The sequence below is a fragment of the Lutjanus erythropterus genome, chromosome 5, assembly GCF_056507025.1.
Source record: "Lutjanus erythropterus isolate fLutEry1 chromosome 5, fLutEry1.hap2, whole genome shotgun sequence".
Lineage (NCBI taxonomy): Eukaryota > Metazoa > Chordata > Actinopteri > Lutjaniformes > Lutjanidae > Lutjanus > Lutjanus erythropterus.
The window spans coordinates 10702358-10774446 of NC_139321.1; the positions used below are offsets into that span (position 1 = coordinate 10702358).

General features: G+C 39.9%; 2 protein-coding genes across 4 annotated transcripts; one reads left to right on the plus strand and one right to left on the minus strand.

Annotated features, from left to right (window-relative positions):
• The first annotated feature begins 2088 nt into the window (after positions 1-2088).
• psd2 (pleckstrin and Sec7 domain containing 2) lies at positions 2089-52510 on the plus strand. 2 transcript variants are annotated; one of them, XM_084718766.1, is made up of 15 exons: positions 2089-2992; positions 12645-13220; positions 15628-16392; positions 36179-36376; positions 37243-37323; positions 38831-38985; positions 39977-40035; positions 43890-43979; positions 44104-44147; positions 44271-44461; positions 44576-44646; positions 45668-45825; positions 46706-46850; positions 47167-47310; positions 48507-52510. In XM_084718766.1, exons 2-15 carry the CDS (start codon positions 12730-12732, stop codon positions 48738-48740), a joined length of 2826 nt encoding a protein of 941 aa, XP_084574892.1. In that variant the 5' UTR covers positions 2089-2992; positions 12645-12729; the 3' UTR covers positions 48741-52510. The 2 variants fall into 2 exon arrangements, with proteins under 2 accessions (XP_084574892.1, XP_084574893.1); XM_084718767.1 differs by having other exon boundaries at positions 38831-38943.
• An 8457-nt stretch (positions 52511-60967) lies between these two features.
• Positions 60968-70540, minus strand: purab (purine-rich element binding protein Ab). Of its 2 annotated transcripts, XM_084718768.1 has the most exons (4): positions 70444-70540; positions 70174-70255; positions 69059-69112; positions 60968-68666 (listed from the first exon to the last, which is right to left on the minus strand). In XM_084718768.1, exon 4 carries the CDS (start codon positions 68583-68585, stop codon positions 67740-67742), a length of 846 nt encoding a protein of 281 aa, XP_084574894.1. In that variant the 5' UTR covers positions 68586-68666; positions 69059-69112; positions 70174-70255; positions 70444-70540; the 3' UTR covers positions 60968-67739. The 2 variants fall into 2 exon arrangements, with proteins under 2 accessions (XP_084574894.1, XP_084574895.1); XM_084718769.1 differs by having other exon boundaries at positions 60968-69112.
• Positions 70541-72089: the final 1549 nt, after the last annotated feature.

The following is a 72089-nucleotide window of genomic DNA, read 5'->3' on the forward strand; positions in this document are numbered from 1 at the left end:
TCAGGACCCACGAGAAGTGTGTGGCGGCACCTGCATCCACCAAGACTCCGCCCTCCACACATACCTTCTTAATTTCTCATTATTTTGCTCCGCTTGGGACACTTTACCACCCCAAAACATCTGTATTTGACATCCTAGGAATGAAATTCAAGAATTAACTACATTTCTTGCTTATTCTGCCTTTAACAGATCCTCTGCCACCCAACAAACCAAAAATGGTGGCATCAGAACAGGCTCAGAGAAGACATCATTTGCTTTTTGACAGCTGAGATATTTTAAACCATGTCTTTTTTATCACTCTCTTTCTGTCCTGGGAAAAAAAATCACCCCCCAATCCATTCCCCAGCTTGACAAAAGCATGTGTGCACAAACACAAACACATACAGTACACAGTACCTCTATAAATATAGACACACAAAAGAATGTACACTCTATTAATAACAAATCAAAATTTTTTGAGAAAATGTCAGCTAACGCTGAAAGCTATTCATCTTTGTTCCCAAGCCTACATAACTGATTGTCCTCTTTACAGAGGTTTAATTAGTGGTATTTCTCTTTTGGATAGGCTGTAATTATGGTCCTGCCACAAAAGAAGGAGTATTGACAGTCTCCTCCAGAACCTTTAGAGAAGAGGAGCTGACAAAGATCAGCAGAAAAGTACTGTAAAATACCACAAGTGATGAGTGTCTTCTGTGGTCAAAGTGACTGTCAAGACAATTTTGATTGCTTACAATAGATTGACCAAAAGAAATTTATGTTCAGTATCTGATAGACAGACTTCCTATCCAGGGTTTTCCACACTTCTCTCCCAGGGTGTGCTGGAGCTCCAGCCCTGCATGACCCTAATAAAACAGAATAATTGCAATGTACTAAAATGTAACACAAATATCTGAAACTATAAAATACAGCTCAACAAACTTGGTACCTTGGTCAACATTCTCCTTTTCCTGTAAAAGTGACAAAATGCTAGTTAACGAGCTGGCTTAGTAAAACACTGGCTAACAGGCTAGTTAATGATTGATGTAGCTCAGTTAGCTACTTAGCAAGCATTATGCTAGCATTTGCTAGCTTAGGGTGTAAATATATGTTGCATTAACAGGTCCCCCAGCAACATCTTTTAATTATCTACAAAATTTGGTTTTCTTTTCAACACTGGTGAGCCTAGCACATAGCATATTTAAGTCGTATCTAAAGCTAGTGTTTGGTTTGTCTGTTCTAGGCTGCTGTGAAAACATGGCGGTGCAACATGGCGGACTTTGTGGAAGAGGAACCACGCCCTCTGTAAACATCAGTCTCAAGCACATGTCAAATGCAAGGCCCACGGGCTTGATTCAGACCGGCACCTCATTTTATTTGGCCTGCAAGAGTTTTCAAAGAATATTTGTTCAGTACAGTTCTATGATTGGTGGTGATTTAAGCAAGATAGCGTCTCGGTATCATTTAGCCGTTTCCAAGCAGTGGTATCCTGGAGTCGCTGTAGCTGGTAATAGTAGCAGCCTAGAAAAATGATGTTGACGCAGAGGGATGGTAATTTAATGAGAGATGGGAAAGGGAATACATGTTTGTGCTTAATAGAGACAAGCCGGTATGTCTTCTTTGTCTAATATGTCTTAGTATATTCTTTTAAAAAATACATTGCAATTGAGCTATCCATTATTTTCCCCAGACATCTGCTTTCAGAGCTAGTTATTGATTATTAAGTTATTACTAAACCTAATAATAATAAAAATGCAGAGCGATGCAAAATGTGGAAGTAGATACATAGTCTTACATTTGCAACCAACCTTTGAGGCCACTCTTAATGTTGATGCAACCTGGGGTGAAACTGAGTTTGACATCCCATTCTAAGGTAACAAAAAAGCACTGATTCTTGTTTTCAGGAGATTGTACACTAATGAAAACATACTTACGAACTTTACATTCAATTTATGACATATTCTGCCAAAAGATCAACGAGTAGCATATCTAACAATCTATAAAAGCAGATTATTGACTGTTTCATGGGTCATGTTTTCCCTTGCAGACATCAAATTCCTATCTAAACCAAACCAAGGCATGACCAATGCAACATCCAGGATATGACAGCTGCAGGACTTTAGACCTTGGACAGCATTATTTGACTGTCTGTAAATCATCAGCATGGGCTGTTTTTTCTGGTCAATTCCCAAACTTTTTCCCCAAAACAACATTTGTTCCCAAAGCAAGGACCATCCTTCTGAGAACATCCTGGAACCATCCCAAAGTCCGTCGGGCATCCCTGGACCTCAGTGTGGGAACCACTTGACAACTTTGTCTTACTCTGCATCCAGTCGAGCTGGTAAAGTTAATTTCTAACTGATTTTAATGATATTTGAACGCATGAATTCCAGGTCCGTGCGGTTATATCATCGGCGGTCAGAGAGGGGAGGACTTGTGTCAACACAACTGCCAGTGCTGCTAATCTTCACTGCGGGCTACAGTGTCTGATATCAACAGGCCCTGGAGACACGTCCCGTTCACACCGCGCTCTAACCGCGGGAGAGTGATGGTGCTCCCGAGCAGTCCGAGGAGCGGAATTACAATCTCTCAGCTGCCGTTCAGACACACAGAGGAGGCTCCACAGAGAGGAGGAGGAGGAGGAGGAGGAGGAGACGGGGAGGACGCCTCCGTTCATCCATCCATTCATCAGTCCGCTCACTAATCGCTCCTCTCCGCCGCCGCCGCTGCTGCCGCCGCCGCCGCCTGGACCTCCCGCGTGCCCCTACCAGCCTGCGCGGACGGAGGCGCGAGACGACACCACGAGCTCCGGCCGTGAACAACGGTCGCACGCGCACAGTGGTGAGGGGAGAGAGGAGGTGGAGGTGGGGTGGGGGGCAGCTGGAGAGGAGAAAAGAGAGCCGTCTGTCAGTGTTATTCCCCCGGTGTGGATGTAGAGAGACAGAGGGGGAGTGAGGAGGAGGACCACCGCCGCAAAAAACTCTCATTTTCATTTCAGCCTGACCGCATTTCACTGGTGAGTGGAGCAACGTTTTTCTAACGGACACGTTTAGTGTTAAAGTGTTATCATTTTTAAGCTAGCAGGGCTCTGTTAGGGCTAAATATTTCTGTTTAAACCGTCAATTAAAGCGCTGATATCATGTATTTGAGTTTATTAGCGGGCTGAAGCATTTCTCATGGAGGCTGCGTTCACGTCCTGTTTTTCTTGCTAATCTGTGACCAGAAGTGCACACACACACACACACACACACACACACACACACACACACACACACACACACACACACACATATATACACACACAGCCTGCAGCCTACAGCACCGGCAGGCTTTAGGACAGCACAGCAGTGTGTTTGCGGAGCTAATATAGGCTGAGAGACCGTGCGGGCCGTGGGATTTTATGGAGGTGTGTGTGTGTGTGTTTTTTTTTTTTTTCACTCCCCCGAGAAGAGAAAAGAGAAAAGCGTTTCCTTTCCGCTTTTAGGAGGACAAGTCGATCTTGAAACGCGACCAAGGTCTATTTTGGAGGAAAAGAAAGACACCGGCCTCAATTGAGCTTGAACCGTGTCTCCCAGCCATCCTGTTGTCATGGTTACTGGGCTCGAGGAGGCTGGGAGAACATGGCTGTCTCGCGCTGTATACTCTCTCTCTTTCACACGCGCGCGCGCGCACACACACAGACAATAAGCCTTGTCTATCTAGTGTTTGTTTATGTCTTTTTAAGTGTATTGGGAGACTCTGGAAAAAGAATGAAGTAGGGCAGGGTGGTAGGGCAAAATCAGATATCATGTATCAAATATCAAATATCAATAATGTTTACCAAATACCTTGATATTCAGGGTTCAACGTTCATGTGGGTCAGAAATCTACCTGACTGAAGTCAATTATTACTTGCCTCTGTAAAAACTGTTGCATTTATTAGCGGTTATCGAACAGCCAAGACTTAAATTGATGTTTCATCGGCAGTTTGGTCTGCAGTGTCCATAAAATGTCAGAAAATAGTGAACTTTGTCTGTCCCAGTCCAAGGTGATGTCTTTAAATGTCTCTTTAAAGATATTCACTTTAATATGGTAATAAATGGAGAAAAGGGGGGAATCTCCATATTTGAGAGGCTGAAAAAAACATTTTGTGCCATTTTGGGTGAAAAATTACTTTAATCATTAATCAACTGTGAATAGTTTGATAGTCTTAATTCTTTTTTACCACATGCCCAGTCAGGCAAGTGAGTTGCTAGATTTACTAGCCCGACATGGCATTTTACTTGCCCTGGGCAAGCAGGCATTACTTTATCACTGATAATGGTATTTACTGATACTGCTACAATATTGCAAGTATGACTACTGGTATTTTATCAAAATAGTAACCCAATTTGACTTTTGATAGATAATCATCAGTAATGTGGCTAAAATGGCGAAGTGGGTAAAGGCAACAGCTAGAACAATCTGGTAAGTTCAGAAAATTACGTCAGTTTACTGTAATGTAGCCTTTAAAACCAAGAAAAGACAATACTTACATCATATCACAATATGAAGATATCCAAAATCTAAGATGACATCCAGTCTCATATCATAATTTTGATATACCTTAATATCCTATATTCCTATATATTCAGTAGGAATTATATACTGAAAACAGATGAAAAAAGATCATTACAAGTTCAACATGGACTACCACAGGTACAGTCTTAGTGCCTACGTACAAGAATATTATAGAAATACAGCAATATTTTTGGCAGTGTAATACTTCTGGCTTCTGGGCTATAGACTTATCTTTCTCTACAGGATGTGGGTGGCTTCTTTCAAACAGGTGTTTGATAGCAGCTTATTTTTCTGCCCAAAAGCAAAGTCACTATTATCTTAATTATAGACATTTACATGTCTAGCCTAGATCCATTGTAATTCATTCCCCCAATACAGCCATGGCAGCTCCTAGGCTAAAGTGCAGCTCTCTCCAATGTAATCATGTTGAACTCAAGGTGTCAGACATCCAGACACACCAGCGGCACCTCCAGACCAACCTGTCTACCTCTTCCTCTTCTCCCAATTCTCTCTGTCATCATCTCATTTTTGTCCCTCTTAATTATTTTATCAGTGCAAAGGTTGATCAGAAACAGTAGGACCAAAACCCTTTACGTTGCTGTATGTTAAGAATCCAAAAAAGAAAACATTTCACACTTTCAAACCATGTTCAGAAAATGACTTACTTGGATTGCAGACATGTGAAATACATCAATGCATGGAATTCAAAGATTTAGAGAATATGCAGTTTTGAAAACATTCAGATGTCAGAAAGGGCATGTTGTGTGTGTCTGTGTGTGCAATAAAGAGTGAATTTGCATGACAAAATGGAAGTGCCCTGGGAAACAGCTCAAAACAAGATAAATCACCACATTACTGTGAGCATGTATTTAGATGTTAAGCGTTTAGAGTGACAATATGCAAGGGGACAGTTGACCTTGACAGCACAGAAGTGACATATTGGGGTGATTTGGAGGGGCTGGCTGACTGTTACGCTCCAGTAGGCTGGTGTGGCTAGTTGGAGGCTCTTGTTGTCAGGCTGGTGTGACTTGTAGGCAGGCCGGCAGGCTAAGAAAACACCCCTGGACAACTTCCAGCTCCATATTTTCCTGCTTTCCTGTCCCAGGCTAATGACCAGGATATGAATTTTCTTCCTCTGTCTGCATCTGTGCTTTTAACACAACAGCATTTTTGAAAGGTGACTCTGTCTCTGCATTGTGTGTACGTGTGTGTGTGTGTGTCTGGGCTGCAGTGCCAGTGCTGCATCCAGCCTGCATATTATGAACAGGGTCAGTAGGTCATTTATAGTATGAGACTGCAGTGTTGTTTTTTTTTTGAGCATGTCTCTCTGCTAGACAGAAGAGAGGAGGAGGGGAGAGGAGGTTTTCCTTCTGTGTCTTTAGTATTCAGATGTGATTATCATCCATCAGTGTTCAGCTGTTAGCTTCATAAATTAATTTTGATTACTAATTAGCTCTTTATGAAAAGTGTTTAGAGGGTGGTCCTGGTGGTCTTAGTGGTTAAGGTGTATATCATGATATCCCTTGCTATATTTAAAACCTATTAGTTTGTTGTGTGCTTCATCCCCCTCTCTGATTTCTCCTGAAATGGTGCAACAACAAAAAAAAAAAAATTAAAAGCACTGCACTGGTTTTCTACCTCTATGTGGAGTGCTAATTACCTTTATGATATAAAATACATGTTAAAAGATGAGATAATCAACTCGTTGTCAGTGACTGCATTGAAGCACCAATACTGTGTCCTTCACATCACTTGTCAACACCATGCTGGTGCCTTTCAGTAAGAAGCCCTCACACAGCACGAACAAAAGAATAGCACAAATGTTTTTTGTTTAAAATGAATGCAGACAGCACTACAAATGTAACAAGGTCAGACAATTTAAAAGTGGTCAATTGGCTCCCTGTTGTTCCACCACTTAAACTCAGTAAAAGGTGGTGCAATGATATCCAGTTTGAGTGTTGAGTAGTACTTTTAAACAGATTTACAGGCAAAACTGAACTTTAGATAGATAGATAGATAGATAGATAGATAGATAGATAGATTAGAGATTGAGGATTAAGGAGATTAAGGCTTTACGCAGAACGTGAGTTTCTATCATATAACGTTAAGGCTGTAATTTAATCACTTCCTACTGCAGTACTGCAAGTCATATAATATTGTGTCAGAAAACCTGCAACATGAATTTCTTCCCTATTGTGTTGCTCCATCATTCGTTAAACTCTCAGGGAATCCTGGGTAATCCTCTCTACTGCACCATATTACATTCAGTCATTGCCAATAACATCTGGCCATGGTGCAACTTTACTTTAATAGGAAAGGCGTTAAGTGCCCTGCTTAGAGGCACAGTAGTGTCTTTATTTATATATCTATATTTGTATGTATTTAAAGCCAGTGTGTAAGATTTAGGGGGATCAATTGGCAGAATATGGTAGAAATGGAATAGAATATTCACAAACGTGTTTAGTGCATGATCACCTGAAAATAAGAATTGTTGTGTTTTTTTTTTTTTTACCATAAAATGAGCCCTGTATATATACTGAGGGCGTGGATTCTTTTCCATATTGCATTGCCACCTTTCTACAGTAACCTAGTCTCACATAGCTGGACCTATTTGAACAGCGCTGTGTCAGCACTGGACAAAGGTCTGTCTCCACGCATTATCATTCTGCTATAGAGGGAAAAAAAATGCTCTGGCTTGTTTGTATTTCTATAAACCAATCATAATCATCTTGGGCGGCACAAAGCCGTGGGAAACTTGTTTTGATGGGACATTTACACATGGATTGGTGAGCCCTAGCATTAAAATGGTTAAATCCCTGCAAAAGAAAAGGTAACAGCGACGGGGTTACGGTCTGGTAACTTGCAGATAGCAGAAAGGCAGGAGATTTCCACCTGAAATAGGCAGACATTGACAGGATTATACCCACAGTCTACGAGCAGTGAGTCAGAATATCAGGAACCCAGAGCAGACAAACCAAGCACTGGCTCTAGATATGGCCTTTCATGTTTTTAGTGAGTTTTGTAGCCACCATATGTTCTCCTACACACCTGGAAGGGGCAGGTGAGGTGAGTTCATTGCAATCTGAAACCACACTGCTAGATGCCACTAAATTTTACACACTGGACCTTTAATGTTTGAATTTTATTTATTTATTTAAATCTGGCGTCCAGAAATGGTGACTTTGGAATGATTTGTTGATATCTGTATTTGTTTTGACCAAGAGAGAAGATATCATAGCTGTCAGAAATTCTTAATATCTTGGACTCACACTTACAACTAGGAGGCTGATGTGAATGTCTTTTCTGACTGGCTACTGGTAATTATCATCTGAATGAATATTGGATACAGTATTGATTGCATTATGGGAAATGTTTGAGCGAGCATTTTTGAACGTTAGCCGGGTCAAGAAGTTGGTATTGAGTTTGAGCCTTCTTTTTTTAAATCTGTCTACTATGGACGTATAATACCAATTTGCTGAAGTAACCCTTTAACAGTCTGACATAACAAAGTTACTTGTGTAGCTGCAGTTAGTAGTCCAAACCAAGTTAAATTTTAAGAGTTGAATGGTATTTTCCATAAACAGTCAAATGTGTGTTTCAGAATCATATTGAACTCGAGGGCACAATGCAGCAGCTGGGTGCTCTCTCTCTGTGTTGAAGTGTTTTTCCTTATTTTTGCAGCCTCCAGTCTGATTACCTCAGTAGTGTTTCTTTGGAATTTTTCTGCGTATAGAGACCAGTCAGGCTTATCGCTGAAGACTCCCAGTGGACTGCGGCTCTGTGTCTCAGGGATCAATAAATTACACCATGGTGTTTGCGTGTCTATGTGCGTGCATTGTGGTGCATGTGTATCAGAGTGTTTGTGTGTGTGTGCATGTCTGAGTGAGACAGAAATTCAGACAGAGAGACAGAGAGAGATATAAAAGGCAGAAGAGACAGAGAAGTGCTATTTAATGGCCATTTGGCCTTTTATCCAAAGTCATTCCTCAGTGGACTGGCAGTTTATATGCCTGGATGGACATGTGTGTTTGTGTGTTGTTCACATGATTGGCAGATTGTCCGATCGCAATTAAAGGAAATTGATAAGGCTTAAGAGGCCCAGTGTTCTGCTGACAAAAGTGGAATGCAATAAGTCTCTCCTGATAGCCATTGTATACATAGAGACACAAAGACTGACACACACATACACACACATTGTCTCATAGCCCCACACACATCGTTTCTCTATCACTGGCCGTGTTTTCTCCATCCATCTATGTGGGGTGTCTGTGCACATCTGCTCCCTCTCCCCAGCAGCGGGATTCTTCATAGTGCTGCTCACTTCCACACTCTTCTTCTTTTTTTGTGCTGGATAAGACCCATTTACCTCAATTACTGCAAAATGAGAGGCTGAGACAGAGAAGAGAGAGCAGAGTTAGACGGTGAGATAGCAGAAAACATAATGTAGAACAGATGAAGAGGAGAGAGTGGGAGAAAGACAGGACGCTGGAGACACAAAGAGGGAGACAGAGAATTCCCACTTTCCGTGTCTGGTTTCATAACTGTTCACTGTTTCCATTTATGGAGATATGTCACTGTTTTGTTGGTGTGTGTGTGTGTATTTGACTGTGTTTTAATATGTGCAAATGCATCTTTGTGTAATTGCATAAACGGATGCAAATTGTTCCTGTTTGCATATGCCTAGTGCATCTGTGTGAATATGAGCTCCAGATAGATGGAAATATGTCTCAGATCTTCGGTACCTGAGTTTAGGATTATTTGAGCTCATACTAATCACTGATCATTTAAGAAGGTGAGCACACAGTAATCCGTGAATGATTCAGTTATGAAAATCTTTTATATTTATCACCAGTTTTTGAGATGACATTTCTTAGTGTGTCATAATGCAGGTAATAAATCTCATCCACACCATGAAGTGATTAATGTTTTTGCAGACACTGCAACAAACTGCCTGGTGAGTGACTAATAGATAATGCAAACCATTCCCATGCTCCTTCTCACAAGTAAAAAAAAGAAGAATGAACAGACCAATCACTGATCATGCATTCAGAAAGAATTTGTTGGAGTCAGAGTGTCCTTTGAGATCATCACATTTTTAACAGCAGTCAGGGTGAGAAGGATTAGAAGAAGACGCCAGTGGAGACACACTGTGCTTAGTTGTGAAAAAAAACAAATAAGTGCAGACGTTATACTGTATATTTAAAATTTAATGCTGCTTATATTTCTTAGAGAGAGCGAGGGCAGTTTTCACTTTTTCATACTGTAATGTGATGAGGAGAAGGATCATAGTGTAAAGCCAAGGTGTTTGGGTGCTCCAATAATAGCATTTGCCAAAGGGATTGAGACTGAGTCCTCAATGCTATTGCATTTGTTTGACAACATAAAGTCCCAAAGCATTGAAAGGTCTGTCGTAATTACGAAACAAGATTGAAATAAGGGTGCAATTTGCCTGACTTTCTCACTTCTGCATAATTTGCATCATCTTTTTGCAGCTCTGATGAAACATTTAGTCGGCCTGTGGTGTCCTCATGTACAGGGGCTAAGCCAAAGCACTTGCAACATCATAAATACGAATTTGGCTCACATCTAAGCCCACCACAAATCTTTCCTCTCTACCATGATCCTGCTTTTGATATCCAAATAAAGCAGAAATGCTAGAAATTCCCCCCTGAGAAAACCCCTGAGTTTTGTTGGCAGAATTCAGTATGTTCATTTCAGCCTAAGTAGGTCCTTACCTGCATCTGCATGCCATCGTAAAAGCTTTGAATCCCAGTAAATATTTTACTGCAGTTGTGCTGTAAGTTCCCTGCTGCGGATGATTCAGCAGAGCAGAGATCTAGTGTGGCTAAAGACTCTGTCTGTGTCAGCCAGACAGGGCTGCTTCCTGGCTGCACTCTGCAATAACACACAATCCAAACATCTCCTTCACCACTGCAGGTTTGTGCTTAATAAATATGTGCATCATTCTATTCATTACTTTTCAGTTCTTTTGCCTTTACTGCTGTATTATTGAAGAATTATCGTGTTTTTTTCATTACGGAAAAAATAATAGCTATAAGATTAGTCTAAAATTCTGTTTTTATATTAATTGGAAAATCATTATGATAATAATAAATAGCACAATGCGGTGTGTATGTAAACTCAAATAGAATATATTGATATATGAAACTAAATGTTTGTTCTTGACCTTGGAAACAGCATTTGACAAAACAGTCTCACCACAAGGTCAAATTTTAGCTGTTCTGGGGTTTTCAATCACATCACGTAATCCACCTCCAGAGATAGAATTGTCATGGAATTGTACAATGATTTCTATTTCTATTTCAGATTTCTATTTTTCTGACCAATTTAAGGACTTTTCATTCATGTTGGTTTAAAAAATGATAATGAAAGTACATTCATAACCTTGAACATTATGCCATTCGATCAAAAGCAACAGGACAGTAAATGGATTGAACTTTCATTTTCGATCATTCGGAATATATTGCTATCATAAAGGTACTCTTGTAGAGACATGGCATTTAACTGTATCTCAACCGATTCAACTTAGGGCTGCAACAGACAATAGGTATCAATTCATTCAGTCATTGTTATGAATTATTTGATTGATCACTCTCTGAAAAGTCAATAAAATACTAAAAAGTGTCCACCACAATTTTCAAAAACCTAAGCCAATGTCTTCAAAGTCCTCTTTTTTGTTTACACAACAGGCCAAAACCCCCAAATATTCTATTTACATCTATATAAAACATAGAAAGGGAGAAAATCCTCATATAGATATTTAAGTAGGAGTATGGAACCAACATTTTTTGGGGGATTTGCAAATATTTAAGGGATTAATTAATCAAAATTGTTCTTCAGAATCTTCTTGAGCTCCATTAATTGGCTAATCATTTCAGAACTAATTAAATTCTTCACTCAGTTCACGTATCTTGTGAATGAGATGTCTCAGGAGCAGCTTGAGGGAATTTCTTCAATGGGCAAAGGTCACTGTAACCTAACAAAACATGTTTATAGCCATAACGCAACAATTCCTAAGCTAATTGTGACAAAACTTAGCACAAATGTCTGATAGAATAAAATGATGACGTGCTGACCTTTCATAACTAAATGGTTGAAGGTCATCTTCTCTGTGACACCCTAATGTTCTGCAAAAGCACTTTTCTGGCTATTATTCAACACCATGTCAACATACTGATAACTTCCATTTTGCCAAAAAATATACTTAATATGGTTCTTTCAAAGTCTTCCCTACATACTATGTATTATATGAGTTTGGAAAGACATGGATGTTAACTGCAACTTGACTGGTTAGGACAGGCATACAGCCGTGAGATGTTCATTCTAGTCTCATACTCACAAAAAATCATATTTTTCATAAAAAAGAATAATACATCAGCCAGCAGTAATTGAAACATAACTAGCTCTGCAGAACCATAATTAAGAGCTGCTCATTAGCATTTGCCCTTGAGCTTCTGTAAGGATAGAGGAAGGCCTCCTGTACAGAGGTCTTGGCTGCTCAGCCAACAGTGCAAGTGAGAGTAACAGTAGACCATTAGGATACATGTTCAAATCTCAGGTTACTATCATGCTTTTACACAAAGCACACAGTCACAGCAGGGATAGAAACAGATAGTTAGCTATTCAGCTGTGAAATCTCCACATAGACAGAGAGCGGATGAGCTGGCGGGATCATTCTGACAGGGATCTGTTGAGCTTTATTAAACAAATCTCTCTGTGTGCCTGCCTGCCTGTGTGTCTGCCTGTATTCCTCTGCTTTCTACTTTATCTACCTTTTCCTGCCCTCCTTTCAGAGCTGTTTTGGGATCATCTGGTGCAGAGGACAAACTGTTCCAGACATATGCATCTCTCCCTCACACAAACAGACATACAACACACTGCAACACACATATACACAGCTGTTCTTTTGTGGAAGGTGACCTCTGTGCTTCGCAATTAAGACTAGAAATAATCAAATGACTGTATCAGTGTCTGCTGTAGTTCTTTAAGTCATTTTATAATACTGGATTCTCCTCCTCCTCATTTTCACTTGGTACTTTGTCTTCATTTCATGCTGATTTTCCTCTCTCATCAGTCTCTTCTGTCTCTCTGTTTCTCTGTCTCTGCAGAGGGTTCTTCCTGGTTGCTGATCTTAAGCTCTGGTCCTCATCTCTGGACGGAGTGGACAGCCGCCCCCCATCAGTGAAGAGCACCATGACCCAGGAGGGGCAGGCTCTGCCCTCTCCCACCCCACCAGAGAACCCAGCGGAGTCGAACACAGCCACCACCACCACCAGCAGCACCCCTGACCCACCCACAGAGACACACAACCAGGCAGAGCAGGACAAGCTCGGGGCCGGGGCGAAGGACGAGCCAGAGGAGGGGAAACAACAAGAAGAGATCAGAGAGGGAGAGGAGGAGGCACAGGGGGAGACACAGGGGGAAGTAGTAAAGGATGAGGGAGGAGAGGGTGAGTTAAAAGAGGAGAGGGTCGATGGTGATGAGAATCATCAGACAGACGGCGGGGCGGAGGGAGAGAGGGAAGAGACGAGGGGGGAAGGATGTATGAATGTGGAGGTAAGCTCAACGGAGGAGGAGGCAACACATGAGGCTGAGAGGATGAAAGAAAAAGAGGAGGGGAAGGAAAATGAAGAGATGCAACCACCTATGGAGGAGGAGGCAACTCACCCTCAAGAACCTGGGCGGTTAGTTCACTAAATCATCTTTACTGTTGTACTCTGTCGAGATATATTTTGCTTTTACAGGGTGAAAATCTGGTATGTAAGTAACTCTGTAACTAAGTAACTCTGGTAACTAAGTGACTTTGGTACAATTTTTGACCTTTGGGTGTCAAATAGTGACGTAAACCGTTAACTGTTAGGTGGTGTAAGGCATACTCTGCATCTGTGTATCTGCATTTTCCTAAAAAAAAAGAAAAACAATGTATAGACTCATATAAACATAATCAATCTAAATCATCACTCATGACCCACAAGAAGTGTGTGGTGGTGGCTGTAGGTACACAGACCCTGACCTCTGCCTGTATTACCTCATTTTCTCATGTTTTGCTTTATTTGGGACACTTCTGGGCTTCAGCCTGTTTGGCAGTAGTATGTAGCCCCCAGCCAATACAGCGCACAGGTTTTGAGGTCAGAATATAGGGACCAACAGTTACATAACATTCTCTGTCTCTTTCTGCCACTGAGAATATTTTTGCCTGGTTACACGTGTAATTTGCATACCCACACACTCCGCTAACAGCTTCACTAGCTAGCAGTCAGAGGTAAAAAAAAAAAAGCGTGGTTTGGCTACATTTCCTCCAGAAAGGCGACAGAGTCTAATGTAAATTGTGTGATGCTACACTATGCTGTACCACTTTAAGAACAAACATCCGGCTGCTATGTCAAGACTTACAGCCAAAAACCACATCCCTGCTAACCGAGGAAAGAGAGTGTGATACATGCTTTTGTTTATACCAATATTATGCTGCGTATGAGTGTGGTAACGGGCAAGGGATTGAAAGAGGTAACGTTAGTTTGGTACCTGGAGCCCAAGTACATTATGCCATCAAGAGCTTCTGTGACTAGAAATATTGAAAAACACTTCAAGGAGAGGTAAGAGGAGCTAAAAGTCAAGCTAGCCTGGGCAGACGTCCTCGCTTTGACCATGACTGCTAAATAGCTCCCACAAACAAAAGCTACATCACAATTACCTGTCACTTAAACAGTGCTGACCAGGAGATGCAGTCCAGTGTGCTCCTTATTCAGAGCCTCTCCATCCACCATCTCCGTCAAGGCCTCAATATATTCCCTAACTGGCCTGTTTATGGACAGCTGTGGACACCACAGGTGCGTAGTAGTTAAGCTTCTCTGTCCGTCAGAGGTTTTCTGACAACCTAACAGAGAAACTGACTAGTGCGCAGGAGACAAGGGGACAATAGGTGCCCCTTTTATTTCATGTCATATCATGTTCTTGTATTATTTCTTAAAATTTAACTGGTTATTTATTGGTTAATGGATGTCAGGCCATCAACACCAAAATTAAGTGAATCTGACATCCCTAGTGTCAAAGTATGATCCACGAACAGGTCAGCCTTCACCCTTTTCCTGTTTTATTTTGTGTCTGCATCATCAAAGTAGTTCCGTTTTGACACCAAGTATCAAATGAGATGTTAATCAACAGTTTATTAGCTTTCATCTTGATAAGCAGACTGATAAACACGTGCAAATGAACACATGCACAGCGTCCTCAGGGCTGGACAGACCGTGTTTATGTTTTTCTGGTAATATCATAACAGAGTGCCACTGTTCCATGCTGAATATTTTAATGGCAAATTGTTTTCTCAGTGTGGTTCTCTGGTACATAATTAGCCTAATTAGGATTTTACAAAACGAATAGGCAAAAAGCCTAAAAACTAAATGAGCTGAAAGGAAAACAAACAGAGAGAAGAAGAGAAAATTGTCTAATTTTGAAAGAGCTGGGATGCAGTAATATGAATTTAAACCAACAAAGTGCAGGATAGGGTGAAAGGTAATAGGTGAAAAATTCAAAATGTGGCAGAACAACAAACATTAATAAGTGCTTTCTTGTATGAGTAAATGTACATAAAATAAAATACATAATAACATAAAGTAAACATCAATTTTATAAAATGCACTGACATACATTAGCACATCAGTACAGAAATACAGTTAACATGTGCAATTAAACTGTTTCAGATCTCTCTTTGATGAAACTAATTGTATGGGTTATTTCTGTCCATCAGCAGCAAACAGAGCACTACACTGTATTCATAGTCTCACAAATAAAAGGGATGAGATAGAGGAGGTCTGACAGCCGAAGGGAGATGAGCTTCCAGCTATTCACAAAGTAGCAAATTGGACAGTGCTTTTTCACCTTTCATCTTGCCTCAATTGTCAGTGTGACTATTCAAGCTGAAATATTTGCCCATTGTGCCTACTTCTCCTGAATGAAGAATGATTTCTGCAATGAATATGAATGATCTGCTTTCTGTGTGTGCCAATCTCAACAAAGAAAGTACTGCATGTTTGAGTCATATGCTGAAGATAATTTTACACTTTCCTCTTTTTCTTTTTTTTTGTGTTGAAACAGACTGGCAAATGGCATAGGTGGGAATGAAGACGACGAAGAAGCGGGCGAGGAGGATGAGGGAGGAGATGAGGGGGGGACTCAAACACACTTGGACACTTTCAGCTCAAACTTTGAGACGACTGTAGAGCAGGCCGACACAGAAGTGGAAGAAGAGGAGGAAGAGGTTGAGAAAGAGGGAGAAGGGAGAGAAAACCAGGACAGTTTCAGCTCAGTGTTTGAGCAGATTGTTGAGCAGGTTGAAGTTCAGGAGGAGGAAGAGGAGGAGGAGGAGCGGGAATTGGAGGAGGAGAGGGAGAAAGGTAAGGTGGACAACAAAGATGGCTTCAGCTCCACGTTTGAACGCATCGTAGAGTCGGCCCTGCTGAGGGGCGGGACCTGCTACAGCAGCCTGGACTCTCTGGATGTGCTGTCACTCACAGATGAGACAGACAGCTGCGTCAGCTTCGAGGCGCCACTGACGCCACTCATCCAACAGAGGGCGCTGTTACAGGGTCCTGAACCCTTGGAGCTGGAGCTGGCAACTGTACTGGAACAAGAAGGGGCTGAGGCTGGACCAGATGCCCCAGGGGGTGATGTCACAGCGGGGGAGAGCACTGTCCGAGGAGCTGGAGCTGTGGCTGGAGTAGGTGGGAGCCCGCTGAGGACCACCATACCAGGGAGCAGGTCAGAGTTTGTGCTGAGCCAGCCCGGACGCTGGGCCATCCCCAATGGATACCATACAGACTCCCAGGGAGGCATAGAAGGAGCAATGATCAACTCTGTCAGGTAAGGAGGCCAGTTTAGGTTATTTAAGGCCCCATGTTTTGATAGTTATGTATTTACAGCATTTTTAAACTATATGAATGAAATACCAGCAATCATTTTGCAACTGAAGCCTATTTGGATCAGAATTTTATCACTTGCTTTGTAATTCCACTGTGTCCTCCTGTCATGATGCTGTTCTTTGTGATGAATATCAGAAAATATACAGTTAGAAAATACAATTTCTGACTGAACTTTCATGTGTTTATACAGTAATTAGAGCCTGATCAATACTGGATTTTTTTTGGGGTCGATGATGATTCGATATTAGGGAGTAAAATAATTCTGATATCGATTTATTGGATGATATTCTTTATTCATATATATAAAATCCAAAATGACATTAGGGCACTGAAACTGTAAACTTTCACTGGTATTTTTAACAATTGTAAATAACTATAAATAAAAAAAAACACAAATAGAACAACTTAAGTTATGTACATACATATGTGCATATAAATAGAATGCTGCCTTTAAAATTAAAACAGGCAAACAATTACAAGAAAATACAATCTGCATTATATTCTGTAAAAACAAATTGGACGACCTATATGGCGATACCGATATAGACTGATACAGCTTTGTTGGGCCAGTATTAGGCCGATAATATGGACTGACAGATATTTTGGCCTGGTTCTAGTTATAATACTTTTTACATGGTGTGTTTCTGTTAATCAGGAAGGAAAATTTGACAGCATGTTTATTTTTTTTTTAGAACAAAAGGCTTACAGTGTTACATAACAAATTTGTCATATAACAAATAACATACAGTGGTTAAATATTGCTGTAAAAATATATGCTTTGAAGAAAAACAGTGATAGTATATCACAAAGTGACGTTCTGGCAAAAGGTGATCTAAGAAATGTTAGGCAATCCTTTTAATGTAGCACATGGCGTAATTTGCTTCCACTCTGAAGTGTATTGGCCTTTCATCAGAGTGTGTTTGAGCTCTGATGGTAAATAATTTAGGAGGGGGTAACAGATTATTTCACAATGGCACAGTAACAACTGTTTAATCATGATTAAACTGTCCGTGTAGAAGAAACATGGCACGCACTCAGCCTAAGATATAAATTGGGAGTGTGTTTTCGAACCACTATAGCAAATGGGTTATTGTATATTTTGTGTGTTTTGTTGTGATTATTGATGACAGATTTCAGTGTGCGTCGTGTTGCAGCCAGACAATGGAAGCTTTGTGTAGACATCATAGATATATAGTGTTCCTGAAGTGTTATTACTGTAATATCCTGTGACCTTGGCTTAACCAGCAGGTGGCGTGAACATGGTGATATCCAGCTGTGGGTCCTCACAGAGAGGGGGTAAGGTGGTTGGTAGGGGGTGATGGTGGTCGTCTGGCTGTTCAAAGGAAATGTAATTTGTCCATACATGTAAGCTCAATTCATAGATAAATCCCCACCAGTCTACATAACCAACCAATATAAAATACATGATGCTATTTAAAAAAAAAAAAAAAAACTAAGCTCATGTTGCTCAGCTTAAAATCCTTCATATCTTTGTAAAAGGAGAGAAGGGAAACTGTTACTGTACATGGTTGGGTAGCTTGTGCACCTCAGCGTGAATGTTACATTCGCACAACAGGCTTAAATTCCAACAAGCAAACAAAAAGGCAGTACTGAAAAAAAAAATCAAAGTTGCAGTAGGAGAGCTTTTACATTTTTATAGAGTCAGGGGGACTGTTTAAGCAGGATTGTTGCTTTTGAAATGAAACAGCCACTTCCCTTGTTGGTAGTGACTGAAATCCAGTGAGTTCATGAAGTAGACCTGCAGACTGCGGCTGGGGAATTCACTTTCTTGAACTGTTTTGCTTAAAGCGTACTTTTATAGGGAGAGATAACTCAGTGCTGCCAAATTACAAAAGGTTTATGCATGTCTTAAGACCTTCTTTGAAAGGAAACAGAATTTGTAGGACAAGTGTGCTAGTTTCATATCGGAGATTAACAGTTGAAATTCATACAGCAGTATGGAAATTAGACACAGGGTGCCTGTCAATTTAATGAATAACTTCCATGATCTGAACAGCAGGAGTATCCTTCCACTTTGTCTCATATCGCCTGCTGATATTTATGATAATGCTGATATTTTACGCTATGATCTGTAACTCATGCACTCTCTCTGTCATTTGGCATAGACCCCAGGGAATTGTGGGAATACAGCAACAGCTGACACTACTTTCTGACATTTAATTACCTTAATAGCACTGAAGAGGGTTGAGGAAGACAGTGCCGAGCCACTGAAGGGGGAGGTGGTAACAGGAACCATATGGGGAAAGCCATGTAACCTGAACTACAGCTATAGGTCTGTCTGGATATGATCCCTGTGGCTTGTTCTCCAGCTCTGCCCGGCTGCACAGTTTACGTTGCTAACCTACTGGAATGCCTAGCAGATGCACAGACCTCTGAAACGATCCGCTCAGCTAACTGCTGGGATTTGTTCACGGACTCTCCTGGTGCTTCCACAGCTCAGTATGAGTTATAGGATGAACAGAGGATTTAAGATGTCGGCTCCCCTTCTCTTTCCCGTCTCTCTCCTCTCTCCCCCAACTACAGATGTTGTCCTTTAAGCACGGTCTCACTTCCTGACCACCAGCGCCAAGCTGAATGAGCTATTGTTTATGTCATGACATCATCGTCTTCAGCTTTCCTCTGCCCAGCAGGGTCTAAGAGTGAATGTGTGTGTGTGTGTGTGTGTGTGAGTGTGTGTGAGTGAGCGATTATTGCTCTATGGTAGCCAGCTTGCCAGACATTTGAGCACTTAAATCTAGAGTGGATACATCTGCTAGTCAGTCTTAAAGGGATAGTTTAAGTTTTAAAGACACTCACAGTATTCAATTTATCATGAGTCCTTGATGTCCACTCAACTTAAATTTTTTAGGTTATTAAAGGGAGATGCTACACTAGCAATTCTCATGCAAGTCAATTGAGGTAAAAGCCATTACTCTAAAACAAAATATCCCAGTTGAAGCACAGTCAGAGTTTATTTTGTTGTAATATTCTCCAGAGAGAATGTGCATAATTTTAACAGAATTGCTTTTCAGACCAATTGAATTGAAGAAGCTTGAAGTGGCATGGCTAAAAATGTTTATAATGAGCCACAGCACCAGTGGAAGCACTCTTAAGGACACACAGCTCATCATGAATAGACAGGCTATTAGCATTTTAAAATTCACATCTTAAAAGCTTTTTGTGATTCATAACATCTGTAAAACGTGTCAAAGCAAAATAAGCTATAAAGGCTTTTACATGCATTATCACGTCCATTTTAACATATATGGCCCTGCTTTATTTCTTCTTCCTTTCTCCTTCACTCCATCTCTTTGCTCCATCTCGCCTCCTGCCTCTGTATTCATTTTTCCACTTTATTCGTCTTATCTCGTTTTATCTCATCTCCAGTCCCCCCTCCTGTCATCCTCCTCCTTTCTTCTTTGCATCACCTCCTCCTCCATTTCCCCTACAGTGATCTCCTGCTGCTGCTTCTTATCTTTCATTCCCCTCTCTCTCTCTCTTACTGCCTTCCACTCTTCCCGGTGGGTAGCCACAGAATTGGCACGGTTACACATTTTGGCACTTCGGGCGTCACGGACAACTAGTCTTTTTCACTGCAGGTTAGAACAGCTGCAAAGCAATGGATAACAAAATGGCAAGTTAATCAGCCAGTCAGTCAACTTGGCAGACATGTAGTTGTTTTATGAGTCAGTCAGTGCATGTGTTTGCCTGTCATCCACATATTTTGTTATTAAAAAGAATGTTCCATTTTTTTTTCTTTAAAATAAAGTCACCGTTGTTAAGTAATCATCTCTTCGGCATTTCTCAGGTATCACTTGTTGACTTTGGTTGGCTAAGACTTTTGATTATATTGTGAGTAAGCTGTTTACATAGTTTTATAGTTTTATAGATAAAACTAAGAGTCTACAGCCATGCTAGCAGCAGCTTTGTGAGGCTGTACTGAGTTGTGCTTTCACGTATATGCTAACATCAGCATGCTAACATGCTCACAGTGACAATACCATGCTAACATGCTGTTTTGTTTTGTTTTTACCATTTTTGCTATCTTAGTTTAGTATGTTAGTATGCTAACATCAGCTAATTAGCACGAAACACAAAGTGCAGCTGAGGCAGATGGTTTTGGCCAGTATTTAACTGTAAACCAAAGGTAATGTACAAGTTCACATTTTGTTCTGATAATGACATTAAAAAGGGATCACCACAGTAATTACAATTCATCATGAGGGGGTGGCAATCCAGCCAATATCCATTGCAACATAAGATAAAAAACAACAAAAATGAAAAGTCAGGGTATTGCTAAATTCATTATAATTAACCCTCTTGACATGATAAATGTCTGTACCAAATTCAGTGGAAATCCATCCAAAGTTTCAGTTTAAGTGGGAGACCAAACATTGCCAACCCCAGAGCCACAAAACTAGCACGACTAAAAAGGTCTTATGGTCTTACAAGTCATTCTTTTACTGCAAGACTCACAGCTCTGAACATGACCACACAGCAAGAGTGTTTTGTTATTACAGGTGATAGTTTATCTTTGTAAATGATAAAGTAGTGGAAGAGACAGAGTAGTGTTTGTTTTCAGGAAAACATTGGCATGCAGCGTAAAGCAGTTGGATCTCCATATGTGTCTCAAATTGTTGCAGAAACTGTGAGACTCATAAATCCATCGTTCACATGTCGAACATGCCCTTCATGAATGTAACTGAATTAGTAATGCTCCATGTGTTACTTCAGTTATTCTTACTATTGATGTAACCTTGTTTTAAAGATTTCTTGCTCTATAAACAGTCGTCATTTTGTTGTGCATCAATAAAAAGAAACACTATTGACTTGATTTTCATCAAATCAAAATATTCAAATTGATTCAGATGGCTTTCAAACCTTGCATCAATGTTTTTGACAACCCTTGTGCATGAGGACTCTGCCCAAAATTCAGGCTTCAACTTCCATAAGAGACAGAGCCTTGATGACACCCCTGGCAGAGAGAAGAAACCTAATCTTACCTCAGCCAAACTCTCCCCATAGATCCTCTTCCTGCTACTGCTGATTAGTCTGACATCAGTGGGTGAAGGCAGTAAAGACGGCAGCTGGCCGCGGGGATATAGAAAACACTGGCAAGTATTGCAGATGTTGTAGGCAGCCCCTCCAACACATGGAAATCAGAAGTGAAAGGTTTCTTTCAGGCAGAGTGTGTTGTGCCAGTCTCTTCGTCAGTAAACCTGCTTGTTAGTTCTCAAGCATTTCAGCCAACACATCATGTAGTTTGTCAGCCTGTCAGTCAGTCAGGCTGTATTTTAAATTAGATTGTCAATCACAGTTGGTCATTTAGTTAGGTAGTCAATCAATCTGTTACTGTAAGAGTGGTGTCTCTCTGTGCCCTGTGGGAACCGTCACTGAGGTTGAAGCTTAACCTTAATCCATAGAAGCCGCTGAAACCGCCATGAAATCACACTCTGTCTGTCTGTCTGTCTGTCTATCTGTCTGTCTGTCTCTCTATCTGTCTGTCTAGCTGCTTACTACTATACAGAGCCAGCTAGATCAACCCAGCGGAGCCAGCTAGCTGAATGCTTTTTTTTTTTTTTTTTGGCATTTTTGCCTTTATTGACAGTGACAGCTGAAGGTATGACAGGAAAGGGGGGTGAAGAGACAGGGGATGACATGCAGCAAATGAGCCGCAGGCGGGATTCGAACCACCGGCCGCTGCAGAGGACTAACAGCCTCAATACATGGTGCGCACGCCCTACCGACTGAGCTATAGGGGCGCAGCTGAATGCTTCTTATGTGATAATGCAACCTGTAGTTTAGCATTAATGCACACAAACACAGAGAAATGCTAGTTTGGATCATTTGATGTAGGATTGAATGAGGGACTTATGGATAGTCAGTGAATAACCTACAGTGAATCAGTAGATGGCAGTTAGCATACCCCCAGTCAAGAGAAGCAGAGCGGGGCATTAGCACACCAACAGGTAATTTAGGACACTTAAAAAAGGGTCCACCTAAAAAAATCTATCAGTTTAAGTGGTTGCTATATGTAGAATACTTTCACCGCTTTATTTTGCTGTCAGACAGCCTTTTCTGACGGGAAATCGCTGTTACATGAGCCAAATATTGCTCTCTCTAAACCAACCAAACTCCATAGGTGAAATCAATTATTTTACATCACAGAACATGGGAGTTTCTGGTCTACCACTACTTGATATGTTATTTTGTTTGTGTTATTGTGTGACTGTAGTGAATCTGAACATTTTCAAACACCAAAGTCACACAATAACACTAAACAAACTAACAGATCAAGACAGTGGTAGATCAGCAACTCCTGTGTTATTTGAGGTAAAATTTGGTTTGTTTGGAGAGAGCAATATTTAGCCTACTTAACATTGGTTTCCTGTTTGTGAAGGCTGTCTGATGGCAAAGTAAAGGGGTGAATATATTAAAATATAGCACACACTTGAAGTTATATCAGTTTTTTTAGGCAGAACTTTTGGAAGTAGCTAAAAACAACGTTTTATTGCTGATCTGTCCACAACAGTACATTACTAAGCTTCCATACTATTACCTTTTCCCCTGCTTCTTCTGGGTGTGCTGATTGTAATTTACTATAGCTATTATACCAACTATCAATGAGTGCCTCATACAGCCCCCCTTCAAATAATCTAAACTCTCCCTTTAAAAGAAAGGAGACAGACTGACATGATATGCCACTCTACACCACTATGCACACAGTCACATCAAAGCACAACCTAATATTCAAAGTCATGGTATGGGAAGTGCAAAGTATAAGCGTCTGTTCACTTTTGCATGCTTTTAGATCATACACGCCCGTGCAGTATCTCTGGCTGCACATTTGCATGCATGCATATGTTTCTATGTGTGTCCGTGTGGGAAACATGCTGCGTTCCTCCCCCTTGCTCATGAGCCTACCAGATCTAAGCCCGAGCAGAGCAGATAAAAGCCAGGCACAGTTGTTTCCATATCAGAGAAGCAGCTCTGCCGTGTGGACTAATCTCTTTCATATACACTGTCGAGTGAGGAAACACACACACACACACACACACACACACACACACACACACACACACACACACATAAAAGACACACGGGCCAGTAGCATGCACGTATAAACAAAAATGTGCATAATGCTCGTACATCCTAATGCTCGCACTGTGACACAGATAGGGGAGTGCTTATATCTATGATTCACACTCAGAATCTTTCCCTCTCTTCCTTCCTCACTCACAAACTCACACACAAACACACACACACACACACACACACACACACACACACACACACACACACACACACACACACACACACACACACACATCTTTCAGGATGTCACTTTGGGAATAAAACCCTTAGCATGGTTCTATAGCACTGCTGAAACATCCTGCAGATTATCCTTTCCTTGCTCTCAGTCAGGCAGGCAGTAATATGGACACACACAGTCACACACACAGACATAAATATATAAGTACACACTTTTGCAACACAAGCAGTAATACATTCTCTTTTCACCCTCTCACCACAGACACACACACACTAACTGAATCATTTCAGCAACGACAGATTTATCCCTGTCTATTTATAGCTCGACTCGACTCTATGTTCTATGACACATCCCACAGTCTTACTGTACCAGCGACTGTTTTGGCTGAATGGGGTTCTTCTTACCACAGGCTTCTCTCCTCGGAGGCGTCTGTCAACACTTCCTGTATGTGTCGAGTGGAAGTCGAGCCAGACTCTTTTTGGCATTCGCTGTTCTCCTCTGTGAATCTGTGGGCAGGAGTTTTTCTCTGCTTGTTGTCAGATGAAGCGGTTCAGTGTTTTTCACCAAACACAATCCCACACCTGAACACAATTAGTCTCACCCAGCCGAAAGAGGTCACCATTGTCCATTGTCTGCTGCTGAGTAGGTGTTTTTTCGGGTCTTGTGTGTTCTTCTGTGCGTGCAAGAAACAGACAGAAAACAAACCATACAACAAGGTTGTGCCAGGTCAAGTAACTGATTACATTTCATGGGATTACTGTTGTCTGGTCATAAGTAAATGCCTTAATTGCTCTCATAACAATAATGAATTACATATATAACTTCCTCTTACTTTTTGTGTTATATTTGACTTGGGTGTATATTTTATGTCAATCTATACCAGACCCGGGCTAAATATGGCCCATATGCCCGATCTGGTGGCCTGAAAGGTTCCATGTGATCCATAAGGCCATCATGAGCACTTAGAAATAGGCCAACTGCAACTGAAATTTAACAAAAAAGTAATGAATTGCGTATCTTTTATTTTAAATTGTAACTTTATTCATTCAATGCAGTACATCCATAAAACTTGAAAAAAAAAAAAAGGTTTTCGATCATAGTAGCTGAGTTGCAAAGGTGACTGGTAAAAAGTGAAGGGTTAGCACTAAACCCAGGATATTTAGCAAGACATGGAGGCCATGGTCTTTTTTCTCTGAAGTTGCAAGTAAAGCTGTGTGTTGAGTGTTAACCACACTTGTGTCTGGCCCATGGCAGTCTGATCAGTGTCTTATGTGCGCACCCCCATTTAGGTTCGTAAATAAAAGAGACATCAATTCCAGTGATTTACCAATAATCTATAGCGTATTTTAAGTTTCTTGATATTGTTTTTTTAACATCAGTAGTGTATACTTATACTAATAGTTAATACTGGCTCTAGATATTATAAAAATAGTTATCCATATTTTGGGTCACCGTTGAAGCAGGCTATGCAAGGTAGTCACTCTGCAGCAATGTTTTCCAGGTCTTCCTGGAGGATGCTGAGACATCCCCCAGCCAGATAAAATATATATAATCTCTTCAGTCTGTTCCGGGTTTAGCCTGAGGCCTTCTGCCAGTTGGATGTGCCCGGAAAACTTCCAAAGGAAGGCACCCAGGAGGCAACCTGATCAGATCACCAAACCACCTCAACTGGCTCCTTTCGACTCAAAGGAGCAGCAGCTCTAGTCTAAGCTCCCTCCGGGTGTCTGAGCTCCTCACCATATCTATAAGGCTGAGCCCAACCACCCTGTGGAGAAAACTCATTGTGGATGTCTGTATCCGTGATCTCATTCTTTCAGTCACAACCCAAAGGTCACAAACATAGGTGAGAGCTGGAGCATAGACTGACTGTTAAATTGAAAGCTCCCCTCCTCCCCTCACCAGAATGGTCAAATCCAGCATTACTGCTGACACTGCACCAACCCATCCATCTTGCGTTCCAATGTACCCACACTCGTGCCCTCAAGATACTTAAACTCCTTTACATGGGGTAGCAGCTCACTCCCAACCTGCAGGGAGCAATCCACTGTTTCCTAGCACAGAACTGTTGCCTCAGACGTGGAGGTGCTGACTTTTAATATTCTGGTAAGTGATGCTACTGATCAAGTTGTGTAGCGGTGTGATTTTTATAAGAGATGGCACCTTGAAAGGGATTAAATAGAAATGCGAAGGGGCAGTCTGTCAACTTTTATCCTGCTGAAAGCATAATTTAGGGCTTACAGATGTGGAAGAAAGTTTCAGCGACACAACCTCTCCATTATGGATGGATAAATGGAAATAGAATTAATGCTGTACAGAAGTGTCTTGTTTTTTTTTCTTTACTGAGTTTATTAGATCCTAGGACACAGCTGGGTGGGGCACAACTGGATGACCTCAACCACATTATGCCTCTAATCTCGCATAAAGGGACAGGTTCACCCCAAACAAAAATCATTTTTTTCCTCTTGCCTGTAGTGCTATTTATCCACATCTATCCTGTTTTGGTTTGAGTTGTTGTTTTGGAGATATGGGCCGTAGAGGTTTCTGCCCCCTCTCCTGTGTAATGGGACTAAATGGCAGAATAGCACAAAAAATAAATTTGAAAAACTCAACAGCACTGTCTCTTTCTTGCTCACAACAAAGTCTGTGGATTATCTGGAGTAACAGAGTCATGATCTCTGGACAGATGCATCACTGTTGAATATTTCAAATTTATTTTTTGGCGCTTTGAACACAGGACTTGTGCCACTTAGTCTTATTATATTGGAGGGAAGGCAGACATCTCTACGGCTGATATCTCCAAAACTCTGCAACTCACACCAAAAACATCTACATAGATAAATAGTACTACAAAGTATGAGAAAAATATGTATTTTTGATTTTGGGGTGAACTGTGCCTTAAAGACAGTATAGCTGGCTGATTGAGAAACACAAAATGCAGACTCATTTCAAAAAGCTGCATATGTTATTTAGGAGCACTTATCTCATGTATCCTAATCTGCTAAAAAAACAGTGAATCAGTTTTTGTGTTTTGTTTTTGTTGGCTGCCATGAGAACATCACATCTGTGTTACTAGGGGTTTGTAAATTCTGCTGTCTGTGAAAAATCCATGGTGTGTCAGCGACAAAGGTTATCCATGAGTCATGGTAGTAAAGCTGCTCAAAACTGACGTGTGATCAGTATTCAGCAGCATCAGCTTGGTATTCTGGTCCCAGTGCTGACTTAATTTCTGTGTTGTTGTTGTTGTCAAGGAAATTTAGTCGTCGTTGTCTGTGCCTAATAATGTGCAGAAGCAGGTTGTAGTGAATCTCATAGGGCGCTCGCCTCTCCAAATACCAATCAAAGTTCCTCCGGGGTTTTGTCTCTGGTCCCATCTTCCGTCTCATCCAACAAATTTTGTACTTTTGACCCTGCAGCTGCCTCTTCGTCCTCTGCTTTTTCCATTGTTCTTCTTTCCACCATTTTAGAAAGAGGAAGGAGGAATTTAGATGGTGAGGCTAGGATGCAAGGATGTGTCAGTATGTCTTATAAAACATTTACAAAAACACATACTTCCAAATGTGATAAAGAAGTACATGTCAAAAAAGGAAAAATCGAGTTTGCCTACTAGATAATGCCCCTGAGCATTTATTGCTATACCATCATGTGACGTGTCATACACAAGCACTTCTTCAGACTTGAGATAAAATCAGAGACACCATTTGCAAGTGCCTATCCAAAGGGTCACCTGACAGGTCATGTGATTTCAAAGTAGTAAACCCTTTTATAGGCACTTGTAAGGTGCGTCTGATTTTGTGTCATGTCAAGCCAAGAGAGGCTTGTGCTTGTGAGAGCATTATCCATTTTGTGGACTCGTGTCTTATAAAAATCTGTGTGCTTTTGTGTCATGGGTACTTAATCCATCACATAGTGTGTGATAATTATGTTTAAGCCTGTGTACCCTTATAGTACTGTACATTATTTACACTGATACAGAGGTACAGACAAAGGTAGGTACTGACCTCCAGTCTGTGACCTTAAAGGGATAGTTTGGGTTATTTGAAGTGGGGTTGTATGAGATATATATCCAGAGTCAGATAGTGGTTGGTTGTAGAAGCAGCAGGTGTATATATATATAACTAAGCAATGTACTCCTGTGGACAGGGTCAATAACAAAATGTATTTTAACCCAGTAGTTTTTAAACTTGTGTCTGGGAACCATCAGGTGTCCTTCAGAGGGTTGTTGGTAGTGCCCAGCAGAAGGAGGAATAGATTAATATAACTTAAATCACAATTTTTTGGAAGCTCGAACAATAGGGAAAGAAATTTCTTTTGATTTTAGGTGTTCCTAGATTGATCATTAATTGAATGCCTATAAAAACTATGACAACTAAAACAAACAAACCAAAAAAAGGCCCACCCTTAAAAATCCACATCAGTTTAAGTGAACACTATATTTAGAATATTTTCATGGCTTGACCTTGGCATCAGACAGCCTTTGCTGATGGAAAAACGCTGTTTTATAAGCCAAATGTCGTTCTTTCTAAAACCACCAGACTCTTTTAGCAAGAACAGTAATTTTACCTTGCGGAACCCGGGAGTTGCTGGTCTACCGCTGCCTCAGTCTGTTAGTTTGTTAATGTTAATTGTGCTACTTCAGTGAATCCCAAAAAACTCTTTAAAACACAAGGAAGGCAAACAAGGCAGCAGTAGACCAGCAACTCCCATGTTTTGCAAAATTACTGATTTTGCAAATAGAGCTGGTTAGGAGAGAGTGATATTTGGCTTCTACAACATTGATTTCTTGTTGAAAAAGGCTGTCTGGCTTCACTGGTTGTCCCTTTAGCTGTGTGTCGACCGCCATCAACTGTTGGAAATAGACTGATGAGAACCTCAGATAACCCCACTTCAAAACATCAGAACTATCCTTTTTAATAAATCATATACAATAAAGCATTTGCTTATATGTTTCTTTACTATTTATATCCCACCCTATAACATTTACGTGCAAATATATGTTTTGGCTAAATCAGTGCTAAGCTCTTGCGAAACAGAGCTCCCCACTTTTCTGCAGGTTTATATAAAGGTTATGTGGCCTGAGTCTGTCTTACATGTGTGGTTGTGGAGCCATATTGAAGCAATACACTGGGGGAATGTACAGAAATAACCACATAAAACGACTACAAGCTGGAAAGCAGCTTAGTGAACTTGGAGAGTCCAAATACAGGACGTCCCGCTGATATTGAACTGATCTACTGGCTCTGAGCCCTTCACTTCAGTAAATGCAGAGGAAGTGGTGTTGGCTGGGACACACAGAGCCATTGTAAAGCCGCCACTAGGAACTGGTCTAATTCATCAGGAAAAAGTCCGTCCTGTCGTTTGCTCCGCCCCCAACATCCTCTCCTCTGTGAAGCGCTCACACAGCCAAGAAAGTTCAAGGAAAAAACCCATAACACACTCCCTGCCTGTTGACACCATGGTGAAATAACGCTGTAGTCTGATTGATTCATCTCCGAACAGGCAGTAATTAAGTATGAGCCGACCTCCGCCTCGAAGACACTTGATCTGGCTTGAATTTGAATAACAAACCGGGCCGATGGAGATTTTACGGACTACTGGGTGATGAGGCGGTCGGACCTTCGCCCGCCTTTAACCGCTGATTTCTAAGAAACGAGGGACGATGTGGAAAGAGGAATATGATGTTCACTTCGACTTTCTGCTGCAACTCCTGTAAGTTTAATATCGCAAACAGACCAGAAATTGTTTTAAGCTTGCATGCGTCCAAATGGGTGGGAACATTAACATTATGCTGCGTGGCAAAATGGAAATACTGAGCTGTACTCTCAAACTTTACTCAAACTAAAACTCACCATAGTAACTCTATTTATTTCTACAGAGGATTATCTGTTGTACCAAAATTAAAGATAAAAGTGACTTAAACGGTATATTGTGTGGTATATTCCTGTAGGCGCTGAAAGTGCCTGCTAATCCATCTAGTGGATTTAGATAAGATTTCAATTTACTTGATAAATTACTTAAATAATAAATCAGTTATCAGAATTATTGCTGATTATAATATAGGGCTGCATCTAACATATATCTTAACTCTTGATTAATCTGTCTGGTCAGATTGTAGTCAGTTGTTTGGTCCATAAAATGTTGATCATTACTTCCCAAAGCCTGAAGTGATGTTTTCAAATGTCCTTAAATGATATTCAGTTTACTGTTATAGAGAACTCAAGAAACCAGAAAAGATTCAGATTTGAAATCAAAGAATTCTGACGATTTTTCTTTAAAAAAAAAATACACAGAATGATTAATAGTATTAATAGTTGGTTAAGTTAGTAGTTCACAACTAATTAATCAACTAATCAATGCAGCTCTATATTACTTGTTTTTGTTTGTCTTCAATGGATTTGTCCAGTGACAAATAGAATATTTTTTTCATTTTAGGGATGTAACCGATGTTATTATTTTCAGAAATGGTTCATCTGACCATTATTTTCTAGATTAATCAATTATTTGTTTGGTCTATAACATGTCAGAAAATAGTGAAAATGTACATCTCAGTTTCTCAGAGTCCAAGGTGATGTCTAGATGTCTAGATGTCTTGTTTTCTTAATCCAAAGCCAAAATATATTCAGTTTAATGTGACATAAAATATAGAAATGCAGGAAATCTCCTTATTTGAGAGGCTTAAAACAACTTTTCTGACATTTTTACATGAAAAATTACTTGGGCTGCAACTAACAGATATTGTCACTATAGATTAATCTGTTGCTAATTTTCTTGCTTTGATTGCTTGTTTGTTTGTTCCATAATATGTCAGAAAATTGTTGATCAGTTTCACAAAGCCCAAGGTGATGTCTTCGCATGTCTTGTTTTGTTAACAACCAAAAGATATTAAATTGAATCAAGGAAATATTCACATTTGAGAGGCTGAAATCAGAGAATTTTGACATTTCTTCTTAAAAAATACTCAAAATGATTAATTGATTATCAGAATAGTTGGAGATTAATTTAGCAGTCGACAACTGTTGGATTAACAACTAATCATTATTTTCGTTATCGTTTAATCTGCCAATTACTTTCTAGATCAACTGATGGTTTGTTTGGCCTATAAAATGTCAGAAAGTGGTGAAAAATGTCAAACTTAAGTTTCTCAGAGTCTAAGGAGATTTAAATGTCTTGTTTCATCCGTGCAAAACCCAGAGATAGGCAGTTTAACATGATATAAGGGACGGAAAAGCAGGAAATCTGAGACGCTGAAAATTTTCTGCCATTTTTGCAGAGAGAATTTTCTGTAAAGATTAGTTGCAATTATTTTTCTTGCGTTCAACTTCGTAATTAGTTGATGAATCATTGAAGCTTTGTTTCAGCTTTAATTAAAGTATTAAAAAATAGCTGTAGCCTAAACGAAGGACCCCTAATTACTCTAAACCTGTTAATTTTGTGCCTGACTTGTAATTTGAACCGTGACCAGCAGTTTTTGCAAATTCAATATGATCCAACTCAATAGGCATCATGGCCTCAGTTGATGACCCAACAGTGTGAGAAAAACAAAAAACATGGATACAAGGATGGAACATTGTCTGTTTTTGTGGCTGGATGTGTTGCATGTTGTTGCTTGTTTTACTTTTGAGAGGCCAGTATTGCAACAGTGATTTTTTTTTTTTTTTTTTTTGGAGAGATTGTATTCACAAGTTACAGCAAAAGATCTGTCTGATGGAAACACGCACAAAGCTGTTCAATGTGTGTTTCTAAAGGCTGTCAACATTGATCAAAGTAAATGAAAATGAAAGAAAAGTCTGTGAAATAACAGCATTTCATAATGTAGTTAATCCTGTAATACTTAATTACCACACACACACAAACACACACACACACACACACACGCACACCTTGGATGCAGACACACCTTGAAGGTGTGGGTACGGGCGGTGCACGGCCAAAGAGATTAGCATGTGAGTCAGTGGCATGCTCCGTCATGCTCGCTATCTCTGACACACACACACACACACAGACTGAGTGGCGACCAGTTACAGTGAGTGACTATGTGTGGCCTGGGGATACAGAATTGTGCCTTTAGATAGACAAATAGGTTTACTGTGTGCCGCTTGGCCCTTAGTTCAGCCAAGTATCTTGGCACAAAGGGCTTGCACTAGATATCTGACACTTCATATTGTGTCTCTCTCACTGGTATTGTGTGTTTTTGTGTGTTTGTGTGCGTGTTGGTCCTGTTATTGCCAGACAGCAGTGAATTGGAGGAGCCTAGCATCATTTTAGTCCCTTGACTGATATGAGTTTTGAATGATTTATGAGGCCTCTCTGAGTCTAGTGAATTAATATGGTCAGACAAGCGAAAGCAATTTCACTGCAAACACCAGGCTAGATATTGTTTTGATGGTTTACCACAGACTCATTTTATTTTGTGTGAGTCCTCATATGTGTGTGTTTGTGTGTTTGTGTGTTTGTAACTTAAAGTGTGTGGAGGCATTTTTGCAATATATGTATGTATTTCCATCGGTCCAGTTTTCCATTTTCAACCACTTGTCTCAGTCCCAAAGGGGGTTCCAGTGACTTTCCCAGAGGTTAGGTAGGGTGTGTAGTTCACTGAGCAGGTTCTGCCCAGAAGCAGTCGTACAGGAAGCATTTTAATCAGATGTCTAAACCACCTCAACTGGTCCCTTCTCCACACGAAACAGTGGTGGTTTTTACTCCTTCCGGATATACAAATTCCCCACCCCGTCCCCAAGGATGAGTCTGGGCACCCTGCAACTGAAACTAGTTTCGCCCAACTGTATCTGCAATCTTATTGTCATTCTCGGCAGCGATGCTTTGCCATGATAAGGTGGTGGAGTTTGCATGACCCACCTCGTCATTGGGGGGAGGGTTTATGCATCCCTGTGACCCTGGGAACTGTGTTGTCGGGGGCAATAGCTCCTTGCAGGGTCTCCCAAGGCAAATTGGTCCAAGGTCAGAGGCCAAATGGAGAGTAGTTCTAAAGAGCCTAATGAATCAGCCAAGACAGGACAGTGTAACCTTGCCAGAAGCATGGAAGTCAGGGTTTTTTGGAGATTTCAGAAGGAGGGGTGTTGTGTGTGGTCAGCCATTCAGCATGTGAAAGCAGTGGACAGACACGTGGATTTAGAAACTGGTTGTTGTTAGGGTTTTGTTTATTTATCGGTCTTTTGTATTGGGCTGTTTTTTTTTCTGATGCCTGCTTGTCCCCCACAGTGCAAAATTGTGACAGACAACCTTAAAACTGGGGTAAACTATTTATTTTTGGTGTCATTGGACAAGAATTCCATAATAATCATTAAAGGACCAGATGGTAGGATTTAGTGGCATCTAGTGGGAGCTTGCATACTGCAAACAACTCGTCTCACCCTCCCCTTCCTCGCAAAAATGTGATATATCTAGAGTCAGTGTTTGGTTTGTCCATTCTGGACTACTGTAGAAACATGGCAGTGCAACAGACCTATGACTATTACATTCCATTTCTGCCATATTCTGCCAATAAATCAATGTAAATGTTAAATGCTGGACTTTTAAGCATAATAAAATTTAACAGGTAGTGAGAAGACTGGATTTCTTCTCCTCTTGGCTCTGTTTCCAGACTTTACAAAATCTAGCCTGTGACAGGAGACTTTGGCCAATCACAGGTCGTAAGATAGTTGATCATTGAGTCTCATTTCCAAAAGTATTTGACGACCTGCAACTGAGACTCAACAATCAAATCTCTTTGTCCAGAATTGCTCACTGCACCTTTATGGTAGTCTACAATCCCTTTACTTCTTCTTCTTCTAGCACAGGACACTTGGCTTCCGCTGTATCCATGGTAACCAGCAAATCCCTTTTCGACAACAGTGCGTAATGTATTGAATTTGCTAGGGTAATGCAATTGGGCTGATCAGATTATGCAAAAAACATCTGAATCATCTGGCGAGAATGCTGACGGTGCCGCGCAGATGCACACACAGGCAGGAAATGAGGAAATGCCATTTAGACTGATGGAGGTGAACGTGTGTGTAATCTCTTTCCTAAGAAATCAAAAAGACAGTTTGCTATTATGCTGATCTGCTGATAAATCCAACAATAGGATCCAATTTATGTTTGTTCCATTCAGCATGGATGATATTAAATGTTCTGCTGTTATTGTTTGAATGTTCGATGTTTGGTCTGTGAGGGTTGGGTGGGACGAATGAATTATGGACACTGTAAATAAGATGTGAAGTAAGCACAGTGAAGTAGCAAAATGTTTTTTAACAAGTAATTAAAACCAAACCACCAGCATTGGGTGTTTAAAGTCCAATAAAAAGACTAATTAACTTTCCACCGATGCACTGTGCTGTGTACCAAAGATACAGTGCACTGCAGTACAGTGGACACAGCTCAATATCATACACTAATCAAACTACATCAGTAGTCATACATAAATAAGTAGGGCACTAATTAATCCTCTGCATTGATTCTCTCTGTTCTCTTGATGACACTTGAACAGTTATATGGAGTGTGAAGCCTTGGCCTGATTAGACAGTTCATCAAACAGTGTCCCTCAGCAAGACACTGTATGAAGTCATGGCCTCATTTCTTAATGTTAACGGGATAATTCAGATTATTTGAAGTGGGGGTGTATGAGGTACTTATCCATTGTCAGTGTGTGACCTACAGTAGATGCTGGTTGACATGTCCTCAGTTTGAAAAGCAATATCAATTTAAGTGAACACTATATTATATGTATTTTCACTGTTTTACTTTGCTGTCAAAAGCCTCTCCGATGGGACATCACTGTTACATAAGACAAATTTTGCTCTCTCTGGAGCAACCAAACTTCTTTGGAAAATGCAGTAATTTTACCTCACGGAATTCTTGAGTTGCTGGTTTACAGCTGCCTCGATCTCTTAGTTTGTTTGTGTATATTGTGTAACTCCGGTGAATCCAAACCCTAACCCTTTTAAACACCAAAGTCACACAATAACACAAACAAACTAAAAGATCGAAGCAGCAGCTGATCAGAAATTCTCCTGTTCCTGTGGCTTTGGAGAGAGCCATATTTAGCTTATGTAACAATAGTTTCCCATTGGGAAAAGCTCTTGGTGCAAATATACTAAATATAGCATTCACTCAAACTGCTATTGATTGATTTTATTTTATTAATTAATTTTTTTTTTTTGATGGACCCTTTTAAAATGGCTAAAATACCTTTTGTTGCCGACACTGTTCACAGTACGTCATTGCTTAGCTTCCATGCTGGTGCCCCTCTCTGCTTTTTCAAAGTGAGGGAGTTGCCAACTGCCATCTATTGTAGGCAGCATACTGACTATAGATAAGTACTTCATACAACCCCGCCTCAAATAAGCCAAATGACCTCTTAAAGTATTTTTTTTCTTTTTAGTTGAGTAAGTGGTTTTTGGTTCTAAAAAATAATCAAGTCAACATTTCTGCTGCTTTGGTATTTTTTTCTTCTTGTGTTAAAATGTGTCTCCAATAAAAAAAAAGGATGGCTCTTAGTGGAGGTCTAGAGGAGCTGCAGAAAGCCTGAAAGGAAGCAGGTTTTATAAGCAACACCCGTAGTTTATGATTCAGCATAGTTGAATAACTTTCAATGCAGTTTGAAACAATACTATAATATTACAATGTCAAAGCGAGGGATTGTAAGTTCAAACAGGGTACGCCATGTTCAAGAACATCTGTCATTCATGCTGACTTTACATGTCATTACTTGGCAATAAAATCTGCGTGTTCGCTCTCGCGTCTTCAACTGTTTGGCAGCTAATTTTATTTCTTCTTAACCTTTACTACTCCTGCAGGGGCAATTGAGTACATTCAGTCCTCTGCAGAAACACCCCACTTTATAGTCTCACAGATACACCCATTCACAGCTGGGATAGACGGCTTAGTGATGAGCATGAAATGGACAATTTACTTGCTCAGTCTGAAGTTGGATGTTTTGCTCAAGGGCAACTTGATGGGAGTTGTTGAGGCAAGAGAGAGCATTACTTGTTCACTGTATGGACCTTTTAGAATGAAAAGCTCAGTTTTCTGAGTCTACAGTTTCCTTAGATAGAGGATGGAAGAAGTAAAATAGAGGTTTTAGTTTTTATATTAAAGCACTTTAATTCAAATTATGTTAGAGGTTAACAGTGTGAGATTAGTAGAGGATTTTTGGAAGAGACTGGAGCAGGTGAAAGCTGCTTCAGAATTATAATCAGCCTTTAGATTCACTGAATTAAGTAGGACATTAAGTGACAGTGAAACTGGGTCAGTGTCGTAACAAGTCATTTAAACCTCATTTGACTTTTGTTTGTGTGTGTATGAGCATATGTTTCTGTAATTGAGTTTTATGCTCAGCAGTTCAGTTTCCTCTGTCTCATTTTAAGCGAGTGGGCATGTAACGACAGACATGTGTTCCATTCATTAACCTATGCACCTGATTGTCTTTGTGTGTGCGTGCGTATGTTCTCCTCTCCACTAGTGATGCCAACCTCACAGACGTGCTGTCTGACTCAGACGAGTGTGATTTGGGCAGTCTGGAGCGTTTGGAGCGCGGCAGCACCGACACTCTGGCCAATGGCTGCCGAGCCGACTGTGAGGCCGCCAAAAGGCTGGCCAAGCGCCTCTATCACCTCGAGGGCTTCAAACGCTGTGATGTGGCCAGACACCTGGGCAAGAAGTGAGCATGCACACACGCAGTAATGCATGAACGCACACGGTGACTGATAGACAAATCACCAGAAACAGAGGAAAACATGTTGACATAGTTACATATGTTGAGTGTTTGAGCATGGACACATAGATGAGAAACAGACACACAGTGTACACACAGATGCACCTGATTGATTTATAAACACATAATAAAATACATCTGCACTAGCTTACAGCATTCTTAAAGGTACAGTTCACCCCCAAATCAAAATTTTTTCCTCTGGACTGTAGTGCTGTTTACCCATCTAGATTGTGGTGAGTTGTCAAGTTTTGGAGGTACTGGCTGTCATCTCTTAAGAATAATGGAGCTAGCTGGCACTCTTGTGGTGCTAAAAGCACCAAAAAGAAGACATTTGAAAAATTCAACACTATTGTCTCTTTCCAGAAATCCTGACCCGGTTACTCAAGATAATTCACAGACCTTGTTGTGAGCAGTTTCATGTAGATTTCTAGTAGAAAGAAAGTAGTTCCAGTAGATTCACCGCAGAAAGAAAGTGCTTCATTTATCATTGTAAGTAGCTCCTACATAAAACTGCTCACAACAAGGTCTGTGGATTATTATGAGTAACCTGGTAATGATTTCTAGAAAGAGACATTGTTGTTGAGTTTTTCAGATGTATTTTTTTGTGCTTTGAGCACCACAAGCCAGCCAGTTCTACTCTAAGGCAGATATCTCCAGGAAAAATATGTAGTTTTGATTTTGGGGTGAACTGTTGCTTTAAAACATCACTGGAAGAGCATTATCTAACACAGTAAGAAAACATTTATATAACACATTCAGGCATCTTCTGTGCCACGTTGATGTGCTGATGTTCTCTTTCTGTCTCCCTGCAGTAACGAATTCAGCCAGCTGGTGGCGTCAGAGTACCTGAGCTTCTTTGATTTCTCCGGCCTGTCGCTGGATCGAGCCCTGAGGTAATGCACAGTCAGCACTTGGAAGTGATGAGTGTGTGATGTAGACATCGATACACATGTGTATTCCCCACATTCCCCCTTCACAAGGCATTAGCTTTGTGCTAATCAAGCTGTCGTGTTGAGTACAGTTAGCCACTGGAGCTGACAGCAGCAGAGTGCATCACACTGCCATGTACCTGACATGTTGCTGTCTCAAACTGCTGCCTTCAGCGCAGGCTGTTCAGTTTAAGGGCCTCATGTGTGCACTTCAGACTGGGCCAGATTATCTTACTGTTGTGAGAAAGTAACATGTAACATACCTAAAGTCTGGCTAAATGAAGGTCACTGCCTCCAAAATTTCTTTCAATCAGTGCATTCTCATTGAATGGTTGAAATATAGTCGCAATAAAAAATCCTTCAAAAAACAATATGAGGCACACTGTAGAGTTTGTGCAGAATTAAAATTCCTTCATTTTGCATGGCAATATGTACTTAAAATGACCAGTGCTTTGTAACCAACATAGGTCTTGATCAGGGTCATTGTTAGCTATTTTAATTTTGCACAAACTCTACATTGTGCCTTGGATTGTTTGTTTGTTTTGGATTTTAATTATCGATACTACAGAATATTTCATCCAAGAGCCTGTCACAAGATGGAATAATCACAGTAAACCTGAAGTTTCCAAAGAATTTCTGTATCTGATCAACAGAAAGACCCAGCAGAGCTTCTACTCTATTCTACTCTACTCTATTGTCGTCTTTCAATCGGTTTTCTTTTTTGCAGATGAATTTAAAAAATGTTATTAGGAGCATTAATGTAGGGCTGAAAGTAACAATTGATTTAATTATTAATTCATCTATTTTTTGTTATTAATAGATTACTCACTTAACCTGTGAAATGTTCATGTTATATTTTGTCAAACCAAACTATTGAATTTTTAATGATCTATAAAAAGAAATCCTGAGTAAATTCTCTTATTTGAGAAAGTGGAACCAGCAAATGTTTAGCACGTTATCTTGAAAATTGATTAAAATAGTGAATTGATGATCAGAATAGTTGTAGAATAGCTGGTATTGTGACAAGTCTACAATGGTCTTATTGATTGTTAGACAAATACATCACTGCATTTATGTTTCACCTCAAAATGTATGATATGAAAATTGGTCTGCAACCTGTATGAAACCTGTTGACTCTGGCAAGCAGTTTCAAAATCAAACCCATTTATTTATAGTTCAAAAGTGCAGCAAGTTCATACACACACAGACACAAAGAGATGACACAATCCTTCCTTCTGACAATATACGACAGCGCATGACCACTAGGCCAAGTTTTAAAAAGCAGGCTGTCTGTTGCAGTTTTTCTCAGAGTGAAGTGTTTCATAAGGTTTCCAACAAAGCTGTCATTTCCATTCCTCTGCAAACTCTATCTTCTGCCAGCAGTGATTTAAATCATTTATTTTCCAGAGAAGCATCAAGGGAAACATTTGACCTCCTGTTGACCTTGTGATTTCATTTGTGTGCGTGATAGGAACTTCTTAAAGGCCTTTCCACTGATGGGAGAGACCCAGGAGAGAGAGCGGGTCCTCGTACATTTCTCCAGACGCTTCTGCCACTGCAACCCACAGACGCCCACCTCTGAAGGTCAGAGTCGTGAGGGCGGTGGTGATGATGATGACATGTTTGGTAATATACATAAACAATATTATAAAGAGAAAAAAACTCTTCAAAATACCACACCATGAATATATTCATATAGATTTTGTATTACTAATACCATATTGATCTCAGTTAAATAAATACACAAGACTGTAACATATTTACACGGTGCTGCTTGCATAAACCTTCAAATGTGACCATGACAAATGTAAATACTGAATCAAATCAGATCAGATACAGCATGCAGGCTATTGACTGTCAGCATGTACTGTAAAGGAATGTGTGACATTGCATTCACGTGGAGTGTTGGGAAGGTTACTTTTGCAACAAGTAATGCATTATTCATCAAAGTATGTATAATATGACTTATTAAACTGGGCATTAAAATTGAAAAGTCATAAAACTTTAAACCAGGCAATGTCAACCAACAGCTTCATTTTATGTGACTGTAGGTGTTTCCCCAGGTTTGACATTGAGCATTTCAATCAAACAAACAAAAGAACAAGCTTAGCACTGAATTTCTAATGCTGAAAGGAATTCCTGTCCAACCTTAGAGCCACCTGCCTCAGTGTAGTTGGCTGGTTGTAGGTATGGCAGACTCAGGTTGCCTAGAGAAGTGCACATTGATTTGTTTGGAAGACAGGAAAAACTGCTCAAAATCTGAGGGCATACTGTCCAATGAATGGAATCTGTCTTGAAACTGAGACAACTCCTTGTAAGGCGTCCTAGCTGTAATGGTGTTGCACTCGAATGCAGCTCAATTTGCTGAACCATGCTGTCCACAAATATACCAAAAGATGCAAAGCAACAGAATTATATAACCTTTTTACTCACCAACACTTTGATTAGTAACTGTAATTTAATTATATATTTTCTCATTAACTGTAAATAATTACAATAACATATATTTTGTAATTTAATTAAATGGAAATAGTTACTCCCAACACTTTTCACATGAATTTGTGTGTGTATGAGTGACATTTAGCTGACCTCAGCCTTGTGTATTGTCTTGTTGTAGATGGAGCCCACACATTGACATGCGCCCTTATGCTGCTCAACACCGACCTACACGGACATGTATGTACTGGAGTTCTCCATCTTACCTATATCCTCTAATCCTCCTGCAAAACAAAGTGTTCAGACAGCCCTTTGTCAGCGATAGCGTGTCTCATCTCACATCTTCTTTTCCATGTCTTGTTCTTTTCCGTGTCTTTCTCTCTACCCTTTTCTCTCTCCTCAGCGGCCTACTTTCTGACCTCTTTCTGTCTCTCCTCTCCTCGAATAGTCTCATCTGTTCAGTTTTAAACTGGAGCACTGTGGTCCGGCCAACATAACGCGATCAGTATCATAGGTCCTGTCCTGTGCTTTTCCTCGACCCTCCTGCTCAACTCCTTTTGCTCCCTGCTAATAGTGTTTTTAATGAATATCCCTCCTCTAACTAATATCCTTTCTCTCTTTTCAATTTCCCTTTCCTCCCTTTCAAACCGTTCCCCTGTTAACCAAATCTGGCCCCCTGGTTTCTCTCTGTGCCCCTGCAGGTGGTAAGTATAATTATAGAACTAACACTCTCCTCATTGACATCTGTGCCTCCTCTTCTCAGCTAACAATAGAATTTAAGTCATAGTTTTAAAACTGCTGTCATACTGGGCTCATGTTAAAACATACACAGATATAATTTTTCAATCAGCGTTGTTAAGTGACACAAAAATATTTGGCTGCTTCAATATTGGTTGATATGTATTCTACTTTAAATAAAATTCAGTGCAGGTATTAACTGGGAGAAATGGAATTGAACGGTCATGTTTTTCCTTTGCACTGTTGCAAATCACGATATCTAGATTAAAGTTAAAGTTTGTGCAGGATATTCCCATAAAACATTGTATTGTCTAGACAAAAATAATCCCACTCAATCATCACCTATAACCCACAAGAAATGTGTAATGGAGCCTGCATCCTCAGAGACCCCGTCCTCTGCCCACACCTTCTTATTTTTTCATTATTCTGCTGTGATTGGGACACTTTACCCAACCAAAATGTCGGTATTTGACGTCCTGGGAACGAGAGCGAACTATCAATAATCTTTCTGGTGTGTCTACATACAGCAACTGATTCTACGGATTCTACCTTTAACAAAAGCAAACAGCAGATTCAAATTTGAAGAGGCTAAACATTTTATAATGTACAGGGTACCTGCAGAGTCTTACCACAGTGAGAAAAAACCTTAAATTTTCTTAACATAAGTCCTTAAAATGATTGAATTTGGTTTACAAAAGATGCTTTTGTAGGCTTAAATGAATACCTTAACATCATAAATAATTGTCAAATGTACAAAATGTTTTGTGTGTGTGTAACATTACAGTTTACTCTTTTACTATTTGAATGTTATGACCGTACAGTTACTGTTTAGATCAGTGTATTTCTATACACTCTGGTCCAAAATAAGCCAGAGGACTCCTGTAAACCATTTCAGACCACTGCTCATATTCTTCAAATGACAAAATCGGCACAACATTCAAAAGTGTTTCCTGACTAAAAGATTGTGCTCGCTTTTGTATGTTTAAGCAACTAGACGGCATACATCACCAAAATCCAGAGGTCTGAAGACGGGCTGTAACTAACAATTATTTTCATTATCAATTAATCTGTCAGTCCTTTTCCCAATTAATTAGCTGTTTGGTCCATAAAATGTCAGAAAATAGAGAAATATGGTGATAATTTTTTTCCGAAAGCCCAGGGTGATGATGGGAAAGGGTTTTGTCCACAACCCAGAGGTATTCAGTTCACTAATAGAGGAGTAAAGAAACCAGAAAATATTCAAATTTAAGAAGGTGACATCAGAGAATATTTTTTGTTCTTCAGAAATGACTCAAAATGATTAATCGATTAATGAAGGAGTTGGTGATGAATTTAATTGGCGATAACTAGGACTGGATAATAATAAAATTAGATTTTTGATAAATTATCGTCAGTAACGTGGACAGAAAGACTACGTGGATAAAGACGAATAATAGAAGAGCTAGAACAGTCTGGAAAGTTCAGAAAATGTTCATTACTTTACTGTAATGTAGCCTTTGAAATCAGGAAAAGACAAAACTTATGTCCTATCATGATAAAACGATCATCAAAATCTGAGAGCAAATCTAGTCTCATATCATGATATCGATATAATATCAATATATTGCCCAGCCCTATTGACAACTAATCGGTTAATGACTAATCATTGCAGCTGTACTCTGAAGACTATAGGTTCTTGTGACACTCACTGACACACACTCAGAGCAGATTGAGAATAGATGGCGGTTTTCTGATCTTAATGTGCTGCATGTTATACCTGTTGTTAGAGTACACACACACACACACACACACACCTCAGAGAGTGATTTTGTATGAGTGAGTGAATATTATCATGAAATGTTAAAATAAATTCAAATACTTTGTAAATAAATCTTTTCTAGAGCTTAAAATCCAAACTGATTTTCCATTATATCCTTCATACTTTTGCCAATATGGCTGTGAAGTTGACATTAAATTTCATTTTAATTGGTATTAAAAAGGTCTTAAAAAATCTTAAATTTACCATAGAGAACCCTGGGGGTATCCTGAATGTAAGATTTTAATTTAGTAAGAATGAACTGTCCCTCTACCTTTGCATGAAAATATAATAATAATAAAAATAATAATAATAATAATAATAATAATAATAATGGTAAACCACATTATTCATCCAGTAGGATTACAGCTGTGAACTACACCATGTTAGCAGCTAGCTGGATATTATTAATAAATGGAGCATAAAACCTTTTGTGACGCATGTTTTTTTTTTTTTTTTGTACTTTTCTTAGAAAAGGGAACTGTGTTGTCTCATCTGTTCTCTTCAGTGGAAAATGTGAATAAAAAGCCACAAATCAAATATTTTTTTTTCTCTTTTTTTAACAGCAGTGAGTCTCTTCCATTTCAGCTCTAAATTTGTATCTGTTTAGGCTACAGGCCTGACTCAGAGGGCCATTAACACCTCCCTATGTTATCACCATCTAATGATGCATCGTAATTAGAGGTTAAAACACACGGAAAGGTACTGTAGGCTGATACTCCCCCTGCTCTAGTAGAGGTGGAGCCCCACTCACCACCACCAGTAGAACCAGCAACATCACACTGCCACCCTGTGGACGGCTGCAAAACTGCAATTGACTGTATACTGTCTTTTATTGTCAGCTTCCTTTAACACAGTGACATGAAACAATGTTCCTCTACGAGCTGCACAGAGCAACACAAGAGACTACACATAAGAACCTATACAAAATTACATAAACAGACATAGACCTTCCCAGGACTACATAGCCCGGGTGAAATTAAGCACTGTTAACAGTGCCAGGTCAGTACCTGTGCATCTGTGGCAAACACTTCATCACAGGTTAGTTATTGATGTCACTGAGTAAATTACATCTATGCTGATTGTATCTGCAGATTGAAGCAAATCCAAGAAGAGTCTTAGGGATGGCCATAAAACACCTGTTTTTAGAATAGAGTGTGGCTTCATAGTCTGTTCAGTCTCAAACAGAGGGTATTTTAATGTTAATAATTCATTAAATTGAGTTGACCCATCCTCTAATAATGAACCTTGTAAACAGCATAAAGTAACCCCCAGTCCCAGGGCTGAAGTTCCTTCCCAGTAAACCACTGTTCCCTCGCTAAGATTGTAAAGAGATGTGCTCCCTTGGTTGAAAATGTAAACATAACTGCTGTAAATGTTGACAAAAACGTTTAAAAGAGTTTAAACATTTGTCAACTTCTATGATACTCAGCTCAGCTTAAGTTTAACCAGTGTAGCTCCAAACAAAAAAAGTCTGTGCTAAATATTTTAAGTTGAAATGTCATCTCAAACTTGAACTGACTGTTTTGTAATTTCTGACTGTATGGTCTCCTCTCCTCAGAACATTGGGAAGAAGATGTCTTGCCAACAGTTTATCAGTAATCTAGACGGTCTCAATAATGGCAAGGATTTCCCTAAAGACTTATTAAAGGTACAGTCCCTCTCCGCCTGAGCCTCAGAACTGAAGTACGTCTCTGTAGTTGAAGTAAAAGAAATCCAAGAATAAAGAAAAAGTTTAAGATTTTTTTCTCTTTATTATTGCTGCGCCCTCGCAGGTCTTGTATAACTCAATCAAGAATGAGAAGCTGGAGTGGGCAGTGTGAGTATGCATTCTGTGTTCACATAAAGGAGAAGTATTTGGAGTGTGCAAGTTTTTAAGAAGTAAGTACACTTGAATAATGTGCTGGTTCAGGTTTATCTGAATGGGTGTTTGTGTGTGCAGTGAGGAGGAGGAGCTGAGGAAGAGTCTGTCAGAGCTGGTGGAGGAGCAGTGTGAGGGCGGGAGTAAGCGTGTTGCCAGGGTAACGGACGGCAGTAACCCTTTCATCGCCATACCCATTCTCTTAAATGCCGTCACCTACAAACATGGAGTGCTGACCCGCAAAAGCCACGCCGACATGGACGGCAAACGCAGTGAGTGATCACACACACACACACACACACACACACATGTTTGACTGAAGTTACTGTAAACATGTGAATGTGACAGAAGAGTAAATTTTTTTTCTTCACTCTCCTCTCTTCAAGCCCCGAGGGGTCGGCGTGGTTGGAAGAAGTTCTATGCGGTTCTGAAGGGGATGATCTTGTATCTCCAGAAGGTACCGCATCTCGTCCTCTGCTCTGTTACCATAGAAACACACATCCACCACTGCTGTCATTGCGGTGGTGGATGCTGCTAGCTGCTCTGCTGTGTGTGTGTGTGTGTGTGTGTGTGTGTGTGTGTGTGTGTGTGTGTGTGTGTGTGTGTGTGTGCTTGTGTGTGTGTGTTTGAGAGGGAGTGAGCTAGAGGGAGCACTAAGAGAGGAAATGAGGCAGGGCTTCTCTACTGTGTGTTTGTCTCCCCCTGCTGGTAGGAAGGCTGTACTATCCACATGTAACACTGAAATATTCAACCTGAATAAACTGAATTAGCGTCTATTTCTCTGTGATATTTTAACTATGTTTTAACTTGATTATTACTGATTATATAGGTTTACTGTTTTATGTAATGAGGACTGTTCCTCTGAGTGAAGTGAAGTGAGCCATTTTAGGCATTTGTGTATTATAGATACGCACTGAATGCAAGATACTCTTCTGCTCTCTGCTATAAGAGACAAAATGACGAAATGGACTGAAACATAACAACATGTACAGGCTCCATATCATAAAACCTACATTTTATGTCTGCCTGCAGAGTGGCTACAGGTCCTAAAACGTCCTAAAAAGTGGGGCAATCATCAGTCAAATCTACACAAGGAAGTTGACTAGATTTATTATGACAACAGCATGTCTGTAGGCAAAATGAGACAAGATGGCATTTGCCTATTTATTTATTTAAAAGCAATTTATAAACTATGAAACAGAACCATAACAATAATAATAATAGGCACTGGGAATCCTACCTTGATATTGCCTCAACTGTAGTGACAGGCATGTTAATATCATTAAGGACAAATATATTTTCACAGGAATAATTGAACAAATGTTCTTTAACCAGATATTGTGGTTTTATCTTACTTATAATCATGAACTGACATATGTATTTACTCCAAAGAATATGACTGTATTTTTACTTCACTGGAGTCTTACATTTAATTTGCTGATACATGTACATGTTTTTTTTATCTGGTACTTTCACAGGATGAGTACAAGCCTGACGCCGACATTTCAGAGGTGGACCTGAAGAACGCCGTGCGGATCCACCACGCTTTAGCCACTCGTGCCACCGACTACAGCAAGAGAGCCAACGTGCTGAAGCTCAAAACGTCAGACTGGAGGGTCTTTCTGCTGCAGGCCCCGTAAGTCACCCAAGTTTTCAACACGCTTCATAAAGTTGAACTCGGAAGTACAGGAAATAAGACAAATAATATGGAATTTTTTATTTTATACATATATGATTTGAATTTTTTGTAACTCCTGAAAAGGATAAGCTGATGTAGAAAATAGATGAATGATGGTGATGACCTGTTTCTATGTTGTGCCTCTCCTCTCTTCTGGCTAAAAGATTTCTTCAGGTCACTGAAAAATGACTGATTACATCTGCATACGAGTATGATGTGGTACCCAAATCCACTGTCATTTTAATTTGCCCGCAGTAGAATTTATCTTGGGTCGACAGGACAAATCTCTCCTGATGTTTTTGTAATGTGTAGGTTTGTCATTTTGATAAAAATCAAACAAAGTTCTTGAGTATGAGTCAAAATCTTTTCGAAGGTCACACAGCCTCCTCTTTGCAGTGTGTCTGCAGAGTTTGGTAGTCACAGGTGATATGTAAGCTCAAATATAAACTCTCTATTCTGCAGTGCTGCTGCTGTGAACATGTAACAGTCAAAATCGCAGTTAATTTGCTGAAAAAAAAAATATCCCTTTGAATTCAAAATATTTCATTTAACTCTAAAAGATCAAGATTGTTCATATAGGCACACAATGTCAAAATAATAGTTTATTGATAGAGATGATGACATAATTTAAACTACATTCTGTGAACTGGAACAATTTTCTCTTGCTGTCATTTTCTGCAGCCCGTCGAATGTTCCAGGCTTTTTCTTGCAGGAGAACCTGTGTCAGGTGCACAACAAAAGAAACATCAGTCAAGCAATTTTCGCTGTATGCACTCCTCAGCTGCTCTCTTGGCCTTCATCAACCCCTCACTGCACTCTCCACTTTCTCTATTTCCAGAAGCGAGGAGGAGATGATGTCCTGGATCTTCCGGATAAACCTGGTGGCAGCGCTGTTCTCCGCTCCGGCCTTCCCTGCCGCCATCGGCTCCATGAAGAAATTCTGCCGGCCCATCCTGCCGTCCTCATCCACCAGACTCAACCAGGTACACACACACACACACACACACACAGATGATGACATGCAGTAGGAACAAGAGCATCTATAACACTCTATTGGCTTATATTTTACTCTTGAAACAAAATATACTATTGTCAGTGCTGCAATAAATGACTAATCATGACTGATATTTTGTATTGCACATGATATACAGTTTATCACAGCAGCATGCACCATCCCTCTACATTAAAAATCTCTACGCAGGGTTGGGCATTTTAACATATTCTATTTGTGTCCTTGCTTGCATCTGATTGGCTGTGTTGGGGGTCTTCCGGTTTTTGTCCGGCCTGTGATTGGTGCAGGAGGAGCAGCTGCTGAGTCATGAGAGCAAGCTGAAGCAGATGAGCCTGGAGCTGGAGGAGCACCGGAAAAACTCGCCCTCAGCCGACCCCAAAAGCCGCGAGTGGGAGGAGTTCCGGCTCAAAGAGCACTACCTCACGTACGAGGTACAGGCTTTACAGAGCTTCGCTTAATTTGACAGTTTTTTTGTGGTTAATTTCTATGTTTGTTTTTCAGCTAAGAGACCAAAAGACATGACAGATGGCCAGTGTCACTGCTGTTTTCTCTTCATACCCATTCTATTTTAGTACATCATTTATAATATTTAATTAATTTACAATATATATTTATTTGTTTTATTAGTAGCCAGGAAGATAGTCGGTTAGCACATTTTAAATCTCATGATAACTTCATCAGTTTCTTTTATGCGATTTAAATCGAGTTTGAATCATGTTAGGTTTCTTTAAGTGTCTTAAACTGTCAGTTCTTATATTAAAGGGATAGTTCGGATTATTTGATGTGGGGTTGTATGAGGTATTCATAGTCAGTGTGTTACCTACAGTAGATGGAGGTCGACACACGCTCAATTTGGAAAAGCAGAGAGGGGCACCAGCACAGAGGCTAAGCAATGTATTGCTGTGGACAGGGTCAGCAACAAAAGGTATTTTAGACACTTAAAAACTTCCATGCGAAAAATCTTTTCACCACTTAACTTTGCCTTCAGACAGCCTTCTCTGTCGGGGAAATCACCGTTACATAACTCACTCATAACTCATAAATATTGTTATTCTAAAATAAACCAATCTCCATCGGTGAAATCACTTATTTTTACCTTAGAGAAGATGGGAGCTGCTGGTCTCTGGTTTTGTGCCTTCAGTGTTTTAAAAGGTTTGTTTGGATTCACCAAAGTCATGCATTAACACAAACAAACTAACAGCAGCAGTAGACAAGCGACTCCCATGTTCTGCGAGGTAAAATGATCGGAGAGAGGGATATTTGGCTTATATAACAGCAGCTTTCTGATGGAACAAGGCTGACTGGCTGCAAGGTAAAGTGATGAAAATATTCTAAAGTATATAGTGTACACTTAAACAGATTTGGACCAAAATATCTAAAACACCTTTTGGTGCTGACTGGCATCTACTGTGGGTAATATACTATTGATAAGCACCTCATAAACCCAACATTAAATAATATCCCTTTAATGCCTCAATCAAGCAAAGGAAAAAACAGAATCTGTCAAAATTAAAAATATATGTTAAAGCTATCATGAATAAAGCCAGTACTCAGGTGACAGTTTCTAAACTCTTCTTTCATCTTCTTTTGATCTCACTTTCTTTCCTCCTCTCCTCTCTCTGAGCAGAAGACTCGGTATGAGACGTACATCAGCCTCCTGCAGGCCAAAATCCGTGCAGAGACGGACGACCTTGAGAAGATTGAGGCCAGCGTGATGGGCGGCCTGATCATGGAGGGCGGCCTGGCCGGCCGCGAGTGCCATCTCCGCAAGACGCAGTCCTCACCGTCCATCAGCCAGGCTCATGGTGGCGGGCTGAACGGGAGGGCCGCCGGATGCACTGCCCCGGGACAGAGGAGCTGAGGGGAGGAAGGAGGACCAGAGACCCACAAAGCAACATCCCTCCAAGCCAAACTAGCTTAATCCTCCAACTGTGTTTTTTTTTTTTTTATCACATTTTCTGTTTTGGGCTCCTTCGTTCCTCTTGACCGTCACTATCATTCCCAGAATTTATCAACCCTGGTGATAAGTTTCTGTCCTTGAGCAATAGATGAAGAAGATGAAGAGCTTGATGCCCGACAGGTGACCCCGCCAAACCTCAGTTCTTTGAACTTTTATTATTGCACATTAAAATGATCATAACTGTGATCACTATTTATAACAACATCAGTATTATTTTGAAACGAAACTCAGAGCAATGCAGTCGTCTTTAGTTGAAATGTGTTTTTAGTTACGAGCAGAACTTTGAGTAATTTATGATGTATTATTTTAAGGCCAGATAGAGAACAAAGAGAGGCGGACTGGTTTGTTTGTCCTCTCTGTCCTGCAGTCCAGGAGTCAGGCAGTGACTCAGATGGAGATGGTACTACTGTAGCATTTTGGCCTGTTTTTTTCTCACTCATGTTTACACACCCAGCCACTCACAGGCGTGTGTATGGACCTACATTGCAGTATGGGTGGTGGAAATACAACATATCTGTCCCAGAGCTACAAAAACTCTCAAATGAACTTCTCAGAAGGATCAATCCCTGCCATGTATAGCATATTTATTTATTTATTTAATTCTACAAACCTTTATTCACCCCAGGAAGGGTTTACACTCAGCGTGCTTGCTCTTTTTCAGCGATTTACGTCTCGACATTCGTACAGTTAACATGCGTTCGTAAGTGTAAAGGAGCTGCCAGGTGGAACAGCCATGGTTTTAACTGTTCACTAAGCTGTTCCACCAGAGGAACTGGAGGTTGAGTGCCTTACTCAAGGGCACCTTGACACTAGTTGTTGAGGGATTTGGAGAGTGTTAGTCAGAGTGATCACAAGTCTGTGATTTTTTTTTTAAGCTGCCGCTACCCCAAATACTGACATGTATTCAACTCTGTTTGTTTTTCTTACAAATCTGAAGAGGATAACGGTATGTGAGTGATTGAAAGCACTGTGCCATGTTCTGTTTTATCCTACAAACTACTCCTCTTATATATCAACAGAGTGCACTAAGTTGATAGAGCTGAGATGTAACGATATATGGTTGGGTGTGAGCTTTCTCAAGATCAAAATGAAGGGCAGAGCAGCAAAGTGTGGGTGGGAGGCGTACCGTATGAGTGGGTCAGCTGGTGTATATGTGTTTTTTTAAGTGGTTCCAGTCGAGATGTTGAAGCTGTGGGCAGCAGGAAGCAGTAAATATAGCAGGGTCATGTTTTTGTATGAAGAATTTCTTGAGCATGTTTGGTGAGAAACAATCTGATGGCCTCCTGCTGAATAAGATCGCCATCACAAACAGGCCTCGATCTCTCAAAAGCATCTTCATCAGAGGTGGCCATCATCTTCATGACAAATGATGTACCTTTACCTCTACAAATAGAAAATCTAACCAATCTATGTTCATGTTATAACATGTCATATGGACCTATCTTAGCTTATTTGACCTCGTACTGGGCATTTAGTAGCAGTGGTGTGTTTCTGAAAGACATACATGCATAGATGTGGCGTTGACCGCTTTGGCTTGTTGCTGCGATGCATCAACGTTGCTGTCATACTGGATCAGGCAAGACTGACCTGTGAACAAATACATGTACATTGTCAGAATAAAAAGCACTATAAGATTTACATTCTTTACATGCTTCATGTCGGGATCCAGCGTCACCCTGTTGGAGTTTATTTTGCAATAATGATGTGCTTACTATACATTATCTCACTTATTACATGGCCACTTATTTAAAAAAAAAAAATATATATATATTCTATTGATTTAAAAATAATTTTATTCCTCCTCCAGAGTTTATACGTAGAACTGCATCCATAGCAGTGCTGCCATTCAGAAAGATCAGACCTTAGAATGCTGCAGTTGACCAATCAGAATTGAGTATTTAACAAGGCTGTGTAATAAGTGGGATAATGTACAGTAAACAGGTCATTATTGAAAATAAACCCCGGCAGTATGGTGCAATGACCCTGATGTTTATTTCTCAATAATAATCTTTTCATTGTACATTATCCCACTTATTATACTGCCACTTATTAAAAAAATCTTTAAATAGACACAAAATATTGATTTACAAATGATTTCACTGATTAAAAAAAAATATTTTATTGATTTAAAAATGAGTTTATTGCTCTTCCAGAGTCTGTGATTAAAACTGCATCCATAGTAGCACTGCTATTCAGGAACAACAGACCGTAGAATGCTGTAATTGACCAATCAGGATAGAGTATTTTAACAAAGCCATGTAATACGTGGGATCATGTACAGTGAACAGGTCGTTATTGCAAAATAAACCCCATCAGGGTGCTGCAATCTTAACAAATCTGTGAAATAATCAATGGTTAATGATCTACATACAGTTGGAGAATTTTTTCTCCTACTTATTTCACGTAGATCATGAAACCTTGATTATAAAAATGACTCATAAATGGTCCAATATGGCGATGATGCTGATGTACAATCCAAGGCGAATGTGACGTCTACGTATGCATGTCTATGGCGTGTCCTACCCACTGCTGCCCTTCCTAACGGATGAGGATGTTTTTGGGAAAGCAGGTCCTGGCGTATCTTAGACACAGACCGGCTGATTGGAGAGTGTAGCAGCAGGACTGCTCCAGCTTAACGTGCAAAAGTCAAGAAACCTGTCAGCGTACTGGAGTGGAGAGGGTAAGAGCAGCAAAACAACTCCACCAGCAGAGTAGCCATCAAAACATCCTCCACGTGGGTGAAGAGAAAGAGGAGGAGGAGGAGGAGGAGGAGAAAAGACTTGTTTTCTAAGAAGAAGAGGCTGGTTTGGTTTTCTAAGTAAGACCGTGTCTGCCAGCCAGGAACAGGCAAAACAGACATCCAGCACACATTTTTTCCAAACAGAGGAACACAACATATTAAGGCTGTTTCTCATGAAGGAGGACTTGTGTAATTTTGTGAGGAAGTGGGGATGTGGTGAGAGGGGGTGGCGGTACCGCTGTTTGTGAGCACCTTAATCGATCCCAGCCCAACCAAACACACACTTTTCCTCTTTCTACGTAATTAGCTTATGACACAACTGTAGATCAGTGAGCTTTAGTGCCCCCTCACTCAGCCTCAGCGTGGCACAGAAGCATGTTGAGATAACCAGAGCCGTGGATATCAAACCGTATGAACAATCGTTATCTTTGGCTCTGGACACAGCGCTTCTTTCTGCTTCGTATATCACATTAATAGTGACTGACGGGGTCTGAGAGCCTTTTTGGGACTTGGCTGGACACCTGGAATCACAGCTGGAATCCTGGAAGCGGATCCTTGTACAGACCAAAATGCTGAAGCTGAGTTTTCAGAGAGGAAGAACCATTTTATAAAGCTGTATTGTTAGAATAAATAACTGCTTTCTTACAGGGAGACGTCCCCTTATAGTCACTTTGGCTGTCGTGCTAACCATTGTTTCCCGATGTTCTAGGGTAGGCCTGTGCTGTAATATAGGATTGTGACGAAAAATATTTGTTGATTGTTATGTTTTATTTAAAAGGAAAAAAATGACAACTTCGGCACTTTGATGTCAGCATTGGATCTGTCTTTTTGTTTGTATATCGGAACTGTTTTTTGACAGGATGCTCATACTATGTAAAGGACATATTTACTGAATATTTAGTCTGTGCTTCATAAAGTAAGCTTTTATACAGATCATTGTGGTTGTGATTTATTAAGATCTCTGCTAAAAAAGAAAAAAAAAAAAGGTTTCCAACAATTTCCAGCATAGGAAAATGCACTTTTTGATCTTAAAGTCATCCAGTTACACCGATTCTTGTGGGACAAAACAGGGTGCAGTATTGAAAAAATTAAACCATATGTTCAGACAAATAAAATTACATGTATCTATCAAACATGTGCTAAGCTACTGAGATAAGATTTGATGCAACCTCCCAATTTGTTTTTCTTTTTCATCAAAGTATTTTTTTTTACTGTGCCATCAGTTATTTTGTGTCAGCAAACACCAAAAACACAAATTAATTTTCACTCACATTATGCAAGACCTTTAAAAACTATACACTTACTTTCATCAAGGCTGACAGAAACAATAAAGGAATTACATTAAATATGTATATAAATATATTAAAAACGAGGTCAGAGTGACAGCTGCCCCTGATATCGCCTGATTTTATTACATTTTACTAGATGTTTGACGGTGTTGGCAGAAACTGTAGACACAGCTTTGAAACCTTATGGAACAGGAATGTGTCATGGAAAAATAACTTTGCTCCAATATTAGATAGTATTAAGGGGACAGTTCATCACAAAATCAAAAATATGTAATTTCCCCCCGGCATGTAGTGCTGTTCATCCATCTAGATCAGGTGTCTGCAACCTGTGGCCCTTTACCCCCTTTCCAGTGGCTCCCTGTGGCTCTGGCAAAAAAATTATATGGAAATGAGTAACAGTTATTTTTAAAAACATTTTAATTTTAATTTATCATTGTTGTCAGTTTATGCTGTAAAAATAAAAAGAGCTGAGAAAATTAAATATTTCAAGAAAAGGTACTGCAGTAGATTTTTCAGCTTTTCAAAATTCAAAAATCATTTGCAGTACTTTGCCTTGAAATTATGAGTTGTCTTAACTTATTTTTGTACAGTGTAAATGATTCTTACATTGTCCAAATATAAAAATATGTAGCCAATACACCAAATAAAAAAACAAAAGTTTAAATATTTTGTCTACTAAAATGTGCATCATAGTCTGTGTCTAAATTTTGGTTGTGACTTGAGTCTCCATAAACTCACCAATTTAATAGCTGTGGCTCCAGACAGATTTTTTTTTATATTTTTTTGTGCCAAAAACAACTCTTTTGATTGTAAAGGTTGCAGACCCTTCACCCTTACATTGTTTTGGTGTAAGCTGCAGAGCTTCTCTTCAATATAGTGGGACTGAATGGCACTCAGCATGTGGTGCCAAGAAAGTACGTTTGAAACATTCAACACCAGTGTCTTTTTCCAGAAATCATGACCCGAGTACTCAAGGTAATCCACAGAACTTTGCACAGACCACTGTCTTTCTCGTAGACAGAAAGTAGTTCCAATAGATTCGTCTGCAGAAAGAAAATAGTTCCAACATGAAACTGCTCACAACAAGGTCTGTGGATTATCTTGACTAACTGGGTCATGATTTCTGGCGATTTGAGCACCATAAGCTCAGTGACATCTAGTCACATTATATCAGAGAGAAGGCAGACATCTCTACAGATGATATTTTCAAAACTGCAACTCGCACCAAAAATAAATCTGGATGAATAAACAGCACTACAGGCCAGAGGAAAAATGTGTATCTTTGATTTTCGGGTGAACTGTCCCTTTAAATATTGCTTTTTGATGAAACAAGAGGACACTTTGAAAATATTTTCTGTTTTATTTATAATCGCGGCCACAATTGCTGGATGTGTTTTGTCTCATGTCGAAAGTATCAGTATTTATTTAAATGCAGTTTAAAATAACTGTTAACTAAACCAGTGTCTCCCAAACTTTTTTACCTCTTTTTAAAAATGACAAACCACTGTGACCCGATTCACAACAGACCTCGTTAATAAATCTTGGGAGAATTAATTTGTGCATAAATGAACGTTCCAGAACATTTTTACTGCAAATTCTGCATCACCTTCTATAATCTTGACACATGCATCTACACGGTACTTTATAAATAAATGAGAAATAAATGCATTTAGGCTGAGTTAACAGGTCATCTCATTGTTTTTGTTTCCTCTCATCAAGAAAACAAGCCTAAAACAGAAATTGAAACTCAAAATTTCAAAGCAACTTACTGTAATACAGGTTTTGAAATAAAAAAAAAAGAAAAAAGAAAAAAAAAGGTTGCTAACCTTGAGTTTTCCTCTTTAGATAAACTTGAATCTTTGTTTAGAAATAATAAAGAGTTTTTCAAAAAAATATTCACAGTGAGCTGATTTGTCATTGTTTAGGTCCTTGAAAATTAAATGGTTTTAATCAAAAATATTAAATTATTAACCATTATTCACTTTCACTTCATGTTTACTCAATAATTTTTGCAATGTAAATGTATAAAACTTTTGAAGAAAAGTAGAAGAAAAGTAAATTATCTCAACAAAACATTCATTGAGTTGGGCTCAAAAACGTAAGCTGCCTTAAAATTCAGAGTTTTTACAGTGCAGGACAGCTGACTATAAATGAGGCAAAATTAATGTTTTTAAGGTGGAATTAATAAGCGCTTGTTTTTTGTCTCGTCAGTCAGACATTTTACATTTTAAATTCTTTACAAAAGCCGTGCTGCAGATATAAATCTTAGATTTTTCAGAATTTCTTCCATAGTCTTATATTTATTTGGTGACCCAAATAAAATCTCCTGTGACCCACCTGTGGGTCACGACCCAGTCTTTGGGAATCACTGAACTAGACCAGAGCTCTAACACACAGTGAACAGATGTTATGTCATACATTAAGTATCATGCCATAACACATAAACTAAACTACATTAGCTTCACAATAAAAAAGAAGGAAAAGATCTGAGAGTCTGCAGCTTAACACCAAACACATCAACAGTGGCATGAATCCATGTGTATGCAGTCATATCTTTTGTGGAACAACATGTGGAGAAGCTTCCGGTGAATTATTGTGTAACACGGTGCAGAATCATCGCTTCAGTTTCTTTTAATGCATCGCATCCAAACTTAAAAGGCCCCGCCTGTCTTTCCCTCAGGTGTCTCACTGCGTTTCTCCAGCATCAGCAGCTCGGCCACAGCAGCCGAGAAATGCTGATCACATCTGTAAACTCATGTCATGATACTGACTGCTGATACCTCCCAACAACAGACATTATTATTATTATTATTATTATTATTATTATTATTATTATTATTATTATTATTATTATCATTAGCTGTTTTGACTGTGAAATGACTGATCTGTAATTACATGTTCAGCTACAAAAAAAACAAACATTGTTGGTATATATTGTGTGTATTGTTTATTATTTATGATGTACTGAGCTGACTGTTCTCAGCCTTCATTTCTTTGGACACTTAATTTTACTTTTAGTATAACATCAGCATGGACGATGCAGAGCCTTTTGTATGTAGTAAAATATACAAACTGTAGTTTATCAAGCGGTTGTCCTGTTCACCTGTCAGCATAATCCTATATTTCAGGCCATAATAGCATTCTGCTTTAGGAAAAAAACCCCAAAACATATACAAATATAATTTATCCATGTTTAGAAATATATTTTTCTTTATCAGTCCCTATCTGCAAGTGACCAAATACATATTTAATATTTCATGATATCACTAATTTTTTAAAAGCTTTTTTTTTAGTATACTGTCCACCCAGATATTATTCATCCTGGACTACCTTTTATTGTGATTTATGGTAGAGGAGGTTCAATAATGAGCATTCTTGGAATTAGCGTTGGTCCACGTTTTACACAAAATATGCAGTAATTTGTCTTGGGGACATGAAAACTGCACTGTGGAGGTAAAGGGAAGTGATCCTTTCAGCACTTCATACTAAACCATAACAATAAGATTACAGTAATATATCTGTGTGTGTGTCTGTAAGGAAAGAGATGAGGGAAACAAAGACAAAGTGCTGCAGAGAGGAGCAGCTCTGAGCCTGTTACTTTATGACAGTGATGCATTATGGGTTGGTTGCAACTGTAATATTGCTAGGTTAACGAGTTTGTACTTGTTCACCTGTTGTGTGTCTGCCAAATTTTTTTTAACCCCCCCAAAATATTGAATTAATCCACTTTAACCTGCAAAGGTTTTTATTTGGCTCTTGTAGGAGTTTTTTCTCTCATAGGGTCGTTTTTAATGACTACAAACATCTTCTAAAGCCTTTACAGAAACATGTTGTGACCAACAAATATGGCGGCACCATAGATTTGTTATGTATGAGTGGCGCTGAGTGTCAAGATGCTAACAGACTGAGAAAATTTGATGAATATGGGACTGAAGCACAAAATGAAGAAACATCAAACAAAGGTAAGAAATGTGTTTGACCTTGACTTAAAAAAAAGACAGATTTCTGTTATATGTAAGTGTCCCAGTAAGTTACAGTGATAAAAAATAGTAGCGTTGGCTTGTAAAATAGCGTTTGGCTAGGCAAATAGTATAAGCTAGTAAAGTTGCACGTAGCTAGGAAGATAGTATAAGCTAGCAAAATAACACTTGGCTAGGAAAATAGTGTAAGCTAGTAACAATAGAATTAGAGTAAAAATACTGTTAGGTAATACAATAGAATACAGCTAGCAAAATAGCTTAAGCTAGTAAAATAGCATATAGCTAGTAAAATAGTGTAAACTAGTAACATAGCATATTGCTAGCAAAATAGTATAAGCTAGTGAAATAGCATGTAGCTAGCAAAATAGTGTAAGCCTACAAAATATTATATAGCTATCAAAATAATATAAGCTAGTAAAATATCATGTAGATAGCAAAATAGTGTAAGCTAGTAAAATAGCATATGGCTAGCAAAATACTGTTAGGTAGTACAATAGAATACAGCTAGCAAATTAGTTTAAGCTTGTAAAATAGCATATAGCTAGCAAAATAGTGTAAACTAGTAACATAGCATATTGCTAGCAAAATAGTATAAGCTAGTATAATAGCATGTAGCTAACAAAATAATGTAAACTAGTAAAATAGTATAAGCTAGTTAAATATATATATAGCTAGCAAAATAACGTTAGCTAGTAAAATAGCATATAGCTAACAAAATAGTGTAAGCTAGTAAAATACCATAAAGCTAGTTAAATAGCTTAAATTAGTCAAATGAAATGCAGTCATAATTAATTTTATGAGTGACCCCTGTGCTTCTCCTGCTGTGACGTAAAAACGCCTGTTGAAAAAAAAAAAAACCTAAATAAAATTATATCCCAGCCACTATTGCTCGTTTTCACAACACATAAATTGTAGAGTAAACACACGTGTTACCAGTGATGGTAATTAGGGTTCTGTTTAATTCAGGTCAGGCAGAGTCAGTGTGCTGCTGTTCTGCATGTTGGTTTACTGGAAAAGGAAGAGGACCTTAATTAGTATGATTGGTAACACCTGTGTTTACACTACAATATGACTGCTGTGAAAAAGGTCTACTCAACTGAAAACCTTTGGAAAACACCAAACAGCTGCACCTTGTGGTCATTGGTGATTTGTTTTTCCTTTTGTTTTGGTTTTTTTTATTGCGTCAGTATTTTTATTTCAATTTGCAGGGTCGTATTATATTATTTTAAGTATAATAACACATTCCAAGAACTGAAATAAAGCATAAACTAGTTTGTTATATAGCCTGACAAAATTATCAGCACGGTTTTGTAGTGACCACACGTTACTCGGCTGAGCAGAGGTGCCTCTTGTCTTGATATTACGTCTTGAGATACTCGGCTCGTGCCTCATGAATTGTTGTGCAGCTGCCACTGTGCTTAAAGGAGAAGGTGAGTACAGTGTGTTTCTGCTCCCTTTAAAATCACCCCAGCTTGCTTCTAACAAACACTAGAGCCGAAAGATAAACCCAAAATGTTCTTAAATCTAATTTGACAGTCAGTTCCCCGTAGACTGTAATTGCATTAGTTTGATATAGAACAGATGACTGCAAAAAGGCCACACAATTTCAAAAAGCAGGGACTGTAGTTTTAAAATGAAGCAGACATATTCTGATGATGTTTGTAAATCACTACTATGTTATTGTCAGCGTAAAACCCATAGGGTCAAATTTAAATCAGCCTGTTACGTATCAGACAAGTTCCTCCTAGAAACATCTACAGCGCTTTAATAATTATCTTTTGATTAAAATTTAACTACAGGAATGAATCATCTTAAAATTGTAGCCCAGTTTGTTCCCACTGTTCGCCACATCACTGCCACCAAATCTGCTGGTCATGAAGTTTGGTTCAGAACAGCTGATTTATGTGAGGAAGTGGCATCAGGTTTTATTGCTTTTGGTGCGCTGACCTGTTGCCGGCTGCAGACGGAAAAATCCTCACCTGGCCGATAACAGTTAATACTGTGCTGTCAACGGCGTGTCGTCTTTCCCACTGAGGCAACAATCTGGCACTCGAACTTTGATTTCCACACGGAAGTCAAAAGCAGATGTCTGGAACACAGTTTAATTTATGATCCCTGTGTCCATACGCTGCTCTTACTATTCTGTTTGTGGATGTTTTATTTAACAGAGAGGATGATTCCTTTAAAGACTGAAGCAGAATAGGTTGTTCATCCTGTTCATACATGGTCTTTATATTTATCAGTCAGCAGGGTTGGGTAGAAACAGATTAATCAGATTATAAAAAGTCACAAAAGTATCAAGAATCAGCCCAGATTACATTTTGAAAATGTGTAATTAGATTATAGTTATATTGCCAAGGATTATTTGATTACATTTTTAATGAAGCCCTTAAATTGTTTTTTGAATTCTGTAACTTTTCTTCATGATAACCAGTGGTGAACGAAGTTCTCAACCCCAGTAAAAGTCAAAGTCAAATATTACTCAACTACAAGTGAAAGTTGCTCAGTCAAAGTTAAAGTACCAGAGTACTTGCTTTTAAAAACACTTAAGTATTCAAAAATACAAATTAAAAAGTATATTTTCTAATATAAATACATTGCTGTATTGTTTTCACGATGCATTTACAGAAGCTTGTAAATCTCTGAAACCATCTAATGATGCACTGGCCTGCTTGTAGAACCACTCTGCTACACAAAGCCTATAGAAACACCTATAAAAACTTCAGCGTAGAAATACAATCAAAAACAAAAATGACAGCTGTTGTCATTTTCTGACGTAACTGTATTAAAATCTCTACATAAAATTAGATTGAAGCTGACTGTGAGGATTTCTCCAAGTCTGTTAAATAACTGAGATTTCAGAGGCAGTATATACATTAATTATGTGGTATTTCTCACCCTGATAAAAAAAAGTCCAACATTAAAAGCCTAACTGGAATTATTTCTCTTTTTCTAATGATAATAACATCTTGAGATTTAATTTTGTCTTTTTCCTGCCGTCAACATTACCGCGTTCTGTTTGAATGAAAGAGGCAGAGTTTGCTTGTTCTTGTTACAGAGTGTCTGTATGACGTATTTCTGCTTTTACATCAGTCCCAGTTGAGAGCGGGTACTGTGATTGGTTTCCTTCTGTGAGGAACACGGCGTGCGGCTAATTGCATTTTAGAAAACAAAAAACAGCAACAGCTGACTTCAAAGCTATGATTAGACTAAAAGTAATGAGAAACAACAACCTTTCTAGAAATGTAGTGGAGTCTAAAGTACAATATTTGTCTTCAAAATGTAGTGGAGTGAAAGTCATAAGTTTCCCAAAAAAAAACAACAACAAATACTTAAGTACAGATACTCAAAAAATGTACTTAAGTACAGTACTCAAGTAAATGTACTTTGTTACACAGCTGTTCTACAAAACAGAACAAAAATATATTTCATTTTCATGCAAAATATTTTGAGATGTTTAAAAAGAAAAAAAGAATATTTATGTTTGTCCAAAAGTAAAGTTGCACAGTTAATTGACATTTTTCTCTCAAATCGCATCGAATATTTGTCAAAAAAAAAAACCTTTTAAATTAATGAATGTCATGAGGCAGAGATGTGCTGTCCTACACATCAGATTCTACAGACTTAAAAAATATCTTCATTTAGTACAGATTCCTGCAAAAAAAATAAAAATAACATAATCACAACGTAGTCGTTCTGAAGAAGAACATGAATAGTGATGTAAAAATTATCATCACCTCTAATAACGCAAATTTGCAAATGGAACATCAGTTAAAATAAACACAATTAGATATTTTTCAAACTCTTTCAGCCCGATGGCTTATGTTATTAATGACAAAACTTGTGATTTAATTTATAGTAATTTATTTATAATTTATATTATAGTAATCGACTACATTTCGCAGTAATCCGACCCCTCATTATCAGTACAATACCTGTACAGTGTGCATATATGTACCAGAACATTTTAACATTTTGCAATATCCTATTTTAATAATATTGAATATTTAAACATTTTTCTCTTCACTTCCTGTTTTATTTTATCAATCGGGCCCATCCCTGCTGAAAATGTTAGACTGTAGTGTTGAGACAGTTGTGCGGAGACAGGGACAGGGGACGTGTGGAATGACTTTTTATTGCGCGATTAGTCATTTTTCAGACAACAAGGCTCCCCCAACATTAAAACAAACAGCAATGTACAAAACAGCACACCTTTTTTTTTTTTTTTGCCATCAACGGAAATTTAATAAGGTAGTGAGAGTACATAACAGAAAGTAATGAAGTGTAAGGACGCGAGTTATGATGATGTCGTTGAGATGTATAGGATGAGCTTGATGTCAAAGCCAAAGTAAGCACCATCGTCATGTAGTCAGGAAAGGCCATATTTCAGTAAGAAATATTCTAGAGGGGGTGAGGAGAGGTTAAACATGATACAAGAGGGTTGTTATCACAGTTTTCAGACATTTTTACCAACTAAAAAAAAGAACAATATCGGTGTAGCACTACTTTATCATGCAATTTACTTTAGTAAACCTTCTGACACACAGACAAAATATACTTCAATAAGTAGAACTCAATACATCTCTGTCCAGCAATAGTCACAAAGCCTGTAATTTATACTCTTTGAATGTGAGATCCCTATCAAAAATAATATGCAGATTTTTATTTTTCTTAATATATCTAAAGTGCAAGTATTTATCCATTTTTATTCAATGCTTTCTGTAAGTATAAAATACAAAGGAAAAAAACAGCAATATGTTTTTCCTGTTTACATGTTATATTTTTCTGAAAGGAGGAGCATCATATATAACAAACCATATATATATATATATACACACACACGCCACAGATAAAATATTTTTGAAAGATACAACATATTATCTCATATGGGGATGGTAAAGGGATTTAGACCAAACGGTGACATGGGATATGTTCATTGTGCATTGACCCCACCCCTTATAATCCAGGATCCATTTCCCAACATCTTCAAAACATTTTGAAAGAACGTCTTTTATAACTATACACAACAGTAGCCTATACAGTCTGCAAACATGATGGACCCTACTACTCGGTGCGTGTGCAAACAGAAGACGTGCTGAATGAGCTCCTCTGTCAGTGGTTTGTGATGAGTCATATAGTGCTTGGCTTTGACCAGAGGCTGCGATTGGCTGTGTGATTTAACCAGGGACTCTGAATGGCCAATGAAAGACTACAACACTGAAACCAGAAACGGAGCAGATTTGGTTATAAAGGAACACCTTATGGAAGTTCAGTCTGTTTTTAATTTGGTAGAGGCAGGTAGCCACCACCCACATTTCAGTTGCGGAAGTTATAAGTCATGTACATGTGGCTGTTTGAATGCAGTCGGAAACAGGAGTAAAATCTCCCCGTGCAAGACAGGAGCAACAAGCAGATGAAACCTACAGCTGGAGCCATCATAGCAATCTGACTTTGAGTTCATGCAACAAGTAGCTACTGCTGCACTTTTGATTTATGTCAACAATTAAATTTTTTCTTCTATTCCGGTCAGTTGGGATGTGTAAGAAATGGTCTGGTCTCCTGTTGTTCGAGCAATGAAAAATATAAGCTCTTTCGACAAAATGAACACTGCAGTAACAACGGACAAATGGCAGGATAACATCGTGGTTAGGGATTGCTACGATGGCTACTGCTGTATAATAAATCAAAACATGGTTCTTGTCGATGCTAACAGTTTCAGTGCAACATCACCCATGCACACTGAACTTAGCCAGAGCCACTGAGGACAGCACACAGCTTGACCACTGACGCTTTTTTTTTTTTACAGAAAACAAGACGAAAAACACCTGCCTACCGTTTTGCATTTGAGTCCCAGAAATGGATGACCGTGTAATGTGGGCACAACATGGCTGCAAGGTCACTCCAGGTTCTGCCGGGTGCGCTCTCATAAACTGAGAAATCAGATGTGATCACACCGTTTTCAGCAAAATCACAAGTGCACCCCCCCTGCCCTGTAACTTTTCAACCCAAAACGGACGAGTCGTGTTTCACAACTGAATCATTCTGTACTAAAAACACAGCTAGCCCAGTAGCACCTGGCAATTACAGTCGGTAACAAACAAGTCGACTCGTCTCGTCATCTTTAAGAAAATGTGTGCGTTCCACAGAGTGAGGCATTCACAAAATGAACTCTTATGAGCAGGTTCAGGCTCTCCTCATATTTGGCCATTAGATAAAGAGAGAGAGAGAGAAAAAAAAAGGAAGTGTTGCATTTCCAGTCTTCATGTAGCATAAGCCTCCTAGAGGCCTTAATTCAATCACGCTAAAGCTAAAACACTTTGGGGAATAAGTGCCGTATCACAACAGACAGTCCAGACTCATATGTTGAACTCAAGATGAACTCAGATTGACCTCAGATGTGCTTTGCAGGGCACATAGTCATAGGTGGCTTGTACGTGTGTTAAATGGAAATGGGCCTCTTATAATTCACAGGGCAGTGTGAGGAATTGCAGTCATCTTCATAAGAGAGGAAAGAGATTTCCTGTTCTTCTCCGAAACAGAGAGAAAAGTCCTAACTGGATCTGTCCGACAGCCGGGTCAGTAGGTCGTGGTAGGCTGCTGCCGGTAAGCCCCTACAGTGCAGTGCCAGGCTTCATCAGGCCTTTCACCAACACTCAGAGACAAACCTGGGCCAAAACTGTCCTGCGTGGAACAGATGGGATTTTCTGGAACATTTTTCTTGGCTCTGTTGCCACAGACATGCCCAATCAAACACAGATCAACTTTTTTTAAAGCAAGGATTCAACAGGGTTTCTGCAGGTCCTGAAACAGTCTTGTAAAGTCTAAAATACAAAAATGTGAATTTTAGTCCTTTAAATATCTTAAATACGATTTTGGTAAGTCTCAAAAATTGATTGGGTTATGAGGTTAATGTTACAGGGAAGTTTCAGGTAAAAAACTGTATCGATCACGCCGCGACAAAACTTCAACACCACTACTGCGAACTGTGTGGCCTGGTCAGAATTTATCAGAGTCACAGTGCGGACTCTGGGATGATGTGAAATCTCTTCTCATTAAAAAATAACTACCCCTAGAAGTAATAGGTTAAAATTGTTTAAGTGCACGTTTCTTTCATATAATATTATTGAGTGCAAATTCAGCGAGATCTGGCTCGAGAGCAGCACAGTTGGCGCTTGGTTGAAGGATGTTGAAAATAACAAATCCTAAGCACGCTGCACCTCGTGCAAGAAAATGCTCAAGTTAGGAACTTTGAGTGTGAAGATTAGATTTGCATGGAAAGTCAACAAAACATAAAAGCCTGCCATCGCCCAATATTGTTCACATCGGAACCATGGCCAAAGTCCCAAAGCCCCATGCGAACCACCCTGCTATAACAACATCCTGGGATTTTTCTTCACATCCTTTGTAGTTTTTGGACAGTATGGATGGGAAATAGGTCTTAAATCGCATTCATAATGGTCTTAAAATGTCGGAAATTTAACGTGTTGCAACCTGCACAAACCCTGATACGACAGGACCTCTGATAGCGTTTCAGCCCAGGTGTGCTTTGGGGAATTCTTGCTCCAGTCTAGCCTCAGCTATCCCACATGTCTGGCAGGCCTGGGCTGTAACTACATTAGCAGCTTTTATCCAGCTGAGGCCTCTAAAGCTGCAGTCTGTATTTCTCCTTCATACCACCTAGGTGGCACGCCACTCGGACAGGGCCTGAGACCGGGCTCAGTCACGTTAGCTGTCGTAGGCCAGCCTGCTTTAAATAAAACCGATGGGTGGACTAACCACTTGGAGCGTATTGATTGTTAACTAGTGTTAGCCTAGAGGTCGATCGGGTCAAACAGAAGGAATGGACTGTGTGTCTGACAGAGCGTATTTGGGCATTCGGACAAGTTGGACAATGAGCCGGGGCCTTTTTTTAAGCTTTGAATGCTGAGTGGGGAAGAGGAGCAGACCATATCGGAGAGACGGATTGTGATCCTCATTGAAAAAACAACAACAAACTCCTCTGTCCTTTTGGTCTGCTGCGGCCGATCACTATCGCCAAACTCAAGTGAAACCGCAGACAAGCCAAAGTCGAATCGGAGTTCACCTGTCCTGCAATTCCAGGCGAGAGAGGGGTCGCGCTCAGGCTCCGAACACACAGTTTCCTGCCTGGCTTCTAATGACAGGAGGCCTTGTGCAGTTCTACACACCATTCAAAATACTTTCGAGGCCTCCCAAACACTCAGATAGCAACAAGAGGCCTCAACAGGGAGAGACTGAGTGTGCGTGTGTGTGTGTGTGTGTGTGTGTGTGTGTGTGTGTGTGTGTGTGTGAGTGAGTGTGTGTGTCAGCCACCCCTGGACCCAAGCACCAAGATACTATTCAACCTCAGTGTGGGCCACTGCAGAGAGGCTGACATGGACACAGTTAGAGGTTGTTGACCGTCTGCAATGTGTGTGTGTGTGTGTGTGTGTGTGTGTGTTTTAGGGGAGGAACGAGGAGGGGAAGGGTTTTTCTCTGGGGTGACTCCATAGGGGGGACGTAAAACACCCGAACTAGTCTACGCGCACTGATAGACGGACAAGGCAGCCTACTGGTTTACAGAACGTGACAGGAAAAATACCTCACTACTATTCTGACGTTTTTTTTCCATTTTGAGCAAGTGCTTTGAGAAGAGAGACTTCACATTTCGGAAAAATATAATGCAGATGCATCAACCTCATCGTCATGCTTTCAAAATATCTACTGATCACATAGCCTATACATTTTTTTCGTCTTTTAATAGTCTATACACGTGATACAATGCCGCTATTGGCACGTACACAATATTGCACACTAATATGAAATGTCCTACACTAGCCGGTCCTCTCTGCCTGTGAGGGAGAAACCTGACACGTTTTGGACAACATAACGTGGAGAAAAGAACTTTGAAGGAAAAAAAAAAAGAGCATCAGAATAAAAATAATGCAAAAGTGACATATTCTGAGCGACGAGGCCCCCATGGAGTGATCAAGGGGCTGTAGCACCATAAAGAGATAGATACTGCCTCGGCCCTGCACTGATAGGCCTCTACATCCACTGAACTGCACTCAGACTGACGGCATGGGACCGGCCGGCTGGCCTGGCTGGCTGGCTGGCTGGCTGGCTGACTGCCTGGCTCTTTAACAGCATCCATCTCAGCTCTGACGAATAGCCTCATCCAGTCGCTCCTCATTTAGTTTTTTGTTGTTGCTGTTTTTTTTTTGTTTGTTTTGTTTTTTTTTTTCTTTTTACATCATGGTGCATATGGTGTGCAAAGCCACCCGTAACATCTCCGGATGAATCTCCATGGGGTCCACTGGGCGTCAGACCCAGTGCTGCCACAGGCGGTACATCCTGGGTCTTTCTCCTGTTCCAGGGAGACACATCTCTACTCTGTGAGAGGCCACCAGGCCAGGCCAAGGGTGCTGCTAGGGATTCTGGGCTCCAGGGTGCCGCAGCACACTGGCCCCCCACTCCCCCCTGCCTTTTTTTTTTTTTTCCCAAAGTGTACGTACGGCAGCACCTCATCTTTCTGAAGGGCCCGCTCTGTTTCTGCCCCACTACCATCACCGGCCCCCGAGCTCCCAGCAGCCCTTCAGCTTACTTTTGCTGTTGCCACCCATGCTCCATGCACCGCGGGGGTGTGAATCCCGCAGCCCTGGTGAGTATATATATATTTCGGCCTACATAACAGCACTCGTAAATGAAAACGTACAGCGGTCGAGGTCACAGACCATCCACGTGAGAACACGTAAACGAGTGGAGTGTATAAGGCACGGGTCGTAATGACGTCAGAGAGGATGCGTTGCCTCGCCGCGCGCTGCGCTGACGCGTCTCTTATTTTTTTCTTTTCCGCGTCTTGCGCTCCCACAAGTGGACCTCATCCTTTTTGCATCCCCCACCCCCCCAGAGGAAAAAACAACAAAGTAACAGAAAGAAAAAACTTAACCCACAGAAAACGTGGGTATCTTAATAAGGATTTTTTTTACAGCTGATTCACAAAATCATAATTAGTACATCTAAGTTAGCACTTTTTTTCATTTAAGTTTATATGGACATGGTGCAAGAGGGTTGATATTCAATATAGTAGCTCAGAGATAAGATTTATCCCATTTGTTTGAGGCGCACAAAATAGGCTATTTAGTACTTTTGAGTCTCAACATTTCCATAATGGCATGATAGAAATGCTCTCATTAGCCTACTACCTTTTAGGTCAAATTAAAGACTATAGCCTACTTTGCCAAACTTCTTTTCAAAACATGAGCCTACACGCATGCTGACAGGTGTTTACAGGCCTGTAGTGCTGCGTTCTGCAATTCATACACTTTTAGAGCGCTTTCATATTTATTCTGCGTACCTTTATAATAAACTATACATCTGGTATCAGATTTTGGTTTCATAAAGTCCATAATATATTCTCTTTGTGCTGATGTCAAATATTCGTTCTACATGAAGACTGTCATTTTATATAATAGACCTCTGGTTTTATGTTTGATTAAATCTTAGCATATGACCAGTTTGAAAACATTTAAACATCTTTTTTTTTTTCTCGAAATAGCTTTGATGTGTGCAAAATCTGTCGTTTGATAGAGATATAAACACTCTGTTCATTGTCATTTAAATCAAGTAGGAAACAGTTCATATCTTACAGTTCAATCCTTTGATAGCAGCGGCTTACTGTTACATGGGTGGTAAGTGGGGTGACATCCAGTAAAATGAGCGAGGAGACAGCAGAGGTGCTGCCATGTCTGTGGAGGTTGTGTGTGTGGGGTGATTCCCTTGGAAATTCTCTTTCTATTTTACAGTTAAAAGTCTCGTTTTTTCTTCTCTCAGAGTTCAGTTTTGTCTTTGTTGTTTCATTTCTGCTCCCTTAAAATCCGCCTCAGTCAGTCAGTCAGTCATCGTCGCCGTCATCTCCGCCGTGCGGGCCCTCAGGTAGCAGTTCCGAGGCCCGTTTCTCTCGACTCCTCTCCTGGATCTTCCTCATCTCCTCCGCGTATTTACAGAAGGTGTTGCCGAATTTGGACCACACTTTGCACGGGACCGTGATGGAGTTTCGGTACGTGGGCTTCACCTCGCTGACCCGCATGAAGACCCCGTACTTATTGGAGCCCACGTCGAAGAAGAAGCGCTTGTTGTCGACCGTGAGCGAGGTGCCCTCCGGGAGCTCCGCCGGCTCCTCGTCCACGCCGTAGTCGTCGATGAGTTTGGCCAAAGCGTCGCGGAACTCGATGAGCCCCTGCGCCGGCAGAGCGATGGTCTGGCCTTGCGCGCTTCCCAATCCGGGCCCCCGATTAACGGTCTGTCGGATCCTCAGGAACCGCCCCCTCTGGTTCTCTTTCAGATCCATGTAATATTTCCGATTCTCCCGCACCAGGAATTCGCTCTTGAGCGCCCGCCGGGGCTCATCCTGCACCATGTCCGGGTTGGTCGGGCCCAGCTGGGCGTAATGTTCGATAAAGTCCCCGAGATAATCGCGGAACTCCACGGCCACCGACATGGAGAGAGTGAGGCGGCTCTTGTTTCCCCCAGCCCCGACCTCGGCTATCTTTAGGAAGCGGCCTTTCACATTCTGCTTCACGTCAAGGTAGAAGCGCTTGTTCTGGATGTCGACGCGCTTGGAGGCGAGCTCCTCGGTGTCGTGCTGCAGCCGGGACATGGCGCCCATCGCACCCGGGGGCAGCGAGCCGGGGCCTGCGGTGGGCCCTCCGTGGTCACTGCCACTGTCTCTGTCCGCCATGATGCTGCCTCCCTGCTTTACCTTCCACCGTCTCCCTCTGCCTGCTGCAACCTCGACTGCCCGTCAAACCACTCCGCCGCTCTATCGCGAGAGGAGAGAGGAGAAGAGGAGGTTGAAAAAAATGAAAGCAACTGTAGTTAGTGTTACTGTAGTACTCTGCGCGGGCTGCGTTCAAGACACAAGGGCTGTCTTTGCAACGTTTCACACAATTTTTTACTTTAGTGTTGCCGTATATTGCCACTGAAAGTTTACCCCCGCCCGTGTGAGCCTGAAACACTGCAGTACTAACATCAACCAGAACATAGACAGATAGACAGATAGATAAGACAGATGAGATAGATTAGACAGATAGATGCTACAAAATCAAAGCACACAAAGATCACAACTGTCTGCACGGTGTCTAAAAAGTAATAAAAGGCAGAACAGGAAGCACAAGTCATATCTGGTGATTATTGGTGTGGGTGTTTCAGCACCATGGACAGTCGTTGGGGGCTTTCAGCACCATGGACAGCGAACCCAGACGGTCCCTGAGGATGGAGACATGAGGGAGAGAGAGAGAGAGGGAGCAGGGTGAAATGAAAGAGAAAATTTCTGAATGAACAGTGGATGATAGCTGTGTGGGAGTCTGAGGGAGGGGGCTGATACACTGTGAAGCATCATGAATCATTACCCTGTGATTGGGCTGGCTTGCGTATACCACTGTTTTTCAATGGCCTTGAAAGGATTCATCAGTAAAAAAAAAGCCAAGTGTTTAATAAAAAAGTCACATCTTGGACAATTCACTTGTCAGTCATAAAGAAAAAAATGTATGGGAATTGACAAACATTAAATGTAGAAGCAAAGTAGGAACCCCTCTAAAGTTTAGAATGAAACTGTAATTTATTTAGTATCATTATGCAATTTACAATATCTGTGATATACGTTTATAGAGCTTAGTGTGTACTTTTCCTTTTTTTGTACTTTTAAAGGTTTACAGGTTTACAGAGAAATTAAAAAATCAGAAACCATAATAAACACTAATAAAGCAGCACTGAGCTTGTAAAATAAATGAAAGTGGTTCATATATCAATTAGTAAAATTTGGATAAAAGAAGTAAGTTCATAAGAAGCATGTGAAATATAAGTAACAGAGATAGCCATTTAAAGTATTTAAACAGATAAGAATTAAATGTAAGATATGATTTCATACGAGGCAGATATACTGTATGATGATCTCATCTAAGACAGATAAAATGTCAGTAAAATAACATTTAGAACAGATATGAGTGAAAAGTATAAGTGCATATAAGAATACTGAAACAATGACACTGAAACAAACACAAAACATGTAAAAACAATGATGTTAATATAAAACGCAGTAAATGTGAAGTGAAACTATGAAAATAATGTGATAATGTAAAAGTAAAACACTGTTAAGTGTAGGCCATCTGGTTAAAGTGAGTTTTAAGGAGGTGCCTAGAAGCTGCAGTGGAGTCTGCCGATCTCACACTGAGAGGAAGGCTGTTCCAAAGCCCAGAAAGGTCATATGAGGTAAAACAACAGCAACGACAGAACATCCCAGATAAAGTTACGAGGCCTGCAATACTCACAGGCCCAGAGGGGCGGAGTAGAAGAACGATGTGGGCAACCTGATGGATGGTCATCAGATAGCAGCTTGATGTGATTAGACAGCTGTGGAATATTATGAACATCAACGGACAAAACCTTGGAAAGGAACACAACACCATACACTTTAATGGTAAACTTAGACTGTTTGTGGATTATCCTTTTTAAGACTTTATTGTGTCAGACAGTATATGACAGATATCACTCTAAAAGTCAAATAATAGTCCAGAAAGCAGAATTCATTCAAAACTCACCAGCATCACAGTGCAGTGGTTCACAAACTGAGGAGTGAGCTCCTCTCAGGGGGCGCAGAGCAACTGCAGGGGGTCCTGGGTAACCAGAGGAAAAATACAAAATGAAACTAAGTTAAATTACTGTGATTTACACGGGAGAAAAGTTTGCTGATGCCGTCATGCTGACCGTTATTTCACTAAAATTCAGCTTGAATGCTTTTTTTTTTATCAGATGCTTCCTCAGTTATTGTTTAAGATGTATAATAACTTGTGGACTGAGGGGGCGCCCAAACTTTTTTTTTTCAGTTTCTGAAGGGAAGCAGTCACGCATGCCTACAAACCTGATTCCAAAAGAGTTGGGACATTTTGTGAAATGCAAATATATATAACAGTTTTATGAAGTGTTCCTGAGCCCATGTAATAATATCCTTTATACAATCATGAGTTTCACAAAGCGGTGCCCGTCCTTTTATGTGAATGACTGAGGCTTTCGAGGATGAGCCTTTCATACCCAATCATGATACTGTCACCTGTTAACCAATAATGTTCCAAACACTTGTTTTCTGAGCATTTTACAACTTTCCGAGTCTTTTCTTGCCCCTGTCCCAACTTGTTTGAAATATGTTGCTGGCATCAAACTCAGAATGTGTTTATATTTACAAAAATCTGTGTTGATCAGATAAAACATACATACATATACATATGTATATACATATATATATATATATATATATATATATATATATATATATATATATATATTTCAATGTTTTGAAATCAAATATATGTCAAAAAGTATTAACATTTTATTGTATTCATGTTTTGCACATTTTTTGTAATCAGGACTGTATAATTAAATATCCTGACACTGATTTGATCCCATACATATGTTTGATCTAACTGATGAGCGGGTAAAAGAAGGGGGGTCATGCCGATTGAAGGACGGATTTATTTTGTTAGTCTGCAAAACACTGCTGGAGTTTCACAAGAAAACAGTGTTGCAGAGTTGCCTGCTGATTTAATCCAAGTCACCACGACATGCTGTTCATCACCACACACACACACACACACACACACACAGTTCAGACAGTGTGCCTGCGTACCTGAGCGTGGCTCCAAGCTAAAGATCTACAGTGAAGATTCAGGCTAAAAACCTGGTATAAATGACGCCTTTCAAGTGAACTTGGCATGTTGAGGATTTAGCAGCTTTGTATGACACTAACCAAGCAGTATGGAGGCATTTTCTATTGTTTTTCTGTTGTTGTTTTTATGTTTGAAAACTGGCTGCCCTTCACTTCCATTGTTTTGTTTGGGCTATTCTGCAACATTTTATTCCCGTGAAACCACAGCCATGTTTTGTCCAGTAAAAACTAAAAACCCAACATTCAATCAGCATGAGGTTGAGTAGATAACGACTTAATTTTCATTTTTGGGTGAACTATCCCTTTCACCTGCAACGTAAAGCTGGGCCTAAATATTTGTAGGACAAGCCGAGTCATTTCCAATGTGGTTTGAGTGGACAAACCATTACTAGCGTGTATTTTTCAGAAGCACATGCAGTGGACGGCAGGCATAAAAACAGATGGGGTTGAGTTTGCTCATGAATGTTGCTGGTGATGTAGAACATGAGGGAAAGAGGACTGCAAAGAGGAAACCTGGGACAAGTG

Bases quoted from the DNA above. Each gene is read 5' to 3' on its own strand.
- psd2 (XM_084718766.1), top strand. From the start codon at position 12,730: ATGACCCAGGAGGGGCAGGCTCTGCCCTCTCCCACCCCACCAGAGAAC. The intron at 16,393-36,178 runs GTAAGGAGGCCA...CCTCTCCACTAG, and splicing joins GCAATGATCAACTCTGTCAG to TGATGCCAACCTCACAGACG. The intron at 36,377-37,242 runs GTGAGCATGCAC...GTCTCCCTGCAG, and splicing joins GCCAGACACCTGGGCAAGAA to TAACGAATTCAGCCAGCTGG.
- purab (XM_084718768.1), bottom strand. From the start codon at position 68,585: ATGGCGGACAGAGACAGTGGCAGTGACCACGGAGGGCCCACCGCAGGC.